This window comes from Podarcis erhardii (genome assembly GCF_964252035.2).
Source record: "Podarcis erhardii genome assembly, chromosome: 11".
In the NCBI taxonomy this organism is placed as follows: Eukaryota; Metazoa; Chordata; class Lepidosauria; order Squamata; family Lacertidae; genus Podarcis; species Podarcis erhardii.
The window spans coordinates 32,320,128-32,381,075 of NC_138501.1; the positions used below are offsets into that span (position 1 = coordinate 32,320,128).

The 60,948-nt window shown below is 41.6% G+C and overlaps 2 protein-coding genes and 1 long non-coding RNA gene across 5 annotated transcripts in view; 2 read left to right on the forward strand and 1 right to left on the reverse strand.

Annotated features, from left to right (window-relative positions):
* Positions 1-6,129, reverse strand: part of MTX3 (metaxin 3) — a 13,945-nt gene extending 7,816 nt beyond the window's left edge. The window contains exons 1-5 of one of the 2 annotated variants that reach the window (XM_081880880.1): positions 5,987-6,129; positions 4,239-4,308; positions 3,004-3,080; positions 1,441-1,533; positions 1-144 (exon numbers count right to left, since the gene is read on the reverse strand). The exon at positions 1-144 is cut by the window's left edge and continues 39 nt beyond it. In XM_081880880.1, the coding sequence (XP_081737006.1) occupies positions 1-144; positions 1,441-1,533; positions 3,004-3,080; positions 4,239-4,308; positions 5,987-6,067 (465 nt within the window). In that variant the 5' untranslated portion in view covers positions 6,068-6,129. Of the gene's footprint in view, positions 145-1,440; positions 1,534-3,003; positions 3,081-4,238; positions 4,309-5,835; positions 5,952-5,986 lie in introns of those variants that run through there. The other variant, XM_081880881.1, reaches the window with a different exon arrangement.
* A 6,664-nt stretch (positions 6,130-12,793) lies between these two features.
* Positions 12,794-52,330, forward strand: THBS4 (thrombospondin 4). 2 transcript variants are annotated; one of them, XM_081880718.1, is made up of 22 exons: positions 12,794-13,113; positions 20,243-20,446; positions 29,330-29,577; positions 31,560-31,665; positions 34,305-34,399; positions 35,266-35,317; positions 36,817-36,989; positions 37,604-37,741; positions 38,350-38,427; positions 39,621-39,773; positions 40,491-40,595; positions 41,029-41,136; positions 42,116-42,275; positions 44,324-44,442; positions 45,369-45,421; positions 46,605-46,798; positions 48,071-48,249; positions 48,558-48,606; positions 48,929-49,125; positions 49,379-49,551; positions 50,777-50,916; positions 52,225-52,330. In XM_081880718.1, the coding sequence occupies exons 1-22, from the start codon at positions 13,020-13,022 to the stop codon at positions 52,284-52,286; spliced, it is 2,880 nt and encodes a 959-aa protein (XP_081736844.1). In that variant the 5' UTR covers positions 12,794-13,019; the 3' UTR covers positions 52,287-52,330. The 2 variants fall into 2 exon arrangements, with proteins under 2 accessions (XP_081736844.1, XP_081736845.1); XM_081880719.1 differs by lacking the exon at positions 52,225-52,330 and having other exon boundaries at positions 12,836-13,113; positions 50,777-52,210.
* A 7,081-nt stretch (positions 52,331-59,411) lies between these two features.
* LOC309352401 lies at positions 59,412-59,661 on the forward strand. The gene is made up of 2 exons (XR_014161299.1): positions 59,412-59,456; positions 59,512-59,661. It is a non-coding gene; the product is annotated as an uncharacterized lncRNA (long non-coding RNA).
* The last annotated feature ends 1,287 nt before the right edge of the window (positions 59,662-60,948 follow it).

Consider the following 60,948-nt stretch of genomic DNA (forward strand, 5'->3'; position numbering starts at 1 on the left):
TCCCTTTGTCAGCAAGATCCTATTAAGTGCTTCCCCAGACATCTTTCTAGGCAGATACCAACTCAATGGAAATGGAATCCTTGAAGCAAACCATGGTTTTGTCACATTGTAGTAATTATCAGCTTCAACCCAGAAAGTGTGCAGCTATATCATGATGACAAAGAAGGTTAACATTCGATAATGAACATCAGCCTCCCTGTTACTAAAAAATCCAAACCTGCTTTTGTTTACCAATAGATTTGGGGGGATCTAATAAGCCTGTCTAAGTGTTCAAGAACCAAGTTATTTTCTCAGCAGAGTGGAAATAAAGTTAAGACATTAGACTATTACAGATATGCAAACACATTTTTAATCATTAATAATACGAATAGGACAGATCTCGATAAGAGTGCATCTCTCTACACTTTTACATGAAAATAAGTCCCAATGTACTCAATGTGGCCTTCTTCTGAGTAGACATGAATAGGACTGCACTATAGAGGTAATTAGAAAAGCCAAAGTATACCAAGCATATTATTTTTAAAGAAGCAATTTATATTCAATTTAAAGTATTCCTACCATGTCAGCAGTGTTTCAGAACAGTGAAAAGTAACTAGTTTAAATAACACACTTACTTGCTATGAGTTGCAAGTCTCCTCTATCCATTACCTGAACTTTTGTGACATTACTGGCCTAGTCCTTACAAACAGCAGATTGAAAACTTCACATAAAAACCTAGCACATTATGGGTAAGTCAAGGTCTAAGAAAGTCTGTGGCTGTTCTTCTGCCATTTTGTATCTAGTGCAAGATCTACCCAGAAATGGTAATGAGCTATTGTATATTGCATCTGGTCGATTAGTTTAACTTTGTTTTTAGGTTGCTGTGCTTTTTATATGAACAATAGAAGCTTATCACATACAACTTTCATTAAAACCACACTAGAACTCATTTTATCTGTTTCTAGTTTTCTTTGTGGAAATAATTTCTGTATAGGAAAAATTTAGTTATGTAAGTCTTCATCTACAGAGTGAAGAAATAAAACCCAGACAGATGTTTACCACCATGTCTACTGTTTGTGAGAACAAAGCCACAGAGCAGGGGTGGGGAATCTGTGGCCTTCCTGATGATGTTGCACTCCAGCTCCTCTCAGTCCCAGCCAGCATAGCCAATAGTCAGGGATGATGGGACTGGGAGTCCAACAATGTCTGGAAGGCCCACACAGCTGTCCAAACTCTTGCTTTCAGTTTACTGAACTAACCCTATTGTCACTGAGCTCTTTAATATGAATGCTGATTTTAAAGAGATCTAATTTTAATGGTGATTACTGACTCCTAAGATGTCTCATGGGAACACACAAGAAGTTCAAGACACATTAATTTCAATGAGCTGAATAAGCATGTTATTGACTTTGGGTGGGTGGCACTGCAAAACTTTGGTCACAAACAACAACTGTATCTTACCACAGCAGGAAGTAATTTTTCTTCGAGTAGTGCAATGTACGCCAGTGTGTCTGCTCCTTCTTTTGTAGACAACTCATAATCAGCATTATATTTCTGCCAGTGAAAAGGCAATACATTAATGCAGCAAGCAGTCATATGAAACTTTCTAAAGAGAAAATAAAGCCAACAATTGAAGGTTCCTGTAAAAAGTGAATTATATATTGTTTCAAAAAACAGAAAAGCAATAAATAATAAAATTAAACTCTTAACTTTTCCTCCAAGTTAATGGTTTCAATGTTTAACAATAGTGTTGACTGCTGAAGTTACAGAGGCACTTAATTCTAAGATCAATCTGCCTGAAGTCAAACTAATGGGGATATTTTAACAAAATCAACTTGCACTTTAGTTAAGGTGTGCACGCCCTTTCTATTTAAACTGCTTTTAGTCATGGTGAATCCTGAAAAAAGGAGTTTAAAAATGCATCTCTATTCCCCTAATATATAAAATTTACTTGTGCTCCTGTTTGGCTCTTTTATTGTACAAACAGAATCTGAAAGAGTTGGGAATTTATGAGCTACAATCCTGATCGCCTAGTGAATATATAGACAAGAGATCTTGTGGAATGGCTCTCTATAGGATCCAATGAGAATCTTTTCCTCCCTGTCGCTGTTGTTGGAGCATCAGTCAAGTTGCAGCAATGCCTGAAAGCTCTATCAGCCAAGCATTTCACCTTACACAGAAGTCTTTCTGTGCGTTGCATAGGGCACTCCATAGGACAATCCAGCAGTCAGTTTATCTCCTGATCTTGTCTATGCAGGGTGCTGTCAACAGAAGCTGAAATTTCGCCATATTCAGGGTGAAAGGACAAGTAGCCTGTGGGATTGTTTTGTAAAAAGCATTAGCTCCTGCCTGGCTATGATAGAGGCTACGGGCACTGCTGTGGTTTGTGTGGGACAACAAAGTTCTGCTTCGCTGAGGTGGGGATCCACTTTACAGGTTGATTTCCATGCACTTACATATGCTAGAAGAGAATGATTGCAGTGAGTTTTATTTATTATTTTATTTCACACTATTTATATACTGCTTGATTGTAAAAAAAAAAAATCCTCAAAGAGTTCAAGTAGTATTGAGTCTGGCTGGTGGAGTCAATTGACTGGTAGACTATAGATTTCTTGGGACACATTTTGTTTGTTCTCATACCTTAACAGGAGAGGGAGAGGTGGCAGTCAAACCCTAGCAAAGGTGTCCTCTCTCCAGAATGTTCCTTAGTCTTTGGAAAGAGTTTTAAGAATTCTGCCTCAATATCCTGATTTTTCAGCTGTCATTTCCTTGATTTTCCAGTCTTCAGTGAAACTTCCAGGCTAGCCAGCAACTGAATTTCTAATGTTAAAATTAAGGAAGGGAAAAAAATTCCTTAATCAAGTGAAAGACACATTTTAGTCCCTTTTTGTAAATAAAGAAGCAAACAAAAGCACAAGTAATTTACCCTCAAGTCTCACAAAACTTTTGTAATGAAAGTTAGAGATTCGCTAATCTTTAAAGATTTAACTTACTAGATATGAGATACTATTTATGGAAACTCACCTGCTTTCTTAAGAAGTTTAGTATTTTTGCTGGCTGAGAAATAACAGTGTCATTCGATATCAGTAATGGTACACTCCCTAAAAATAAATGATCAGTCAAAATAATGCAATCAAAACAATCCTATTAGTGGTAACATAACAGGTGTTTAAATTTACTCATGTAAGAATTCTGATCAGCTCAATACCAAGGATTGGTGCATACAAGCTTTCACTTTTGCCACTCATTTTTTTAAATTGCCTTATTTTGTAGTTTCAACATAAGAAGGCTAGGGGTAATCCTTTATCCTGCTGACATAGATCAGATGATGCTAAGCACTGTTACTTCATCATCCAGAATCATTCTGCTACACCCACATTTAATTCATAAAAGGCCCTTCACAATGCAACTGCACTCCCTTAAGTTGTTCCCTGTTCAAGCATCCTAGGTCTTTCCCTGCACTAGTGCAACAAATAGCTTGGAATGTAATGCTCACTTTGGACTGACTTTCATCTGATATGATCCACTCTTGGCTTTGCACAACGGAAAGTAAGACTGGGTTCTAAGCCAGGGCTGAGGATCTTCCTATTTGTACATAGTTATGTATGTATGAAAGGGACACGGGTGGCGCTGTGGGTTAAACCACAGAGCCTAGGACTTGCTGATCAGAAGGTCGGCGGTTCGAATCCCTGCAACGGGGTGAGCTCCCATTGCTCGGTCCCTGCTCCTGCCAACCTAGCAGTTCGAAAGCACATCAAAGTGCAAGTTGATAAATAGGTACCGCTCCGGGGGGAAGGTAAATGGCGTTTCCGTGTGCTGCTCTGGTTTGCCAGAAGCGGCTTAGTCATGATGGCCACATGACCTGGAAGCTGTACGCTGGCTCCCTCGGCCAATAAAGCGAGATGAGCGCCACAACCCCAGAGTCGTCCACGACTGGACCTAATGGTCAGGGGTCCCTTTACCCTCTACCTTTATGTATGTATGTAACCCAGAATTGCTATGCAGGGAGGTAGGGCTGCTGCATACCCAGATGGTGTGACAGTGGGGCAGGGTTGGTTTGGGCACACTGGCAGGAGCACTGGACTGGAAAGGTCACTGTGCCCACACCACCCTGGCCACTGCCCCTTGTCCATCCCAGTACATAGCAGTGAAGCCAGATCTGTGGCACCACCCTTTCCCAGTGGCTGCTTCTGATGTAACCACTGCTTAAGATGTGACCTAAAATGCAAATATATACACATAAAATGTTAAAGCAATACCTCTTGGTGCTCTCCACAAATGATCTATAACATTCACTTTCAATGGTGCACCACAAAACCTGGCATAAGCCTGCAATGAAAGTTACAAAATAATTAAACTCAATATTTTATTCTTCAGAATTTTGACAACCTAAATGTTAGGTAAAGAAGCTACTTATTTGATTTACAACCTCACTCATCTCAAAAGCTCGGGGTGCACAGTCATATTATGCCACTGCCATAATCAACATTAAATGCAACACTCAACTGTCACAATTAATGGACAATTTACTATGGACTTCAATGGGATGTCAGCTGGCTATGGGGCCAAGAGGAGCTAAGACAGTGCTGGGGAAAAATCGTGCCTCTCCGGGGGTTGTTGGATTTCAACTTATGTTATCTATGATGAATAGGCTATGTTGGCTGGGGCTGAAGGGAACTGGAATCCAACAACATCTTGAAGATCACAGGTTTCTCAGCATGAATTATGGGAAAGCATTACTAGTTTTAAAATACACTGACCTAGTTCCACCCAAGGAAATCCTTTCCAGCCCCACAGCTCATGGGTATGTAAGGTACATGCAGCTATTTATTTGTAAAACTCTCTTTGATTTGGCTGGATGTGACCACTAGCTGTTACATTCCACTACATGCACAAAAACAGCTGGAATTGGGCTAAGATCAACCTATATTGTTAATATATTCCACAAGCCCAAGTTCAAAATTCATACTCAGCAAAACTATGATTTCGCTCTAGGTAGTATGACGGAAGAAGGACCCAGTGAGGTGCAAAGTACATGCAAACTGAGCCACTGCATATTTTTTAAAAGACGTACAGTACAGACAACTTTAAAGCAATCAGAGATATCCATGGACCATTCTCAAATTACCATTTTTAATACATATCAGCTTGCTCTCACTTTTAAAAAGATGTGGATGAGCAGATTAAGTCTGTGACAATATGCACAAGTGACAAGTTAACATCTCAGTAGTCACAAATGCTGAACTTTACTTTTTAAAAAACAAATGCCTGTCTTGAAGTGTTGCTGTAAGAGTGGACTCTGAAAGGAGACACAACCTACCAGTATATTCATTTTCTATTCCTCCTACTCATGAAGATATGTGAAACCCAAGTGCTTAAAAAAAGATTTTAAGGATTTAAATGAAATTGTACTTATAGACAATACAGTAAAGGTTTTCTGATGGGACATTTCTATATTATCTTTTTGGTGCTCGATTGCACATTGTAGTGCGTCCTAGAGACAGCTGCATTACAGCACAATCCTATACATTTTCACTCAGAAGTTAAGCCTCACTCTGTCCAATGGGGTGACTCACGGGTAAATGTGCAACACTGCTGCAGCCACAGTCTGCTACAGAAAGCACAAACACCTCCAGGATTAAATTTTTTACTGTGACATTAACTCTTGTGTACTAGCACCTACACCATATCGGATCCATCCCATGAAGTGGGCTCTCTGATCCACATTTCATACCTGAGTGCCAGATATTGCTTATTTCCAGAATGTATACACCACTTTTGAAAGGCTCTTTAAAAAGCAGGATGGAGACTCCTTTGTATATTAAAATAAAAATAAAAATGCATAAATATATATACGTGGAAGCTTTCCCCCTTCAACACTGGAAATGTTTGAGGCTTTTCTCCCCAGGTGCAATCCATTGTGGCGGCTCCTCACAAGCATCTCTCCGTCTCCCCCTCACACCCGAATCTGGGCCTTCGCCCGCAAACCCGTCAAACCCGCCGTTACCATGACAACGAGGCACTCCGCGTGCACGGACGGCAACCCCCAATCACCGCCCCAGCAGCTCAGCTCCATGGCGGGCGCCATATTGGACGCAGCAAACCCTTTGCCCTCACGAAGCTCCGCCCCCGCCCCCGCCCTTCCCCTCCTCGCGGAGTGTCCGCCCTTCGGCATGGGCGGGGCGAAGAAGAGGCCCGAGCGGGATGCTCCGCCCTTTTTACGTTTTCTACGTGTTCCAGCGGCTACACCGAGCGCCTCTTTCTGACTGCGCCTCAAGGCTAGAGCAGCGGCGCAGATACCCAGCCCTACCACGGCCTTGCTATACTTTCTTGTGGTGGTTGTGGGGCAAAGTGCAGCTACAGTACTCATCTTTACTTATAATTTATCAGGGCAAAGCATTGGCCTTGAAAAACGAAGGTTTGGTAGTGCAAAACAAAAACCAAAAAAAGCCCACCTCCATGAACTTCCTAGCTGCTGTTTAGCCAAAGGGTTAATTTCGGATTAAATAAATAAAAAAAGCTGCCTTCTTACTTGCATGTTACTTGCATAGTGGATCCGCATGTTGCCTTACAAATGCCTTGGAAGCAGAAAAGCGCAGCATAATCCCGACAAAGACAAATTTGGAATCCTAACCTTGTTTATTCAAAAGTAAATCTTGATCTCAGCGGGGCTTATTCCCAAATAGTTATGCAAAATTGTTATGCAACCTACACCTGACGTTAAAAAAAAATGCACATTACAACTATTAAGGAACTGTGGTCTCTTGTGTCTTGTCTACCCTACTCTTAAAGTGTGGATAATAGCAGCCAGGGCCAATGCCTGTTTACGTCGGAGTAAGAGCCATGGAGTTCAGTAGGGCTTCTGAATAAGGTACATAGGATTGTGGCTTTCATTGCAACTAAGGATGCAATCCTTGGTAAGGCTGGTACAAAGAGACTCATGTTCTTAGCTCCCCCACGTCCAGCCCATAAAGATATTTTTTCTCTTGTATTTATGCTATGTGACACAGTTACTGAGAGCCCCTGAGATGTGCCATGGTTTAGGGTTGCCAGCTGTCCTGTATAATACAAGATTGCTCCGTATGTTAATGTAAAATGCTATGTCCTGTATTGATAGTTTTGTCCTGTACTGTATTTCAGGTCTCTCTGCCAAGTTAGGGACCCTCTCCAAATGCATGTTTATGTATTTAAGTTCTAGGTAGCCAAAAACAGACAGATTTTATTTTTATTTATTGAATTTATATACCACCCTATACCTGGAGGTCTCAGGGCGGTTCCCCCTGAGATTTACAAATTCATGTGTATGTGTGTGTGTGCAAGTGACAAATTTAAGAGGGGCATCCTGATAGGCTGCAGTAGATTGTAATGGATTGTTCTGAAGTCACTTCAGCGCCATTTGAAAAAAATATCATCCACCCTGCCCTGTCCTGTGTTTTGCCAGAACAAAGGTGGCAACCCTACATGGTTTCTATGTTAAAATATACACCTGCGCCATTCTAAAATTTCCCCAATTGCAGCTCCCAGTAGTTTGCTAACAAAAGAAGCATTTTAAGTGTTCATGCACCATTCCCACCTGCTGCCAAGAGTATGTATTTTGTCCCTGAATTTTGTGGTATTCATGTCTGCAATACAATACAGCCTCATTTGTAAAGTACTTTCACACATCCCAGAATTAGCTCAATTGGGCTACTATAGAAACAGCAATGCACTCATCTTGAAAGCACTTTACTGGATAGGCATTCTGAGATAACAGATGGTGTAAACTTTATTTACATGTTATTAAAGCTGCGAGGCTTTTAATTTCGTTCAAGTCTCATTATTTCATCTTTAAGAATCTAATATTCAGAAAGGTTTTGGAAACCTTTTTGAGGCACTTTGTAAGCAGATGCAAAGTTCTTTGCTGCACAACTAATTTTCAAGTTCTCTTTGTTTTCACAATGGGTAGTTCACTCAGAATGAAAACTGCTATTTTTAAGAGAGAATATTTGGACAAATTAATGTTTATTGCACCTGGAGGCAGAAGGAAAAGTATTTCAGAAGCCCAAATATTCCTTGTACCATATTGTATTGAGTCAGTGTTACCAACAGTTAAGGATTTTTATGGAGAGTTTATAGACTTTACAGAGAGACTTGAAATATTTTGTGGTTTCAGTAAAACCCCTTTTCCTGGAGTCAGAGATTTAGTAAGATTTATTTTTCACCTAAACCCTTGCCCACCATGGATATAGAAACTTCAGGGCTCCAGAAGTGAGACAACCCAGAAGTGAGAACACCCAAAAATATCCAGCTGTTTTTCACATTTCTGTTGAATAAAATAAACACATGCTTGACAATTACAAGCTAAGCTTTGCATGTATCTTTGTGGATTGTTTCCAAACACAGAACTTCATATACATGTCAGAAAAAGTAACAGAAGCAACCTAAAAGACTATGGGGATTAAAAAGCAGGGGAGTCCTGTTGATCTAGTATGTTAAGACACAGGAAAACTCAACAACAATTGATGTGATGCTACAGCAATAACAGGATAAAAAATAAGACAAATTGTTAGATGGCATTGGCCGTAGTACGGGCTGAAAAATGACATATAAATACAAAATGACAACACTAAATACATAATAAAACAAGAACAAAAACCAATAAACTCGCTCCCACAAACATGTTTAATGTTCATTGTTCAATGAGCCAAAGGCCTGGTTATAGAGATTATGTTCCCACAACATTGAAATCGAACTATGTACTTTCTAGAGAGAAAGGACTGAAAATTCTGTGTAACTTCCTTTGAATTTTTGCAGCATTAATAATCATATAGGAAAAAGTGATGTAGAAAGTCCCAAATCAGTGATTTGAGTATTGCTACCTTATTTAAGCAGTAAAGAATGCCTCTGCTAAAATCATCTTTTCCAAAACTCTGCCATGTCACTTCTCTTTCTAAGCCTCTCTGCACTGTCTCTTTGATATATTACAAACCAAAATGCTACTCTGCACATGCGGACTTCTTAGCTTTTTATGCCTGCCTAAGGCTGAAGTCCTATACACAGTTACCTAGGAGTAAGTCCCACTGAACTCTGTGTAGATATGTATATGGTTGCTCTGTAAATTCCTGCTTTCATGTCTGCCACACTCTTGTCCTTTATATTCTGTCTCTCCAGTACGGCTCCTCTGCTGCCTTTCTTCCAGTTCTTCCATTGTAACTATGCCTTATTTTGGTGACCAAGCCACCCTATTTTTTTCAAAAAATACAATGCAATAAGCCTTTGCCCTTGAAGATTTAGTCGCCCAACACTTTTCTGACACAAGTATTAATGTTTCCTAGTGTGGTCCAATCAGAAATTTTAAAATATATTTATGAACATATTACAAGTATTAATGCTTATATCAGAAAAATTACAATGTGAATTAAGCTGTAGTTAGGCCTGCCTAAGGAGGAACTCCATTGCTGCTAAATTCAGTGCAACAACATCTAGCACATTGTTTGCACAGTAGAAGCAATAATACTATACACTTACAGAACCAAGAAACAGGTAAATAGCTTGTAAATAGCTATCAAGAACAGTAAAGACATCCTATGTGAGTGCCTGGAGGCGGTTGGAGAGTGGATGGTTGTTAATGGATTGAGGTTGAATCCAAACAAGATAGAAGTACTGTTTCTGGGGGGCAGGCAGATGTGGGGGACACCGTGGACCTGAATGGGGTAACTGTGCAACTAAAGGACTACACGTTCAACCTTGGAGTCATTTAGGACTCACAGCTGTCCTTGGAAGCACAGGTCAAATCTGTGTACAGGGCAGCTACCAGCTCCACCTTGTACAAGAGCTGAGACCCTACGTACCTGAGCCCTGTCTCACCAGACTAATACATGCTCTGGTTTTCTCCCACTTGGACTGTTGCAATGTGTTCTACCTTTGAAGCTGACAACTAATCCAGAATGCACCAGCTGGACTGGTGACTGAGAGCTGCTGCCAGAACCATACAACAGCAGTCCTAAAATATATACATTGGCTCCCAGTACGTTTCCGAGCACAATTCAAAGTATTGGCATTGACCCTGAAAGCCCTAAACAGCCTTGGCCCTGTATACCTGAAGGAGCATCTCAACCCTGGACACTGAGGTCCAGCTCCCAGGGCCTTCTGGCAGTTCTGTCACTACAATAAATGAAGTAACAAGGAATCAGGCAGAGGGCCTTCTCAGAAGTTGCACCCACCCTGTTGAATGCCCTCTCGTCAGATGTCAAACAGATAAACAACTATATGACATTTGAAGGCATCTGAAGGCAGCCCTGTACAGGGAAGTTTTTCATGTCTGAGGTTTTGTTGTGTTTTTAATGTTTTGTTGAGAGCTGCCTAAAGTGGCTGGGGCAAGCTAGTCAGATGGGCAGCATACAAATAATAATAATAATAATAATAATAATAAACATGGTAGCAGTAGAAAAGCACTGGTAAGCATGTGAATGTTGGCTCACAGGCCATAGGTTTTGCAAACACTAAGAAATAAGCAACATTTGTAGTGCTTTGCAAAACTCTTTGAGCATGGTTAGAAGTGATTTTAGGGTAATGTGACTGGTTTGGCCACTGGGTGTGCCAAATTTTAGAGTTGCACAGGGCGCCGCTCAAATTTGAGAGCCCAAAGTGTGCCATTGGCATGGTGGATGTATACAACAATCAGCTCATTAGAGGCTATCAGCCAATATGCAACAGTTACCACATAACCAAATAGTAATGTGATTAGGCTGTTAGTTGCTTATGTACAATGGTACAGGTCTCTTGCATTCAGAGTCGTAGATTCAATTCCTGGTATCTCTAGCTGAATGCTATATATGGTAATCAGTAGGGGGCTAAATGAACCAATGGCCTGACAATATAAAGTAGTTTCTTATGCTGTGACTTCCAACAGGATGATGCGAGTGTAAATGTTCAGGGATTGCTGCTGCATTGCTGTGATCTTCATCTCACTTGATTCACTGAAGTCATAGAGGGGGTTTGATCCAGAGTAAGTTATTTGAGAATGGCAGATTTGGTTCCTTCCTAAAAATACTGACTCAGAACTTGAAACACAGTGGGTCTTCTGTGCTGTTTATGAACAAATGGTAAAACCTGACTGAATCAGTGAGTCAATTTTTCGTAGCTTGGAATATGAACGAGCCACTGACATTTTCTTAAGTAAAAATCAACAGCAATGGACAATTTTTCTATAGGCCAAGCATGCAGAAGTCTGTTGATTAAATAAAAAGGAGGAAAAACTAATGTTTTAAGAGTTGAGCTGAAACTCAAACACATGTTTTTTTAACCTTACAGTTATATGTGGCTTAAAAATATTTTACAAAAGAAAATAGCTAAAGTCTCAGAAATTATCTATATGTACTTTATACACAGGCAGACTAAGACTTTGTGTTAATGGATGGTTAATAATAATAATAATTGAGAGAACTTCACAGTAAGAGAACTTCAGGGGTGCCAACTTGAATAAAATATTGGGGGGCAAGTAAGTCCCTCCCGGCATAACTGACCACAAAACGTGGCACACACATACCATGTGAGTATCAACTCATCAACTTCGGGGGCAGCCCTCTCAAATATTTTATGAGGGGATGAAGTCCCTTAGGAGTTGGCTCATATGTCAGCACCACATAATAATCAAGATGGCACTATTTCTAGCATGAAAACTTCTATGTTTCAAAAACAAACAATGAAATTCAAGGCACTAGAACCAAATAGGAGAAAAGCAACCAGGGCACTTCCAGAATGCTTGTTTATTAGGGATTAGTAGACTTCATACTTGCAAGTTTTTTACACTATCCACATGAGATCGTTCCAGCAACAAAATTTCCCCATTTAATCCTGATTTTCCATTTCTGAAGGGAAGGCCAATGTGTAAAGAAAAAGCCTGTTAACAACAATTTTGCCGATTAAGTCTCCATCTGTAAGCCTGCATAGTGACCACAACAAATCAAACTTGGTAACCAAATCAGAACAAAAATGTGGAAAATTTGATTTGAAAGGAAGTAGAGCCAATCCAGTGCAGTGGTTAGAGTGCTGGACTAGGACACCAGGGTTCAAATCCCCACTCAACTACCTTGGCCCCATTGCCATCTTGCAGCCTCAACTACCTCATAGGGCTGTGGGGATGCTAAAATAATAATAATTAATAATAATAATAATAATAATAATAATAATAATAATAATAATAATAATACATTTATACTCCGCCCATCTGGCTGGATATCCCCAGCCACTCTGGGCAGCTTCCAACAAAATATTAAAATACAATAGTCCGTCAACCATTAAAAGCTTCCCTAAACAGGGCTGCCTTCAGATGTCTTCTGAAAGTCTGGTAGTTGTTGTTCTCTTTGACATCTGGTGGGAGGGCGTTCCACAAGGGAGAACCACAAGCGCCACCTCGAGCACCTCACAGGGGAGGTGGGAATGATGGACGTGTAATAAAAAACAAATATAAATAAAGCAAAGAAATGCCATTTTATAACCGCAACCTTTTACGCACAACCATATTTTTCCCCCATTTACAATGATCACAACATCAAGATCGATAGATAGGTATCAGATTTGGAGAAAGACTTTGCGTCCAGCGTGCCTGAGCGTGTTGTCCCTTTTATTTGGCACAAACGTATTGGGACTGGATGGAACTTGGAAGAGCTTGGAGGCCCTTTGCAAGATTGCTAAGCGCCTCCTCCCGGTCCTGAGGCAGCGCGCGCCTCGCCCGTGGCAGCCAATGGCTCGCGGCCCCGGTCCCTTTCGCTCCGCCCCTCGCAGCCCGGCTTAGGGTCTGCTCGCTCTCCCATTTAAACAGCTCTGCTCGGGGCTGCTGCAGTTCAGTGAGCCGGTGTCCGAGCAACAGGTAGGAGCCACCAGTGCGCCGCGCGCCTCCATGCCTTTCTCCTAAAGAACAGATCCCCGCGCGCATCCCTCTCTCTATCCGAGGCGAGCCTCGAGTCAACAGCAGCAACAACAGCAGCAGCAGCAGCAGCAGCTCCTCCTCAGCCACAGGTTTTGGGCATCTATCTCCCTTCGCTGGACTGCTGGGCAGGATGAACAAGCGCAAAGCCGCCTTCCTCCTCTTGCAGATTGCCCTGCAGCTTTGCCCCGGCGGGGCCACTCACGCTCAGCCTCCTTCTCCGCAAGGTAAGAAGCAAGAGTCCCAGCTTGGAGGCGTCCAAAAAGTGTGGGGGGGGGGAGCCTCTCGTTTCCCTCGACGGAGCTGAACTTTACAGAAGGCAAGGATAGGAGAATAGGTGGCCGACGGTGGAATTCCCACCAGGATTAAAGGAGAGTTTATTGTCCAGAAACAGGAGATTTGATGGGAAACATATGGCAATAACAGCAGCCTCTGGTAGGGTGCCCCAAATCCATCTCTTGAGGCAAAAGAAAAGGAGCAGCTGGAGTTTAAGCAGACTTGCCAAACGAGGTTAGTTTTTAAAGCCACCTAATGGGTGATGGTAACTGCACTGTTATGAAACCGTAAGTTTAAGGAGTTCCTTTAGAACTGAATTTTTGATAAAGCAAAATCAGAATCACTGGATGATTTTTCTTTTGAAGGCATTTGTTTAGAATAAGGATAGTAAAGCCCTTAAAAAAAAAAAAAGTTTGATGCTTGTATATGTGGAAACACATTCCACAGATTCTTGAGACTCTCAAACCTTCAAAAAGATCTGCAGGAGCAGAAGGAGGGACTTTTGTCTTGCTTTACCTCTGCTCTTTTCATACTCTCTTGCCTAGGAATGGAAACATCTGTTGCTTTACTATTTACAGTATATAGGGTTCTAGCCTGTTTGAGTAGCAGTGATGTTAATACAGTAACAGATATTAATTTTTTTCATTAATAACAAATCAAATCAAAAACTGAACAAACTAGCAATGAAAAACAGTGCCGCACAAGCAAAACAACAAAAGTTGCAATAATAACCATGGTGTCAACAAAAACAAACAAAAGCCTGACCAGGATCAAATAAATCAACTTCAATTTAGCTTAATTGCTACTTGAAAAAGCCAGGATTATATGAAACCATATATTTGTTGCATTGACACATCATAATAAACTATGTTCTTTGTAACAGAAAGAAGCCTAGTTGAGCCATGAACTCTCATTCTTCACCCCCTCTTTCTCCTCTCCTGATGCAGCTGCAAGGAGATCAGAATCTTGTGCTTCTGATTTTGTTTCACCAGTTAATTCTTGTGCTGTAACCTTAAACTGTGGTTAATCTCAACTATTGTTTGTTGAAACAAGGTAGTTTTATAAGTTAAGGTTTGAAATTGATTTGTTTCAGACAAATCGGTTAAGTCAGTTTGTCATATTCAGATAGCAAGACAAACTGCAGATAATCAAAAATGGAAGCGAAAGCTTCTGAACTCCTTGTGAATGTGTGTGTGTCTGTGTGTCTGTGCAAGCCAAATGCTCACCTGAATTCAGCCAAATGTCTGAATTCAGCCAGAGCCTGATCCTGGTGGGCTTCATTGGGGTGGCAATTCCACATAAAGTCAGCATCACACCTGTAAAATCCTTGCTAGACATATTATGAACCTCATTCAGTAAGAGTATCTGCAGCCTCTAAACTTTAGCTATCAGGATTCTTTGGGGTGTGTGCACTAATTTAAGTGTGCTTCAGAAATTTGGTGTTTACACAGCCCTAAACATGCTAGTGATTAAATTCCATTAAACTTGGGATTTTATCTAGTGACAGAAGACAACTTGATGCAGCAGAGGCTTCTGTTAGCAGAAAAGGTAAGGAATGTGATTTTTACATATTCACCCTCAACAGCTGCAGCCCTCATCTGTTCCCAATCTGCTCCCAGGGGTTGGGAGACTCACTGGAACAGTATAAGGAGCTACCAGGGAAGGGTGAATTAGTGAAAATAGTTTGCCTCCCCATTCCAGTGTCAAAACCCCACTGTTGGGTCAAAGAGCCTTTAATGAACAGAGGGACAGCCTTGGATACATCCAATGTAATTTACCTCTGATTAGGATGGTGTTCCTGAAGATACTTTATTATTGATTCCAGATGGGGAGAATTATTCAGCTTTGAATTGGCATTCATTGCTGTATATGATTTGATTTAAACAGCAGTGTCTCGTACGTTGCTGTGTTGTTAATATTACAAGGACAATAGCATAGTACTGTTGTTGAAAATGGGGATGAACAGTTTTTGTAGCTGATACCTGTTTGCAGATCACATTTTTATGGTTTTGATTTTCCCGTATAGGCACAATGCACCGCTGGTGCTAATTACCTTTGCAGAAAGGGCATGGTTTTAAATTCAAGCTGTTCAGTGGGCTGTGTGATGATAGATTGTGAAGACACTAAAGAATCATTCGTTCAAGATTAATCAGTTAATCAACTGAACCACCTTGACTCCTTTCATGCATTACCCAAAGGCTGTAGGTATGAGTAAGAATGAAATCTAAAATAAATTGAATGAAATGGAAAAGAATCTCTTTCATGCTTCTCAAGCGGAATTATTTCAATGAGTAGAATGTTGAATATGTTGTGATGATGCATGTAGGTTAATTTTTTTGAGCTGTATTATCGTATCTATTAACCTAATGTATGCCTCTCTAGAACCATAGAACTGTAGAGTTGGAAGGGACCCCGAGGGTCATCTAGTCCAACCCCCTGCAGTGCAGGAACCTCAGCTAAAGCATTCATGACGGATGGCTAGCCGACCTCTGTTTAAAAACATCCAAGGAAGGAGAGGCTCTCATGGGAGCCTGCTGAACAGCTCTTATTGTCAGAAAGTTTTTCTGAATGTTTAGTCGGAATCTCCTTTCTTATAACTTGAAGCCATTGGTATGAGTCCTACCCTCCCGAGCAGGAGAAAACAAGCATGCTCCTCCCCCATATGACAGCCCTTAAGATATTTGAAGATGGCTATCATATCTCCTCTCAGTCTCCTCTTTTCCAGGATAAACATACCCAGCTCCTTCAAGCACTCCTCATAAGGCTTAGTTTCCAGACCCTTTATCATCTTGGTTGCCCTTTGCACATTTTCCAGCTCGTCAGCATCCTTCTTAAATCATGGTGCCCAGAATTGGACACGGTATTCCAAGTGTTGTCTGACTAAGGCAGAAAAGGTAAAGGGACCCCTGACCGTTAGGTCCAGACACGGACAACTCTGGGGTTGTGGTGCTCATCTCGCTTTACTGGCTGAGGGAGCCCGCGTACAGCTTCCGGGTCATGTGGCCAGCATGACTAAGCTGCTTCTGGCAAACCAGAGCAGCGCACGGAAACGCCGTTCACCATCCCGCCAGAGCGGTACCTATTTATCTACTTGCACTTTGACGTGTTTTCGAACTGCTGGGTTGGCAGGAGCAGGTACCGAGCAATGGGAGCTCACCCCGTCGCAGGGATTCGAACCGCCGACCTTCTGACCGGCAAGCCCTAGGCTCTGTGGTTTGGACTAAGGCAGAATAGAGTGGTACTATTACTTCCCTTGATGCAGCCTAGAATAGCATTAGCTTATTTTGCTGCTGCATCACACTGTTGACTCGCGTTAAGCTTGTGGTCACCCACTCACTGGATTAAGGATGATTTATAAATATTGCAGAGCAATTTTAAGCCCCTAATCCACTGGCTGGAGGGGGTTATTATGGAGGAGAGATTTTTTTTTGGGGGGGGGGATATCAGAGAAAAACAATATGCCTATGACCAACTGCAAAACCATGACCAAAGAGAATGATGAATGAATTGAGGGAAACACTTCAAAAGTTTGGTTATAAAATTACATTGTTTTATTATAATGTTAACTTTTGAAGCCTATTATGATATTTTTTTTCAAGAAATTAAGGGTGCGTGCATAGCAAATATGTACAAGACTTGAAACAACAGTATTACAAACCCTAACATCTATCTAAAAATGTGTGCAGTCAGGGTTTTCCCATTGATTTTCCTGAACTGTAGCTGCCTTCTCACCATTCTGGGGCTGCATTGCTTTAACTTCACTTGAATTGGGGGGGGGGGGGAATATGGTGTTCTAACAGAACAGATGTGGGAAAGAGGGTTTTGTTTTGATTCAGGAGACTTAGACTCCTCCCCCCCAATAAGAATCTGAAAAGGCTATCATTGCCCATATTGTGAGTGTGCCCACAGTCCTCAAAGAAGTTAGCAACAGTAATATTGTCCACTGTGAAGGGTTTTTAGTTTTGTCTTAATTGCTTCATTGTGGTTTCCTAAATTTAAGTACAGGCGGGTGCTAGTGAAACACAAGATAATGAGACTGCAGTCCCTACATATCTGGGAGTAACCGCCCTTAATTAAACTCAATAGGATTTACTTCTGAGTAGACAGGTAGAGGCCTGGACTGTTAATAGAGCAGGAAAGTGAGCAAAATGTGGGCAGAAACAGAAGGTGGAAACAGGACAGGAAAATATTTAAAGACAAAGTTTAAAGGACTCCATTTTGAAGGCACTGGAATGACATAAACTGTCAGAAGCATTATTCCAAAGGAATCTGTACCTTTTATTTAACAAAAGCTCCTTAAAATCATAAAGAGCCTTTGGAAATATATACTTTGTTAGAGAATAATGATCCAATGAAATGACATTATTTCATAAAGGGGTAATCCCACTATAGTGAAGCAGTGCAGTCCTATACATGCCTACCTAGAAGTTAGTCCCATTGAGTTTGCTGGGGCTTACTCCCATGTAAGTGAGTAAAGAGTTGCAGTCTGAGGTCCTTTGTTATTTTCCTTTGAAATCAATGAGCATTAAAAGTTGTGTGGGTTGTGCTTTGAAGTTTCCAATGCATCATGGTCCCCTCATAAACTACACTTGGAAAAGCTAGCCACCCCCCACACACCCTATTTTGAGTTGGAGGCTCATCATTCTGGAAAAGTTTGAGAATCTGTTTCTAAAGCTACCAGTCTGTGTCCAGGTGGCTGTTGGAGTGCATGAACAATTGGTTTAATTCACTCTGGGAAGTCATGCATTCTGTGTACACTTGCAGGCTAATAAGCTTTTGTAGATGTTCAGCTCTTCTGTGATAATTAACCTCTGTGAATGTCAGCAGTTAGTTCTTCAAATAAGCACTGCTAAGTGTGTGGCTTCAGAAGACCATTTACCCAAAGGCAATTTAACATGGCGTCCATTTAAATCCATTTAGTAAATTGGTTATCTGTAAGAAGCTACCAACTGATGGAAATAATTTTACCACTTCTCAGATTTTCAGTCAGTGTAGATATGTTAAATAATCCACACCACATAGCAGGATTATTACATTGTGGTAATTTAGCACTCTGCTATTGGATAAATCTAGGCAACAATTTACCATCTGCATAGGACTGAAACCAGAGGCCTGGTATCTCACATCCTGATGAAGATACAGCATAGTTAAGGAATAAGCACACTCTACTACACACGTAAACATAGTGTGTGCAACAGGTGCTCTATTTCAGGTATGAGGAACACATGACCGTCCAGATACCTTTGGATGACAACACCCATCATCCCTGACCGTTCTGGCTGAGGCTGATGGGAGCTGGAGTCTAACAGCATCTGAACAGCTACAGGTTCTCCACCCTTGCCCTAAATGGGAGCCAAGGAAAGCTCAATTTGTATCAATTTTCTCCTGCTTTTGGAGAAGGAATCCCAGAAACCTTTCAACAATGTGCAGACTTCCATGTGAAGCGCTTGTATTTCATAATGTTATAATATGTGTGATGTAAGAGAGGGGATTGTGGAAGCCAGCAGCACAAAGACTGCCCCTGCTTGCATACATCTCCAAATGGTATCTAACCACTTGCTTGTATCCCAGTGCCCTTTGCCTCTTCTCAACTTTCTTTCTCTTCTTGAATCAAAAAGCCAAGACCTAGTTTTTGCTTCTAAATGTGTGTGCTCTGCTGTTTTATCATTCTTTACAAATATCTGGCCTTTGTTCCCCACCGTCTCTTTATATGGCACTTTTCATAAGCAAATAGTTTTATAACCTTGTATATTCAGTGATCACTCACTTCAGCAAAATACCATCCAGCAGAACTGTGCTCTTTAGCTAAATCCAGAGTGTCTGCACCCAGAGCCAGAAATAAGTCCTGTCTGCTGTGAAAAATGTACCACCTACAGGGTAAGCTTGCAGGCAACAGTATCCACACTGTGGCTTATATATGAGTACAGTTTGGTCAGGGAGCTAGCACCATGTTAATTCCTGAAAAAACAAAGTTTAATTTGATTCTTGGCTTCTATAAAGTCACATGAGTTTAATTCAAAGAGCTGTATATCCAGAAGGAACGCATTTTAATTTGACTACAATTAGTAAGGTCATTAGACTTAAACTTTTTTTCAGATCAGACTTGAAGCAATCTAACAAATAAATTATTGCAATCAATTAAGCAACAAGCATAAAATAAGCATAGCCGCTTATGATGTATAAATGTTTCCCATCTTCCTGATGTACTTTTCACCAGGAGATTGGTGATGTGTCTCTTAACACTCTTTATTCTTTCAACACAGTTGGGTTAGTGAAGGGCGATTTTAAATAACACTAATAATCATTGGAAATTTATTGATTTATTTGTATCTGTAGCCACCTCCATCTCAAATACTCAGACCAAGAAAAAGCTTTCCTTTTAGCGAAACAGAATAAAATCTCACCTCTTTAATAGCCAGCCCAAGGAGGAATTTCTTGTAAGTTCTTCTGAAAGAACAGATGACTCTGATTTGTAGTGAGTCAGACCATAAATCTTTCTTGTTTGGTACTACAGGTGAAAGTGTCCACAGCTTCAAGGTGTTCCCAAACAGGCCACCTGAAAGATACTGTACTGTACTTGTAACAGAAGATGCCTGGGATTTAATCGGTGACCTTCCACAAGCAAACCATGTGGTTACCACTCACTGAGCTATGACTCACACCAACTAAGGTGGCTTGAGGCAGTTTGAATCTGCAGCTGCAGAGCTCCATTTCTCTCATTGAACTAAATCAGCCCTTGAATGTTCAGATTGGCATTTGGGCAAGGGGCAATGCAAAGTTGGGGGTGATATTGGTGGTGAAATGGAATTTCCTGGTGGAGGACATAGCTGATTGGCCAGAAACTGAAACAGGAGCATTTCTGGTTTTGTTTATTTTTATTTATTTTTCATGGTACAGAAAATACATTGAGAAAACAATTGTTACAGCAGTAAACAACAAACATCCTGATAAAATTACAGGCTTCTGTCATGTTACAGGAGCTTTCCTGTTGGAAGGATGAACTGCACCATTTTATTGAAGTCCCACTTGTATATTATTTATAATAATCAACTTAGTGAAATCCTTCTTATCTCTTTGTAGTTTTTGATCTTCTTTCTACACCCAACCAGAGGCTAGTAAAAACCTTCTTGCAACAGACACTGGCCGATCCTACACTGAATGAAATTTACGTGCTGTCGACATTCAGACTGCAACCCAAAAGCACAGCTGTTGTATTTGGGCTATATTCCTCCACTGAAAACAGAAAATATTTTGAATTCACAGTTATGGGACGGGTGAATAAAGGTAAGTCCTACAAAAGTCGGATGGGTGGGTGTGAAAGCAATGAATAGATGTGATTTTATTGGGCATATTTTCAAGAAGATCTCTCACACAAATCTTCTACAATTAGCTTACATTTTTTGGTGAAGTTTTAATTCATTTAATTAATGTTTACTCCTGGAATTGTTTTTACCATCCCCTTAAACACCTCCTGAATACTTCTGTGCTGCTTAATATCCTTCTTAAATTCTGGTGCTCAGAGTTTATTGCAGTATTGGAGTCTTATCATACTGAGACTAGGAATAAAAGCTAATCCCAACATTTTGCTACTACTTTTTATTGCCTACTTGCATACTCATTGCATTCCACGCTTCAGAGAAGTACGGGAATTAGCTTATGGCAACATCCTGTCTCTGTGTTCTTGAACAGCCTTGATTCCCCATGTTGGGAGATGGGGGGTGGCATCTTTCTGCCAGCAAACATCGCACTGGCAGTGATGAATGGTTCTCAGAGAACCAAGTCAAAGGTTTTTCTTTCTTCCTTTTTCCCCTTTGGGAAATCACTGTTTCAAATTACTGAGGAATTTGATAGATACACGCACATGCTGCATGCAGCATATGAAAGATGGGAACTTAATTTAGTTGATCCCGAAGTTTAGCTTTGACTGTGCAAGATAAACATTCCTGTTGCAAAGGCCTTATAAAATCAGCCACATGACAGAAAATGCTCTTGGCTGAGTGGAATGCGCTTGTTTAGAGCCATAGCACTGACTTGTGTGGAACTCTGCCATGCTATGGTAAATTCATGAATGTACAGCATGAAAAACGTGTGGTATCTACAAAGGGAGAAATGGTTGTGAAATTACAATAAACCTACTAACTAAAATTGCATGCTAACCAATTACAGAAACGTTTAGTTAAATTGCCTTTAAATTGGGGCTGCAACTTGTTAGTGATTGGTTAGACTAACAGATTTAAAAACTTTTGATTGACTAAAAGGTGAGCCTTTTAAAATGCATTTGGTTGGATCAAGTGCAGGTCTATACAAGTAAACCCCACTGAGTTAAATGGAGCTTAATCCCAAGTAAGCATGCACAGGATTGCAGGCTAACATTGCAATCCTGTATATGTCTGCTCAGAGTGAGCCCCATTGAAGCCAGTGGGGCTTACTCTCAGGCAAGTGGGTGTAGGATTGCTGCCTGAAGGGGTAGTCTGGAGTTGCTTCTAGAGCCAATATTATCATTTGAAGCCCAGGTGACCTCCGTGCAAGAGTGCCTATTTCCAATTCATTCACTATCCACAACTGCATCTGGACTGCAGTACTCCAGCCACAGTACTACATGTTCTAGTAACCTCATATGTAGCTCTACATGGGACTGCCCTTGAAGATGTTCCAGAAGTTGCAGCAGCTGCAGAATGTAGCTGCTAGATTAATAAATGCCACAACAAAATAGGATAATATTACACAGATCCTTAAAGAGCTGCACAGGATCCTGATTTGCTACAAGGACTACTTCCGAAGTATAAATCCCTATATTTGAAGTCCAAATATTTGAAGGAGTGTCTCCCATTATCTGCTGTCCCATGCAATAAGGTCTGCAGGAGAGGCCCTGCTAGTGTTTCCATTGGTGCACATGGTCCATTCTACAGTCAAACAATTCATGGCTTTCTATCTGTTGTGGCACCCTAGTTATGGAACGCAATTCCACTGAAGATACATTTCCCCCACTCTATCCTTCCTATGTCAAGTGAAGACCCATTTGCTTCTTCAAGCTGTGGGGGATAGGAAGAGTATGTAAGGTAGTCTGACTTCTGTTGTAATTATATTCTACTGAAATTCCTTTTTCTGCTTTTAATTTTAATGATAACCTTCAGATTGAAGGGTGGTTTAGAAATGTGATGATGATAAATTGTTATAAAGAAGTTTGTTATAAATCAGCAAATAAAGAACATGTGTTTTGCTTTAGAACAAAATGTTAGTCATATAGGACTTCCGGGTTAGCGCGAACGGCTAATGGCGGATTCCCTCCGAGCTCCGGAGGGAATCGGCTCTACTGAGGACGGGTCTTGCCGTGCCGGCGACACGGGGACCCTCAGAAACCGCAGGCGCGGAAGCCTGCGGACTTGGTGACTCGGTGGGCACCTTAAGCGCCCTCCCCGACCCACGAAGAGCCTTTTTAAAGGCTGCGGAGAGGGTACGGAGAGTGGCGTGGTGCTGAGAGTAGACCGCTACCTCAGTGGAGTGAAGCCGCAAGCCATGGCCGGAGAGCGCTGACTTTCTTCCCAAAATTTGGACTGGATAACAAAGGACCCGTGAGTAGTGGAATTTGGACTTTAAAAATTTTATCCTGTGAATTCAGCACGATCGGGGGATGTGTTAAAGGGAAGTCCGCACCCCCTCTACTTATAGACGATTTAAAGCAAGGAACGGAGAATTAAGGTGGAATGAATACTGTTTTGATGATTTAAAAGTTTTTCACAAATTTGATAAAAGAAGATTTTGTGCTGGAGAGAAAGGGAATTTTGGAACTTTGTGTGTAATCCCCCCCAAAAACCCGGGAGTGTCCTATTTGGGTGCCGGAGGAAGAAGTGAAAGGAGTTTGACAGCTGTCAAAGAAGCTGTCAAACGGGCGGACAAAGTAAAGAATTTTGTTATTTAACAACTCTTGGAATTAAAGCTGATACATTTGGACTGAGGCGATTGGAAACAAAGTATTGATAATAACAAAGTAACAGATTATTGGAAAAGGACTACTAAATAACTGAAAGCCCCCTAGGGGGAATTAGTGACATTACAATGGCTGCAGAGGGAAAATTACTGGCGGAGATAGAAAAAATGTTTTTTCTCGTGGGAATCCTGCAGGAGCAGAGTATGGCTCTGAGTAAAGTTTTTATGACCTTGAATTCTGAAACAAACAACTCTGCTGAATGCACAAAGGAGACGCATGATAAAAACTCTGCAGCTGAGCAGGAAGAGGTGCCTTTGGAATTGACAGAGAAGAAAGAAGGAGTTCAGACACTACAAGTGGAAAATATCAACCAGGAATCTGCATTGTTAGAGTATGAGCAAGAAGACCTTTGGATTACAAACCTGCGAAAGGTGAGAAAGAAGAAGAGAGAAGTCCCTGGAGTACTTGGAATATTAAAACTAAAAAGAATAAAGCAACATGATTGGGACTTTCCTCTTGAGTATGGAAAACTAGATGGTCTTTCGCAGCAAACACTCTTTAACATTTTGGATGAAAGAAAATATGATGTGACTCTGACTGAACTCCTTCGGGGTCTTAGGACCAACAAAGAGGACTACCAACATAGTTGGCAGAGAGGGACTGACAGAGAATCAGACGCCTCGGACGTGAGGAATCCGGGCTAAAAACTATTTTTTGTTTGGTTTTTTTTTTGACATTTGTCTGGGAAGGGACAGAAACCGGGGCAGGGGGGGGAGAGAATAGAACTATAAAATGTTATGTTTTGTTTTACTTGGTCAATGTGACCTATAATTAATATAATAAAGGGAAAATTTGTGGAGGGGAAGTTAGATCGACCTTAAAAAAAAAGAAATTAATGATTATAAGAGAATTGGATAAGTTGAATATAGAAAAACAAAAAGAATTTAATTTTTAAAAAAACAATATGAATATCTTTAAGAGGTTAGGTAAGAACTTGCTGAATTAATTTTGGAACTGGGATGTAAGAGGAGGGGGTGGGGGGAAGTCAATGAAAGTGGGTAAAGAAAATTAGGGTATGTAATTGTATTTGTGTGTTTGTGTGTTCTTGTCTTTGTGTGTGTGTTTGTTATAAAATGTAAAAACCCAATAAAAATTATTAAAAAAAAACAACAAAACAAAATGTTAGTCATATAAAAATTAATGCAAATATAATCTGAGAGCTAATGAACTGAGCTTGAACCCTGGGAGCACAGAGGCACTGGGTTGGTGATTCCCATGTCCAGAAGATTGGCCAGTTGCCTATTCTCAACGGGGTTGCACTTACTCTGGAAAAACACATTCAGGCTTTGTGGGGGCCCCTGGATCAATCTTTGTTGCTGGAAGCTCAGGTAGCCTCAGTTGCTAGGAGTGCCTTTTACCAGCTCTAGCTGTTACGTCAACTATGGTGATTCTTGGACAGAGATAGTCTGGCCATTATAATGCACCATTTGTGGTCCACCAAGCCAGGTGCAGCCCAGCAGTAATTTATAGAAATCTTCTAAATCTCTGAAAGTCACAAATTATGCACTCTTGATGGATTCTCTTGAAAAGATAGACCCAAATAAACATAAGTCTTACAGGTCTCTGAAAGTCTTTGTGGGCTATGCAAGTCTCTGAAAGAAGGAATGGGTCAGATTCTTATCTGGTGAAAACAAGCTGTAAAGCTTTGTTTTATGACATCCAACGCTGCCAAAGTGGTCCACAAACAGACGTAGTGAACAGTGATTCCAGATATACCCACTCTTTCGTGGAATTCTTCTTCAGCACAGCAGAAGGACACAGAAATGTTTCATAAACCCATCTATATGGTGAATGGAATTGTATAACAACAATTGCTATGGTTACTTATGGCAGCTCAGCAGGGACATGACCATCTGAGTTGTGTGGTCTGACTGCCATGCGTGCTTACTGGCCAATGCCTGTTGGCATTGCCAGGAGCAATATTTTAAAAAATCATGTTTGCTTGTTTTTAGTATGACAGAACAGTTTTATACCAATATATCTACATATGCACTCAAGGAACCCTTTAAAAAAATACAAGAGTTTGGTACCTTTTTTCCCTCTGTATGATGTTTTGCTATTCCAGAACATTCCTCTCCCCGCTATCTCTTTTCACTTGTTTCCCTTAGGATTGTAACATATTAAAGCAGAATCCGCTTGCAATCTGGCCTTCTCGGTTTCATAACTGCATTGTCCTTCATGATGATTTCACTCTCGCTCTCCTAAAAGAGAAGAAGAATTCTCTTAGAACATGGGTTTCCAAACTGGTCGTGGACCACCGGTGGTCCATCAGTTTCACTTTAAAATTAATATTTATTTTAAATTGTATTTTATTGCTTCTTTTACTTCTGTGGTATTTTACTGTATTATAAAAAAGAAACTATAAAAATAAAGTTGCAAATCATACAGCATATAGCACAGCGCATTGCAATTGCTACAACAGGTTGAAAAATCATTAAGTGGTCCACCAAAACCAGTAGCAATTTTCAAGTTGTCCTTCCTAGGGCAGGTGGGTGAGGAGCTTGGGAACCACTGCCTTAGAAGGCAGGCTAAAAGCTGCTTGTGTGAAGGTTAATTTCATTGTCTCCATTGCCACATAACATCTAAAGGAAGTACAGTGGTACCTCGGGTTACAAACACTTCGGGTTACAGACTCCGCTAACCCGGAAGTAGTACCTCGGGTTAAGAACTTTACCTCAGGATAACAGAAATCTTGCAGTGGCGGCATGGCAGCAGCATGAGGCCCCATTAGCTAAAGTGGTACCTCAGGTTAAGAACGGACCTCTGGAATGAATTAAGTTCATAACCAGAGGTACCACTGTAGCTGCAATTTAGGGATTAGGAATTTAGGGATTATTCTGCAACCAGCCTTCACCACTACATTTGTACAAGTATAAACAATTGATGGTGGTTCAGGGGTAATGCTATAGTTCTGTTAATAAGGAATGAATAAATTCTTGGCTATCGCATTAAAGGCCTTCACTAAAATGCTGCTCTGCGATTCTGTGATTTATCTATTGACTACTGAATTTGTAATTTACTATTGAATTTAATGCATTAAAATATTAAAACTGCATCCTTTTCATTCTTCTCAAACCATAAGGACTTGTTTTTTTTAAAAAAGTGAAGAAATGAAAGTATTTTTTAACCAAGTCAATAGTGTTCCAGAAGTGGACAGTGATCACAAAAACATATGCTAATCCATCAAAATATATGCTGCAGACTCCCCAGATACCTCAATGTCTACTTTTCCCTCTCTCCTGACCTTCTAACCTGGATATACACTCAGAGAAAATACTGCCCATCTTTTAAAAATAGCATTTTCTTTAACAGTTGTGTGTGCTCACTTGACAACAGCTCTTTGAAGCCTATTCAAATATCCAAGAGGATTTCTGGTATCCTAAACTGAAACTTTTTTTTTTTACTGCCTTTCATAAGCAAAGCAGCAGGGACTCTGGTTTTCTCCACAGTGAAAACCACTGAAGTCTTCCTTGTCCATTGGCACCATTAAATTCAAACTTTTCCTGCAGTGGAAGGGTGCAGCAACACAGATGGTTTAAATATAATAATGTCTTTGGTCCTTCCTAGCAAGCATTTCCCCCTCTGCTCTCTCCAAAAAAAGTATTCCACCCCCTCAGATGAACCTTGATCTTCCATCCAATCCAGCTGCCCTCCGGCAATCCTGTCTCGTGGCCATTGGCCAATCGTGAGCTCTTCCACCCCTTTTCTTTATCTATCTTTCTCTCATTCTCTGCTGGATTTATCCAGTCTTGCTCCAGATGCAGGATCTTTCTTATAGGGCTTGCCAGATTCAAAGCTGGAGAATGCTCACATATCTTTAAATCTGCAGTAGAGATTCCTCTTGTCTGTTGCATCCCAGGTCCTGACAACACATGGCTGCACAGGAGATCACTGGTAGCTTTGTTCCTGGGGCAAATAATGCAAGGGGGAGGGTTTATTTTTACAAGGATTACAGCACACAGAGAAAGGGCTAAATCCCTCCCCCCCTCTCATCATAGCCCTGTTTCTTCCCTCAGTTGCTTTTATTTTCGAAGGGGGGGAGAAACCCAAGGCATGTTCAAGTTATGAACCACAGGTATGAAGTTTACGGCATGTAATGCCTTAAGAGAGAATATAATGAAAATGATTTACAGGTGGTACATGACCCCAGTCAAGCTTGCAAAAATCTATCATTTGCCTGACAATAAATGTTGGAAATGTAAAGAGACTGAAGGTACATTCTTTCACCTTTGGTGGACATGCCCAAGGATTAAGACTTTCTGGGAGATGATCTATAATGAAATGAAAAAGGTATTTAAATATACCTTTCTGAAGAAACCAGAGGCCTTTCTCCTGGCATGGTCGGCCAATTGGTGTCAAAGAAGGATAGAACTTTCTTTATGTATGCTACAACAGCAGAGTACTGGAAGACACAAGATCTACCCACCCGGGAAGAATGGCAGATGAAGGTGATGGGCTATATGGAACTGGCGGAAATGACTGGCAGAATCCGAGACCAAGGTGAAGAGTTGGTGGAAGAAGATTGGAAGAAATTTAATCTACAGAAACATTGTAAAATTAAGGAATGTTAGAAGGATATTGGAATGAAGTAATGTGGCTTTAGCAGAAATGATATAAAGAGTTAAGTAAAAATGGATTGTTAATTGGTGAAAGATGAGAATGTAAAATTACAGTATATTAAGATAAATTATTAGGATAAAAACAAAGCTGGAAAGGATTTGCTGAAATATCTAATTGAACTAGAATACAAAAAAGAGAGGTGTGAGGAAGTCAAGGAAATAAGCAAAGGAAAGAAAGTTATGTAAAGGTTTGATTTGTGTGTTTTTTTAACTGTTTGTATTTTTCTGTTTCTGTTTTTTCTTTTTTCCCTTTTTTCCTTTTTTCTCTTTGTAACTTAAAATTTGAATAAATATTATTATTATTATTTTTTAAAAAGAAACCCAAGGCATGTTCAGTGTTCTTCTAATGTGGTTGCCACTTACATAGCAGCTTTTAGTAGATAAAATGCTCTATGGTCTTAACTTTTGTACCTTTGCTTAACAAACCATCAGGGCAGATCTAATCCATGAGATAGTGGGGCCAGTTCCTAAAAAGGAAACTAGACTTGATATCTCACAAATGACATCTAGTTTGGTCCTGAGGGAGCAAATATGGAGCTACATTAAAGGGCAAGAAATTATAAGTTGTTCAGTTGCTGCATATAATTTAGTATGGGGAGAGGTACTTTCTGGAGTTTTCTTTCCAGATGTCTTTAGCCAACCCTGCTGCAGTCCTTACTATTTCTGCTTTAATAATATGAAACGGAATCTGAGAACCAGAAACTAATTCAGGGCCAGATACAAAACAGAACTGAGCTCCTACACCTTCATGATTTATTGAAGATCATTTCTATACCACTTAATATATCAGAATAGATTAGATCTAAATGGTTTTTAACATACTAGGAAACACAAAATTGCTTCTTTTAATCATCACCATCATTAAAATTTCTATCTTGCCCTTCCTCTCCAAGGACCCCCAGGGTTGCAAACACTAAAGTGGTAAAAGAGTACAATTAAAATGAAAACCCATTGAAAAAATGTAAAAATATACAATGAAAGAAACAGTTAAAAGTACAGAAATGCCTGGAACTGTAGAGGTGGAAGAGACCATGAGGATAATCTAGTCCAACCCTCTGCAATGCAGAAATTTTTCACCCGATGTTGTAGCGTGCATAAAAGGACCAGTTTCATGGATCCGGGAAAGGCATGGGCAAAAGATGTCTTCAAAAGATGTCTCAAGCAGATGACTGATAGATAAAAGTTGTGTAGAAGAAGGAACCCTGTTGAAATTCCTTCTTCCACACAACTTCTAAAGGTGCAGGAGGCCCTTCCTCTTTTTGCGTTTGGCCCCAACCCAACCTGTGCATCTGTGATCATGGAGAGAGCTGGAGCTGACGGGTGCCCCCCTCCCTTAGTTAGCTATTTTATTTTTATCTGCATCTAGGACAATACTCCACATGGTATATGCATTTACAAGTGATTTGTTAACTAGAGCTGTCGCAACAGACACGATCGAACCAAGAAAAGCTGAGCTGGCTTTTCTTAACTTTCCACAAACTTCCTGCTCCATTGGCAGAGGTTTCACTGTGTACCAATTATACTGTGTTCTTGCCTTACAATAATGTTATTTTGTTCTAGTTTCCCTTCGGTATTTGAGGAGCGATGGGAAGTTAAATGCTGTGATCTTCAGCAACGTGCCACTGGCAGATGGGAAGCGCCGCTCAGTCCTCCTCAGGCTAAGCGGCCTGCAACGTGGCTCCAGCAAAGCCGAATTGTACGTGGACTGTGTGCAGATGGATTCCATTCAAGATCTGCCTAAAGCCTTTTCAGGACTGTCACAAAGCTCAGAGGCAGTGGAGTTACGGACACTGCAGAAAAAAGCACAGGTGAGCAGCTGTAGAGGAGTGATGGAGTCTTCATGCAGAAGCTCCTCTCATGTCAGGGTGCTTGCTGATTGGGTGGAGACACATGCACTTCGTTTGTCCGGCCCAGGATGGAGAGGGAGAAGGGGAGATTCATGAATTCATCAGTCAAGTTCTTCCCCTCAGTCCTCTTGGAGTGAGATTTGTGAGTATAACCTTCCCTTGCAATTGAAGAGCTCTGTGGCACTACCAGAGAACTTCTTATATATAGGAAAGGAGACCAGTTAGGGTTGCTAACGTGGGTGGCGCTGTGGGTTAAACCACAGAGCCTAGGACTTGCTGATCAGAAGGTCAGCGGTTATCCCTGCAATGGAGTGAGCTCCCGTTGCTCTGTCCCAGCTCCTGCCAACCTAGCAGTTCGAAAGCACACCAGTGCAAGTAGATAAATAGGTACTACTACAGCAGGAAGGTAAATGGCATTTCCGTGTGCTCTGGTTTCTGTCACGATGTCCCGTTGTACCAGAGGCAGTTTAGTCATGCTGGCCACATGATCTGGAAAGCTGTCTTGTGGACAAACACTGGCTGCCTCATCCTGAGAGCGAGATGAGCGCCGCAACCCCACAGTCGCCTTTGACTGGACTTAACCGTCCAGGGGTCTTTTACTTTTACCTAACTTTTTTTTAACCAGAGAACTTCTTACATATATGAAAAGAGACCAATTAGGGTTGCTGACTTTTATTTTCAACAACTCTGGCATCTCAAACTGAACCTGTCTCTCTGTGTACTTTTATGAGGAAAACCAACTTCTCTTTTAGTTAATTGACTTAAAGTTACGCTGAAATCTAGGCATGTGCCGTATTCCTTTTGCCTCTGGCACAAAGCAACTTTAATTTATTTTTGATAAAAATCAGTGACTCCTATGAGAGAAAGCGGAATCTCCTTCCTTTTTAAGCAGAGGTTGGATGGCCACCTGCCATGTATGATCTAGTTGAGATTCCTGCACTGCAGGGGGTTGGACTAGATGACCCTTGGGGTCCCTTCCAACTCTACAGTTCTATGATTCTATGTGCAAAGTACCCCATTCTGCTTTAAAAAAAGATGCAACGGTGGCACATAGATTTTTTTCCCTGGTTTGGCACTTACTATATCCTGCCTTTGATCAAGCGATCATCATTGTAATTGAAGAATGCACATAGAGACATGCCCCTAAACCTGCACATCCCAGCAGCCCTTCATTCTCTGGCTGATGGATGGGATCATAATGTTCATGTGTGCATTCTTTTAGCTCTGCAGTCCCAAGAGGAGCCAAGTGTTCCTTCTGGCAGGAAGTGAAGAATCAATTTCTTTGCAGTTGCTTATTTTATGGCTGATGGGTGGTGCAAAGTTGGTCAAGGTCCTAGTGTCTCAAGATCCTGATGGCAGAGGCCAAAGCTCTATACAGTAGTCCCATTCTATCCTGACAACAGGCCAGCCAGATGAAATTCCGTCTTGGGGAATAATCTGGCTGGCCTGTACCTTTTAAGGCAGCCTTCTTTAACCTTGGGCCTCCAGATATTGGATTGCAAGTCCCCTGACCATTGGGCTAAGATGGTTGATGGGAGTTCTAGTCCATCGATACCTGGAGGCACAAGGTCAAAGAACTCTGCCCTAAGTGCAGCTACCTAATCTCTGCTTGGTAAAGATACCAATATTTTAAGATACAGGGCACATGTAAGTTTTCTTAGCTGGTCATAACCAAAATGCATATCCTTCAGGTTCTTGGGAAGCAACTTTTCCTATGACTGTTACAGCAAGAACATACTCATTCATACAACATATAGATGCACCTATTACTGGTGTCCGCATTAGTAGCATTTGTATGTCATCTCCTAACAAAAAGTTCTTGCAGCTGCCTGTTGTGTTTGTGAAGGTCATGAAAGGCATTTGAACTGTTGTGAGCTTTCGAAAGGAAAAGCTAGGATACCTCTTCCTAATGTTATGCCCCCAAATCTCTTTTGTCATTGCAGGACACTTTGGAGGAACTGAAGCTAGTAGTAAAAGGGTCATTGTCCCAAGTAGCTGGCCTCCAGGACTGTTTTCTTCCACAGATTGAGCCAGCAGTTCAATATCCAGGTAGTTTTTATATTACAAAATAAATGTACTTGGCCATATGTAATATTGTATTCAGAGCATAACCAGGTTTCCTAGTGACTATTTTTATCCTAGCTGTACTGCAAGAGGAAGCAAAGATATACCATCCTTCCAAGAAAGTCTCCTGTAACTAAGCAGTAGAGTTGCCACGTCTTGCCCTTGACACCAGATGTTGTACTTTAATTCTCCGATTGACATATGAGAAAAAGGCAAGGAATTGCAACTACAGCACACATGGCAGATGGCCATCCAACCTCTGCTTAAAAAGGAAGGAGAGTCCATCATCTTTCATGGAAGTCTGTTCCAGTGTTGAGCAGTTCTTACTGTCAGACAGTTCTTCCTCATGTTTATTCAGAATCTCCTTTCTTGTAACTTGGATCCATTGGTTCGGATCCTAGCTTCTAGACCAGGCGAAAACAAGCTCACTCCATCTACCTTGCAACAGCTCTTGAGATATTTGAAGATGGCTATTGTATCTCCTCTCAGTCTCCTCTGTACCAGGCCAAACATAAACAGCGCCTTCGACTTGTTGTTCCTTAGGCAACTGCCTTAGGAAATATATTAAATCCAAACCAGAAACATTAAACAAACAGCAAAACACAAACCCGCATGGATAGTCAGTAGAGTTTCACCCAAGTTTCAGGAGGCGGAAATTTATCAGAAGAGAGTTATCTGAGGAAAAGCTGTTATTGGAATTTCACTTAACTCCATTTTATGAATAGTTTTAGGAGGCTATTTTTGCTCAGTCCCAGAACCCTGGCAAAGTGTTCATCTTTTTCAAAAGTTTTGAAACTCAGCATGAACTCCCCACCTGCATTTAAGCATTTTTTGCTGCTTTTGTTTTATTTTTTAAAGAGGGAAATCAGTGCAAAAAGATAGACCTTTGACAGCACTGCTTCCCCCTGAGTTTAATCTTGGGCAGGTCTGCATAATGTGGCAAATGCCACTTCATAGCAGCTCGATCTCTCAGTGTCTATCTGTTGGCTGGCTTTCCTTTCCCTGTCCTCCTTTTCTGAGGACTGACAGCATGGCAGCAGGGGCTTGTAATAATCACCACTGGATAAGGATGGGAAGTGACTTGAAGGAGGGGCACCAGAGCCTTTTGGCTCTATGCCAACAAGGTATGAAGTCATGCAAAGAAGAAGCTCATCCTCCTTTCAGGGTAGATGCGTATGTTCTTAGAAAAGCATTGACTTGGCTCGCATTGTTCTATGGGCATGTTTTCTAGCCTTTTTCTAGTAAACCTGTTCAGCAGATATCAAAGTGGTGGCCAGAAACAATTTAAACTAGATCGCTTTAGCATATGTTGGGGAGAAAAGAATCATATCATCAGTGCATGGGCATTCTTGTGTTTTGTGTATTAGCTGAAATGAAGTCATCGGTGGTTGATCTTGGGAGAGCTGATGTGTCTTGGATTTCAGTGCACAGAATTCTGTAGCAGCTGCCTTTCTTCTGTCTAGGAGAGCTCTGCACTTTAAGACTGCTGCATCAAACACTGATGCCACACAGGGGCCTCATGTGCATGTGCTCATGTGTGTACGATGCCCACTCTTGCTTGCTTGCTTGCTGTGAGGAATGTCAGTACAACACCGGTGTTTCTTTCAACAACTTTAATTGTGTGCACGTGGAGGGGGGAGGATGACATGTCAGTGTTCCCACCATTGCCATGTGTTGATAGTTCCCTCCATGCATGTATTCATTTGTTTATTTGGGTATTTCTACGTTGCCTTTCGTGGGTGGCGCTGTGGGTTAAAGCACAGAGCTTAGGACTTGCAGATCAGAAGGTCGGCGGTTTGAATCCCTGCGACGGGGTGAGCTCCTGTTGCTCGGTCCCTGCTCCTGCCAACCTAGCAGTTCGAAAGCACGTAGATAAATAGGTACCACTCCAGCAGGAAGGTAAACGGTGTTTCCATGCGCTGCTCTGGTTCGCCAGAAGCGGCTTAGTCATGCTGGCCACATGACCCGGAAGCTGTACGCCAGCTCCCTCAGCCAATGAAGCGAGATGAGCGCCGCAACCCCAGAGTCGTCCGCGACTGGACCTAATGGTCAGGGGTCCCTTTACCTTTACCTTACACTGCCTTTCAGGGCCACACAGTCCTCTCAAGGCGGGCCACATTTTATTATACAGAGTGTCATTGATGAGTGGCATTGTCATTGGTGGATGGTGACATCATTTCCAGTTTTGCTGCCATCTGCATGTGCAAGGATGATGTTGGTAATGCTTGATCCATGAATGACTTGCTTAACACATTTAAGCGATCACTTGATTCTGTAGATGTTGAGCTGGCCCTTAAAGCTGCAATGCAGTCCTTGAACTACTAGACCAAGGCTGCTTGGGAGTAAGCCTCAGTCGAACAGTGGGACTTATTTCCAAAGAAGCATGCATAAGATAGGGCTGCATGGCTGCAAAACTAATAATAAACTAGCTGGAAATAAGTCTTATTGAAACTAGTGGAATCTCAGAGTAAACATGCGTAGAGACAGATGGTAAGTTTGCTGAGGTCCAAATTCTAGGCAATTGTGAACTTTTATGAAGTACTTTGGAGGTTAGATAAGTGTCAATACTGTTGGGTTTCTGAACTTCTGCATTACACTTTTTCATAACTTTCATTTTATTATAGGTGTCTCTACAAGTGACTTTAACAGGCAGTTATTAGGTCACATGATGCAAATGAACCAAATACTGGGTGATGTGAAAGATCTTCTCCGACAGCAGGTATAAGACACGTTTATATAACACTTACTTTGCTGACCGCTAGCTTAAATGGGTAACTTATTATTTCTGCTGAAGTTTCACCCACAATTATTATTATTATTATTTATTCAATTTATATACCAACCTTTATCCAAAGATCCCAGGGTGGTGTACAACATTAAAAACACACTACAAGTGAGACTTCTGGGCAAACTTCTTTCCTTTACATTAAGAAATAGGTAATGAAATAGTCCACTGCAATTTAATAGAGAGACTTTGTTGTTTTTGGATGTGCATGGCATAGTTCATTCCTGAATCATACCACTGGCCTCCATGGATTAAATTCTAAGAAAGATTGTGGGTGAGAGCATGAAGGATATGCTTAACTTTATAAAGTTATTTATGAATGGTGATTGCCTGAGCCTGCACACTTTTCCAGACTTGGGAAAATCATGGAGACTCCTGGAGCTGATTTAGTGATATGTGAAGGCAATTAAATGAGGCAAGGCTGGGCTCAGGCATGTGTCTACAGTTTACTCCAAAAACATTTAAAGCCCAAATTAAAGTTTAAGCCTTGCATTATTATTTTTGTTTGAAGGCCGATGGGATTTTTGAGCTGCGGTGAACATTATCTGCTCTAAGTAGTTCAGCTGAAGATAGCAGGAGGTTAAAATATGAAATCATAACTGTTTACATGGAGATGACTTGTCATAAGGTCCAGTATGGACAATTATGCCAAAAACAGTACCAAGTAACTGTTTTGAAAAAATAGGCAGTATTATTGGTTAGGTTGTATAATGTGCATTGTCTGGTTTTTCTGTAGTAGTCATAGTGGCAATTCAAGAAAAACAAGCCTGATGAATGTATTTATTTTATATAATTCAAAGGTTAAAGAAACAACATTTTTGAGGAACACAATAGCTGAATGCCAGGCATGTGGTAAGCACTTTTGTATTTCCTGATTTAAGATATGATGGTATAAACCAAATCATCAAACCGAAAAAGCAATATTTGTTGTCCTTAGCCACACCAATTGTGAACACTTCCTTTGAAGTAAGGTCTACTGAATTTCATAGGAGTTCCAAGTAGACATAGGGGAAAATTCAACATGCTTAGGTGTTTGTTCTGTCAGGGCAAACATTTTGGCTCTCCTACCCACCCACCCCACTTTTCCAGGGGTTCTCCTTATTCCCCCCTGAGCTGGTATCATGGGGGGAAAGCCTTGCTGAACAAGTGGAAGTCCTTGTGCAGAGCTTCTGCTGGTGGGACTCAATAGTTGAGTTTTTAACATACCATCCTGTTATATGCATGCTTACTCAGAAATAGTTGCCACAGTAGTACTCCTTCATTGTCTCCTGAGACAGACAGATCTGTCAACCAACCATTCAATGAGGCTTACCCCCCAGGTAAGTGTGCGTAGAACTGGAGCTTAAATGACTGAAAGTAAAGAGATGCTTCATATTCTTCTGAATATACTGATCGCCTGGACACCAAACGGAAAATAACTGTTCTAGGTAGTTTTGTTTTCTGCATATCTCAACAGAGAACATACCTGCCAGCACAAACAATGATTAGTATTTTGGTACCTCTGAACATTAAAATTTATTACGGCATAAGATTTCATGGAATTTATTCCACAGGAATGGAATAATGCCATAGTAAATTTGTTAGCCTTTCATACTTCTTTTTGGTTGGGGGTGGTGTTGCTGCAAAACTATCAGCCCATTGCTCTTAAACAGAAAACAAGAGAAGTCATGAAGACAACCTTGAAATGCCTTGTCCCATGCAGAATTCAGAGCCACACCTTTCAGGTTCCCTACACAGTTATTACTTTCATGTAGAAAATTGTACCTTGATTTTGTGCATTGTTGTGAGACAAACACACATGTATACCCCCGCCGCTGGACAGGCAGTGGGAAGCTGAGTGGTGGGCAGGGCTGGCATCAAAAGTCAGTATTGATGAGCGCCTGATGGGACCAGCACCACAGATGGTGTGACCCCCAGATCCCTATAGCCCTTTTCCTCATTCCCTTGCTATTGCTGCTTGCTTTATCTGGCCTCTCTAAGCATAAGAGCAGTGGCAAGAGCAAAGAGGATTGGCAACTTTCACTTGGTTTGCAGTCTCCTTCTGGTCAGATTGGACTTGGAGGGAGTTGGGCACTGGTGACACGCTCACTGCACACAGCCTGCACCAAGGTCTTCACCGAATCTGGAGCCAACAATGGTAGCTGGTCGTGGTGGTTACTGTAGTGTGTGCAAGAAGCAAAACAGATAAATGTTGTGTTCTTCACACAATTATCTCAGAAGATACCTGACCCAACTAGAGGATTGATCCACTGCCATGCGTGGTACAAATGTTCAACATTTACCTCAGGATTTACTGATCAGCAGCTGATTACTAAAAAAATTAAAATAAACTGTTCTACCTCCAATCACAGGTTTGGGAGCTGGAAATTTCCCCACACCATCCCCCCCGCCCCCTAAGCCCAAATGTGAAGCCAACACTTGTTTCCGAGGGGTGCGATGCATGGACACGGCAGATGGATTTCAGTGTGGGCCTTGTCCTGAAGGCTTCACTGGAAATGGAGTTATATGCACAGATGTTGATGAGGTAAAATGTTGTTTAAAAGCACCCATGCACAGCCCAGTGAGAAAGGAGAGGTTCAGCCTATGAATTCTGGAGCTAGAGAAATCCAAGATGTCTCATCAATTGATGACCAAGGGTAAATAAATTCCTGGTGCTCAGAGTGAGTCCCCTTTCTCCTGGTATTACATTAGAAAATGAGTGGGCAACCTGTGGTGCAGGGACCACATGCAGCCCTCAGGCTGGTTTAACATGGCCTGGGGGGGCTATCTGGCTCATGTCCCTTTCCTTCCCCATTCTATCTCCATTGCAAGAGTAAAAGAGAGACAAGGGTGCGGGGGCAGGAGAAAAAGATAAAGAAGTAGGGAGAAAGGTAGAGGAAATACACCATGTTTACTAAAGCCATGACTGCTCTTACTATAAATTACTATTATTATAACCCCTACCCACTGCTAGTTCTGCCCCATGCCCATTTCTTGTGAGGTTACGTTAACCCTCTAGAGAAAAAGCTTGCCTACTCCAGTGTAAGAAGTATTTGTTAGAACATAGGCTTCTAGCAAATGTCCAAATGGACTCTTAACTTTGCTGGCTGAAATCTATATAATTAGTACATTGAATCACTTTGATGGTTTGCTTTTTAGTGCCGGTATAATCCATGCTTCCCAGGGGTGAGATGTGTGAATACAGCTCCAGGTTTCAGATGTGAGGCCTGCCCATCAGGATACAGCGGGCAAATCATTCAAGGAGTGGGAATCAACTCTGCCAAAAATAACAAACAGGTGTGTGATCTCATTGCAATCCATCAAAAGCTAGTAAAAGTCTAGCTCTGTATCTGTTTATGGGTGCACTGCACAGCTGAATGTATTTCTTTTAAAGATCTTAACAGATATGTCTGTAAAAAATGTCTGCGCTGCTTCCGAATGTATGGCAAAATAATGCTGGCCTAACTAATGGCAGTATTAATAGGTTTGTTTGTGGACAGAGATGTGGCTTTTCTGGAAAAAGATTCCCATGATTTGCACTGGAACTTTTTCAGTTTGCATTAGAAAACTTGCCATAGAGCAGGGCCTACTTTAGCACACTTATTTTACTTGAAACTGCCAAACATGCCTAATATTGTCTTTGCAACTGGCATCCATTCATTGTTACTATCGAACTTCTAAAATGGAATGTTTTCTATTACCCCAGCTCAGCAGCTACAGCAGAGATTAGTTGACCTGTCTACTACTCAAAGGACCTTTCGCTGTGCTTTTTAGACTATTTCACAATTGCATTAACACCATATTAAAAAAACAAACCAATAAATTTTAACAGATTTATGCTAGTTATTTTATACTTTAATAACTGACTCACTGTACCTAACTTGTTTTTGTTTTTATTCTGTTAGATCTGCTTGGACATAGATGAATGTCAGAACAATGGAAACGGGGGCTGTGTTCCCAATTCCCAGTGTGTAAACACTGTGGTAAGCACATGGTTATGTCAGATTGTCATTCTGTATGTTTGAGGAGCTGTCCCAAAACAAGGGGACAGTTCACACAAACCACCGTCAAGTGATTATAAATTCAGTGGCACAACATTTACTTGAATGCCAACCACATAACGATTGTGTGAAGCCAGCAGATAGTTATGTAGTCCCGTTCTGGCCCCCTTCCACTTAATGACATTATCCAGTGTGTTCCTCTTCTGCCATCTGTGAAAAAGGGAATTCCAATTCATGTGGTTGCAACAAGAAAGACATATTATACTAACCAGAAACATTAACAAGAAAAACAGTTTCCCTGTGCAAACCAAGGGAGACATAGGAAACTGTCTTATATGAGGTCAGATTCTTTGTCCATCCAGCCTCATATTGGTTATTCTGACAGCTAGCAGAATCTCAGCATTTTCAGCACCTGATACTGGGTCTTTTCCCCTGGGAGATGCTAGGGATTGACCCCAGCATCTTCCGGGGGCAACCAATGTATTTCAAGTGTCCAAGGATGTGCCTTGGTGGGTGTAATACTAGGTCTGAGTTTACATTTTTTGCATAAACTTCTCAGAGATTTAAAATATCTGTGCAGACTTTAATGAAGTACCTTTTGGAACCTCAAGAAACTCAAAGTGGGCCATGGGTATTACATAGTCCCCCCCTCACCCCATTGTAAATTTCTCCCTCTCTTCTTATCCACAGGTTTATTCATTTATTCATTAAGTATTTATAACCCACACATTTATAAAAAAATATATCAAGGCAGTATACAGCATATTGGAATAGACTCCCTGTGCTTGGCTCCCAAAATTAAACAAATCAGTGACACCACTGTTGTGAGAAAGTTTTCTTATCTTGAAGCAACAAACAGAAAGACACTTTAATCAATTAATTGTTTAGGTCCACCAATTTACATTTTGTGGAAGGATTAAAAAGTTACCTTCAATTAATCAGGTGGCAAATCTTTTTAAATATGCATTATTTTTAATACTTTTTTTAAAAGGGGGTCTATTAAAACATTACATTTTTTAAAAAAGGAAAAGAAAGAAGTGTAGATGTGTTAAAACATTCTCTCTCTCTCAGAGGAAAGAATACCTCTTTTTAAATTGTTCCTCCTACAATACGTGCACGGACCATTCACAAACAGTGCCTGACTGGCTTTATGTTATTGTTTGCTTTCATCAAAGGGCTCGTTCCGCTGTGGGACATGCAAACCAGGTTTTACTGGAGACCAGGTCAGGGGATGCAGACCTGAAAGGAGCTGCAGGAATCAAGCTCTGAACCCTTGCAGCATCCATGCACAGTGTGCTGAAGTGCGGCAAGGAGACATCTCATGTATTGTAAGTTGATGATCTCACAGATTTGTTTTAACTTGATCCCTGTTTTGACATTCTTCAGTAAAATCTGTAATTCATTTTTTTTAAAATGTATTGTGTTATCCTTTGGGGGGTGAGTCATATTTCTCAATATCAAAAAAATTGCAATTAAATTGACAATATGCTCTAAGCAAGACATCATAACTACATACTAATTATTTACATTTTTAGTAGTATGTAATATAATAATAATTTATTATTTATACCCCGCCCATCTGGCTGGGCCTCCCCAGCCACTCTGGGCGGCTTCCAAAAGAATATTAAAATACTATGATACATCAAACATTAAAAGCATCCCTAAACAGGGCTGCCTTCAGATGTCTTCTAAAAGTCTGGTAGTTGTTGTTCTCTTTGACATCTGGTGGGAGGGCATTCCACAGGGAGGGCGCCACTACCGAGAAGGCCCTCTGCCTGGTTCCCTGTAACTTGGCTTCTCGCAGTGAGGGAACCGCCAGAAGGCCCTCTGTGCTGGACCTCAGTGTCCGGGTAGAACGATGGGGTGGAGACGCTCCTTCAGGTATACTGGACCGAGGCCGTTTAGGGCTTTAAATTACACTGTAATTACACTGCCCTGCTTAGAGCATATTGTGGGTCTTCTAATTCCATATCCGACAGCACTTGTGTATGTTTGTAGAATTACTTCCTCAGCCTGGCTTTATTTTGTAACACTTTTGCTCGCAGTGTGGTATTGGCTGGGCTGGCGATGGCTTTGTGTGCGGAAAAGATATCGATATTGATGGCTATCCTGATGAAGAACTTTCATGCTCAGCTGAGAGTTGCAGAAAGGTAAGATCTACAAGGGCAGGCACCTGATCTCTCATGTCTTCTTCATTTTAAATCACAGCACAGGGAAGTGCACAGGAGGGTGAGAAACAGAGCAAACATGAGTCAGCAACGTATTGCCTATGGACACACATGGTCTTCCCTGACACCAGCACTCCTTTGCTTATGAAATTAGACTTGGAGAAATTAATTCTTCCCTCCCCAGCTGCTCTTTCCAGGATGGTCACTTGTCAACTAGGTTTTTCAAAAAGCAAAAACACTTCTTCAAGCTTTAAATGCTGGTGGGGAGGGGTTAAATGAATGTGCATGCAGGTGTATGGCTTCATCATGTGCATGATGCCCATAATAGTTTTGGCAGTTTGCAAATATGCCCACAGCTTGCAACCCATGATCAAAAGCATGGGTTCTAGATCGCCACCTTGTTTTCCCCCCATAGGACAATTGCAAGGTGGTTCCAAACTCTGGACAAGAAGATGCTGATGGAGATGGAATTGGAGATGCCTGTGATGATGATGCCGATGGGGATGGTATTCCAAATGATCAGGTACTGGTTATAGATATTATTTATCTGTGTAATTTACATCCCTCCCATACTCAAGCAGTAGGATTGTAAGCATCAGCCTTTATATCAAGCACCTGCACAGCCTCTAGTGCATCAGTGGCCTTTTGCCATTTCCTTAGATCAACACAACAACAACAACAACAACAACAAACACAAACCTATGGTTACGTGTAACATACTCAATAAACACACAAGACATAACCGGCTGTACTTTTGAATAAATAAGGTATACTATTCATTGTATCAAATTGTAGATTTCAACAGAAGTCTCATAAAGCTCAACGAAAAAAGGAGAAGACCCAGTGGATCAGTTCATTCTCTAGTCAGTTCATGCATAAGATACATGTAATAGTATCTATTCCACCTGTCTGTTCAAAGAGTCCAATAATCCACATGAAGGGTTGTTACAGTTCCACAGAATCCTTTCACAGAGTCTAAGACAACAATTTCCGGAATTTTAGCCTTGTTTCGCCATCCTAGGCTTCATCAATAGAACAGGCTCATATGTAATAGTGGATCTTATAGCATAGTAGTGGTCTTCTGCTTTCTTCGATGAACTTTATGAGACTTTCATTGAAATCTACAGTTTGATACAATGAATAGTATACCTTATTTATTCAAAAGTACAACCGGTTATGTCTTGTGTGTTTATAGATTATTTTCTTAGATCAAACAGGTCTATCTGTATGCAGGACTCGATTAGACATATAGAATGGTAACAGATATCGGTGGGGGAGCATTTCAGTCTCCCAGGACATGGTACAGCAGACCTTGTAAGAGTTGCCAGGCATCATCATCAACAACAAAGTTTCAAAAGGAGATTCCCTGTGTGAAACCACTGAGCTGAATTCTTCTGCAAATTCATCACTTGCAAAAGCAAAGTCAGCAGAGAGTGATGATGATGAGTGATTCTGCTCCAGAGAGACTGTAGCCCAGAGCACTTTGCCTTTCTCTGTTTCAGGACAACTGTGTACTGGCTTCTAACGTTAACCAGAGAAACAGTGACCAAGATATCTTTGGTGATGCTTGTGACAATTGCCGTATGGTCTTAAACAATGACCAGCGAGACACGGACGGAGATGGCAGAGGAGATGCCTGTGATGATGACATGGATGGAGATGGTGAGTACATCTTCGCCTGTTAGATACCCTCTCTGTTCTGTGCTTGAAACTGGCACAGGAGGGACCTAGCATCAAAGCTTGCATTTTCAACATTGACTTTTTAAGCAGCTGTAGCACATTTTTAGGCCCCACTTACTCAACACAGCTCTCAGCGCCCCAAAGAGCTGCTTCTGAAGACTAGGAGGCAGCAACAACATCAATGAGGTCCCTTAGTCACAAATGACAGTTAACAAAGCCCTCTTTGGCTCCTGGCCTATTTATTGTCATTGTGACAATTGTGATCTTTGTGGTGAGTTCATCTTTTCTTTTTATATGTGGAGAATGGGCTTTTATTTACCACAGCCGATTTACCTGCAACCACTGCAACCAAATATCTGTACTATACTGTTAACTAGGTTTGGCTATAGCCCGTAACTCTATAACCCAGTAGCTGTGGTATTTTGGATGTGGTACAAAAGCAGCCAGACACACTTGTATCATAAAATAAAAGTAGCAAGATATCATTTGTCTATTTTTTATTTATTTAAAAAAACCCTATACAGTGGTGCCCCGCAAGACGAATGCCTCGCAAGACGGAAAACCCGCTAGACGAAAGGGTTTTCCGTTTTGGAGGCGCTTCGCAAAACGAATTTCCTATGGGCTTGCTTCGCAAGACGAAAATGTCTTGCGAGTTCCTGTGGGTTTTTTTTCCTTCCCCCCCCTTTTTCTAAGCCGCTTATCTGCTTATCCGCTAAGCCGCTAAAAGCCACTAATAGCGCTAATAGCGCTAATCCGCTAAGCCGTCAATGGGCTTGCTTCGCAAGACGAAAAAACCGCTAGACGAAGAGACTCGCGGAACGGATTAATTTCGTCTTGCGAGGCACCACTCTACATGTAAAGTAAGGTAAACAATAACAATAGCTGGTTACTGTTTAAGACTGACTGTTTTCTGTTGTAAGGTTACTGTATGTTTAACTGACAGTTTCAGAGGTTTACATAAGGCTGGCTGGTAAAGAGAAGTTCCTAGCACTATTTAACCTATATGGCAATTACTCAGTTGAGCCCACCGCCAGGTACTGTGGACTTCACCTGGTTTCCTTCAAGCCAGACTAGCAGGCAGTTCTCATTCTGATCATCTTCAGAAGCGCCTTGCTGAATTCTCCGTACTGTTCAATGCCCTTATATGGCCTCATGGCCAGTCTTTGGCTTAAGCCAGTGATTCAGCTCTTTGGGGGGCAAATTATACTACCAAGCTTTTCTTTCGCCTTGATAACCTCTTTTCCATCTTGCTTCAGCTCCGGAGTCTAGACTTCAGCCTTCTCCCTCAGCTTATTCTTAGCTAGTCTCATCCTAAGTCATCTTCTTCATTCTTGTCTTCCTCTTCTTCATCTCTTTGCTCTTCTTTGTCTCTCTCAACAGTAGTAGAATAGGCCTATTTATCTTCCAGCCACCCTGTCCTTCAACACATCAGATTTGAGTGGCATGTAAGTCTCCCCCTCATCAGGCCATTTTTGCCATTCAGTGATTTAACAAGAATTTCTACCTAGCCGGCCACTCAGAACTGCAATTTTACAATACTCTCCTTAAGAATCTAGTCCCCTCCCCCCCAGTCTTATGTAAGTAAATAAAAGCCAACTGTCAGTCACCAACAGATAGCTAGGACATCAAATTTAACCCTTTACATGACCCCATATACATAGACATTGTATCTAAACCCAACCCTGTTCTAGTAAACATTTTTTATTGGTTTTTTAAAACTACTTCTCCACAATCCTCATTACTACTGTTGTTTTGTATCCTTCCTCTTTTCCAAAGGGCTCAGAATTATATGTGGGACTATCTCATTTCATCCTCAGGCAATACCTTTGAGGCAGATTAGGCACAGAGATCCCAACAAGCCCAAGAGTTCCCAGTGAATCTAATGGCCAAGTAGCAATTTGCAACAAGGTCTTCCTTGGTCCACATCTCATCTGCTATCCATTATGCCACACTGACTCTTTGTTTTTGCTCTTATGAGTTGCTAGAGCGATGCAAAACCAACATTGATTTTGTGTCATCGTTTCATTCAGGTATTAAGAACGTTTTGGACAACTGTCAGAGGGTCCCCAACCGGGAACAGAAAGACAGAGATAATGATGGTGTGGGTGATGCTTGTGACAGCTGCCCAGATATTAGCAACCCAAATCAGGTGAGCAACAGCAGGGGGGGGGGGAGCCATAGGCCAGAGTAGGCAACCTGTTACCCTCCAGATAATTTTAGACTATAATTCCCATCATCCTTGGCTATTGGCCATGCTGACTGGGACAAATGGGAGTTGGGGTCCAACAACATCTGCATGGCACCAGGATGGGGAATCAAAGTCTTTGGTTCTTAGTGGAAGCAACAATGGAACTGTCAATTTAAGATTATGAAAATGTCAAGTGTAGTGTTCCAGTTCCATTGTGGCAATAAATATTTAGAAAGAAAGAAAAGTACAGCTCTGTTAAACTTTAGTATGAACTATGATAACTACAGTAATGCTGTAGTTATTGTTTTCCTGTATGACACAAGTCTTGATCTGACATTTAATCAATCCATGCGTAAAGGTGTCCAGAAAACCCAACAGGCTTGCTACCTCAGCCTGACTGGTAGCAGGTGTCTAAGAATCTCTGGAAGTGGCTTTTTCCCAGTTCTGTACCTGACAGCCATTATTTGAAGGTGTCAGATTGAACATGGGACTTCCTCCTTTCAAAACATGTTCTCCACTCCTGAGCCCTCATTTGTGCAAATCACTGAGATAAGGCCCAATGCCAATAAATGTTCGCACTGAATAAATAGCCATAGGGATTAAATGTCAATCTTCTTTAATTGCAAAAGCAGGCAAACAAAGAAACTGAAAAGGATTTTATGCAGGGGGGGATCTCTCTAAGGATAAATAATCTGTGCCTATAGAACACAGAATTGTATGCACAGCTGGGGTCCAATCCATCTTTCCACCTATTCAGATATTAATCCCCTTCTAATACAGATTATTGAAAGATGTGTGTTGAATTTTAATGACTTCCAGCAATGTAATTTTATATTTTCCCCTCTCTGCAATTTAGTAATTCAATCTTGTTCTATTTCTGTTTGCAGTCAGATATTGATAATGATCTGGTAGGAGATTCCTGTGACACCAATCAAGACAGGTAGGGTAAATCTTAATCAGAATCAAATTCATCCTTGTTATGATGCCGCTGGAAGGTATTTAACTAACCTGCCCCATCACTGCAAATATTTATGCTTGTGTAATGGGACATGCCTGCACCCTCTCTCAATCTGCTCCTGATGTAGGGGGCATGTGTCAAGGGGGAAACATTCCCCTGCACAAGGAAATATCCTTGAAATGATGAAACATTCACTTTATTGGATTCCTTCCACTAATTTCACTGAAATTGCACCGATGTCTCTACCAAGGTAAAAGGTTAGCTTAAATTATTTTCAATACACTGTACTCATTATTGGAACCAATGCAGATTTACAATGTATTTCCACAAATTGTCTCTCTTCATATATGATAAAAGCACCCTCACAGGATGAGGCGGATAGCGATTAAACTGTCTCATAACCAGTTCACCTCCCTAAGTTACTGTTTGCCCAGCTATGGACTAGAGAGGTGTGGGGATGACCTTTGAGAAAATAGCATTGGAGAAAGAGTTAACTACACCCCAGCACTGCAAGGCTCACCCCCTAGCTACTCCTTCTTTAATTAATGCCGTTATTTAAAGCAGAAGAGCAATAAAGCTCATTTCAATAACAACTGCATGATGGTGTTGTGTGCCAAAAGTGCATGGAAACAAATACAGCAAAATACCATTTGGGCTTTACTTCATACAAGTAAAATAAGCAAATATTGTCAAAAGGGTTGAAATCATTTGCTGGATGCCTCCATTCTCAGTAATACATCAAGGATGGTAGTCATTATAAACCTAACTGCAGGAATGACTTCCCTTATGGCTAAAGACCTCAGTTCAGGCTGCAGAGTGTTTACCATTCGTAGGACAGGAATAAACATCAGTGTTTCCCTTCATGTCTAGTTCCAGCTTGTAGTAACCTCAGATATATTCTGGTTAGAGAAGATTCAAGAAGTTCCCTGAGATCACGTGAATATCTCCAATTGTTTCCTCAAATAAGGTGGTTTTGTCTCCAAGTACTGTCACAACATACCTTCATTAGAGGCCTTCCGGTGTAACAATGGATACAGGAAAACAAACAAGCATTCCTTGTCAGTAGTACAAGAAGTAGTAGCCAACATTCCTATTACTTAGAAAGACAGAAATAGTAACTAACACAGGGTGTTTTTGCTTTTATCCCCTCCTGCTTTACTCCCAGTGATGGGGATGGACACCAAGACAGCACCGACAACTGTCCCACGGTCATTAACAGTTCCCAGCTAGACACCGATAAGGATGGGCTGGGGGATGAGTGTGATGATGACGACGACAATGATGGAATTCCAGACCTTGTTCCTCCAGGCCCAGATAATTGCCGGCTTGTTCCTAATCCAGGACAAGAAGATGACAACAGTATGGCAGACATTTCTTATTCTTTCTCTTTTTACCTCAGTTTTTATTTTAATGCACAACATATGGTGACGATATGGTGCCTTCTAATCCTCAAAGGAAGCTGATGATTTCCTTTGATTATAAGGAACCTATATTTTCCAGAACTGAGCTTTGCTTTGACCTTGAATAAGTGTCAACCAAGGGATTGGCTCTTCTGGATCGAATCCAGAAGGGACCTACGACTAATTATAAACACCACATTTCCCCCTTGGTATCCACTCTTGAAAACAGAGCATTTTAGAGCTAGTTATGTGACCAGACTCTTACCAGCTTCCTTAAGAAATGCCTTTATTGAGCTTTATTGACAGAAACAATAAACTTATATTGAATGAGAATTGAATATAATTGGTGATTATAAGGCGCAAGGGCCATTTTATCCATAGTAGGAGCAGAAAGTTTTCCCCTTGCGCAGACAGTCCTGTGTATCTCAGCTTCTTTTGCAGAGCAGAGGCCTGTCTGTCAAACCAGACTCTACCACAAGTGTGAACAATTTCATGCAGGTTACAAAAGGCCATGAGAGGGCAGTGGTGGTAAGGTTTGGTATGAAGCACATTAAGTCAAGGCTCTTAATGAAGCCCAATAAAATTAAGATGTAAAGACCAAACAACACCTGTAATTGTATAAATGGGTATAAATTGCACCCATTTATTTTTGGGTGATTCATTCAGAGTAACCACAGTTCCCCAATTTTATCCACAAACATGGTTAGAACCCACATTTTATACATCAGTATGCACTTTAAGTGTAATCCACAGGGAACATGGGCTCTTCCCATGCTTGTTGTCTGAAGTACCAGGGCAGTGGTTCACCAGCTGCTACACCTTTGCTTTGTTCACTTCATAACAAGGCAGCTGCTTCTTCTCACCTATTTTCACCTATTTATAGCGGTTAATGAAACCTGAAATGGATTCAGTTCATAAACTGGCTTCAGCCAGAATCTCCTAAAGTGATGTACAACTCTGTTTAATTCAGTCCTCAGGATTGCTTACACATTGCTCAAATGCTTCCCTTTGGTTTTATCTCTTGGTACCTGGCCATTACTAGGATTGCTCCACCCCTCCTCCCTTTCACTGTTAAAGGCAATCAGAAATTGGGCCTGATGCAATTCCTGCATATCTATGAGCCTGGCAAAACATAAGTATTTGTTTCCCCCTGTTAACTGCTGCTGAAACAGCTGTTTTGTGAAAACAGCTATCAAATCACATCCTTTGGGTGTTGTGTTCATGTGTCCAGGTGATGGAGTTGGTGATATCTGTGAATCAGATTTTGATCAAGACACAGTGATAGATAGGATTGACGTTTGTCCCGAGAATGCAGAGATCACCCTGACAGATTTCAGGGCTTATCAGACTGTCGTCCTGGATCCAGAAGGGGATGCTCAGATTGACCCTAACTGGGTGGTTCTGAACCAGGTAAAACATTTTTTAATATCTAAAAGCATCCAGGAATGATAGGCAGAAAAAAGCAACTAAGACTTCTCTCAAAACTTGGAAGAATAAGGGTGTTAATGTTGAAATTGGGGGGGGGGGTTGCAGGGGTGGTACTTACTGGAGGAAAACAATCTGGATATTTTTGGCAAAGAACATAAATGTGCTGGACTCACAAGGTGACACATGGATGAGCATTGATAATGAAAGTGGTCTTTATCCATCATCTTGGGCATGACTTAATAAAACATCCTTAGACTAGCTTCATGAATTATATTGCTTATGTTTTATAGGGCATGGAGATTGTGCAGACCATGAATAGTGATCCTGGACTTGCTGTAGGTATGTGAGGTTGGTTTTTTTGTAGACACTCACAAGGCAGCTCACAAGCAGAAATGGATTAAAACTATTTGCTCAAAAGATCCCTGTAGTGATCCTCAATGTGCAGCCTTCATCCAGCTTCAGGATGCTTTGGTCTATAGCCTAGTGCTAGAAGCATTAAATCCCAGATAAAATCTCCAGCATTTCTGGTTAAAGCAGGGGTTGGGCACTGTAGGCCTGGGGTCTGGAGCAGTTGATTGGGCCTTTTGCATCTAAAGGAAGAACAAGTATTGAGTTTTACACTTATAATTGGTTTGGACTTGATGTGTATACATTTGAACAGGTTACACAGCTTTCAACGGAGTTGATTTTGAAGGCACTTTCTTTGTCAACACGGCAACGGATGATGACTACGCTGGCTTCATTTTTGGTTATCAAGACAGTTCCAGCTTTTATGTGGTGATGTGGAAACAGACTGAGCAGACCTATTGGCAGGCAACTCCGTTTAGAGCTGTTGCAGAACCTGGGATTCAGCTGAAGGTACAGGCTTGGGCCAAAATGACCCGAATCTCATTAATGCTGTCATCTAGCGTTGCGCTAAGATGGAACTGGCAGGGCGTTTGTATGATGTGGTTTCTAACGTTCGTTTATTTGGATGTGTGCGCCTGGTTCCATTACAGAATGGGGAAAGAATTAAAACTTCTGGTTTTTCTCATAATACTCGGAGAAATGTTATTGTTATTAAAGGAGATTTCTTATTTTTGACTTGTCTTTGTACTTGTGTTCTGTGTAGGCTGTTAAATCAAAAACTGGGCCTGGAGAACACCTCAGGAATTCACTTTGGCACACAGGGGACACTAATGATCAAGTCAGACTGCTTTGGAAAGACCCTCGAAATGTAGGCTGGAAGGATAAAGTTTCCTATCGCTGGTTCTTGCAGCACAGACCTCAGGTTGGGTATATTAGGTAAGGCGATGGGCAAAGCAGGATACAATGCAATTCTAAGTGAACATCTATTGTGGTCTATGTGTATACTTAAAAATGCAATACTGTCGTACCTTGGTTTTCAAACAGCTTAGTTCTCGAACGCTGCAAACCCAGAAGTGCTGTTCTGGTTTGTGTACTATTTTTGGAAGCCGAACGTCCAACTGGACTTCCAATTGGCTGCAGGAACTTCCTGCAGCCAATTAGAAGCAGTGCTTTGGTTTCCTAACGTTTTGGAAGTTGAACGGACTTCCGGAACGAATTTCATTCGACTTCTAAGGTACGACTGTACAGTATGTGAAAGCAAAAAACAAACTTCTGTTTCACAATACACACTACCATACGTTTGTGTATAAATGTAGCTCTGACGATGGTAATGGGTTTGCTTTTTATTTTATTTTATTGGTTTTCAGTTTTTGCCCAGTACCTGAATAGTCTGTTGCAACTATTAAATATTGTATGTAGAACATGCTATCCACCCCAAGCCTTCATTCGGGATATACGCCTAATTAAAGTTCTGCTTACTTTGCTTTAAGCAACAGTGCCATTCTGCTGCCTGAAATATGTTAATGTGAATTATACTCACAGACTAGGAGACGAGTTGTAAAAAATCTGGCATGTTTTCTTCCTGCAGTCAGAAATTATTACCAAGCAAGACTCTCAGCAAGCTCATTTCCCCATCAAACTAAGGCTGAGTTCACACATATTGGTAACCACAACAATTGGCTTTTCACCCCAATCACGGTGCTTTTCACTAGAAACTTATTAACACATCCAGCTGCAAGTCTTCCATGTCTGTTTCATGATATCATAACATGAATCAGCTCCAGGTTCCTATCTTTTTTAAAAAAAGAGAGATGTTTCCATATTTTGGCAATTTATATGCTTAGTTATTTTCACCTTTAAGCGGTGTACAAGTAACTGTACAATAAAGATAAAAACCAGTAAAACTGCAAAATAAGACTTCATAGATGTATGTATGTGTGTGAGTGTGTGTGTGCTTGTAACAATGCTCACCAATACAAAGTACCTTTTCCCTTTTTCTGCCCATGGCAGCCATTTTGTGCTGCCACTCACAGCACTTTTATCTATCTATATCTATATCTATATATGAGTACCAGCACCTCACTTTAAAAAAGAGAAGAAAACAACCCACTGTGTGCAGAGAATCAGGATACATCTATCTTTATTTGTTTCACTTTCAAAGGGCAAGGTTTTATGAAGGTTCTGAACTGGTGGCGGATTCTGGAGTGACCATAGACACTACCATGCGTGGAGGAAGGCTTGGTGTTTTCTGCTTCTCTCAGGAAAACATTATTTGGTCCAATCTGAAGTATCGCTGCAATGGTAACATTTTCCACCACATCCTCCTCCTGCCTAATCAAATGGGCAGCTGTAAAGAGGAAAGCTGTTTTAGGGAAGTTGCATGAATGACTTTGCAGATAAGGCATTGCTATGCTTTCCAAATCTGCAATGTGACTTAGCAGGTCTCTGGGCTGCTCAGATGTGAGTACAGCTGATAACTCAACTGCTGTGTAAATGTCAGTTGCTTGCAGAAGACCCTTTGGAGATCTAAAAAGTGTGCAATTAATCATGGTAAAAACACCAGTAATCTTTGCACAATACTGAGCATTTTGGAAATATTGAAATAAGAATCTTGGGAGAAAAACATCATCAAGAAGTAACAGGTGCATCCATTGACTCACATTATTTCCTTTAGGTAGTCATATTCCCACTGTTACTTGGGCCACAGAATAGGGAACAATTGATCAATGGAGAAGCCCTCAGGTGCAGGCTTTGCTGTTCAGATCTTAGTCATAGAAACTGTTCAGCTAACAAAAGTGTACAGCCATGGACAGTTAAAGTTGCAATCTTAATATGCAGTCTTACTTGGCAGGAAGGCCATTGAATTCAGTGGGATGTAAATCCTTCCTTACATCTGTGGCTTCTTGCATTAGACAAGTCCAGCTTTAAGCAGAGAGACATGTAGACTTGAGCAGTTCTGCTTGCCTTGGCAAGTGTGATGCCACACTCTGGCACCTATGATGAGTGATTTGCCTTCTTTCTAACTTCGAAATTGCAGAGGTCGGGTAAGATTTTGTCCTGGCAGTTTGCATGCGAAGGCGCCTGGGAGTTGCTTGGCAGATGCACAGCCAAGGTGTCTGGAAATCTTGGCCATGCAGAATCATACTGGCAAAAAGCTACAAGCTTGTCCTGTTCAGGGACAGGGAAGGTGGGTGAGTGAGGTAAGGATGAACTTCTGCCTGAAGGCACCCAGGGCACTTTAGGAAAGGCTGGGGGCACTTGCCCCCCAAAAGGAGGCATGGAGGGTCGCTGAAGTTTGCACATTTTCCTGCTTAGGACTGGACTTGGGCCATGTAAGAAGCTGAACCATTTTGACCCCTGCAGATGAGACATGGGTAATAATAACCTAGGAGTTCACGATACTGGCCTTAAGGTGTGCTTTCCCCCCTGTAGAGACCACACTCATATTTAATTAATCCATCTGTAAAACAGAACCTCTAAAAAAAAAAAGTTACAGCTGTGTGTAATAAGCAGGCATCAGCTCTTAACCTGAACTTCAAAAATAAAATGCTCATGAGTTTCATACCAAGAGTAAAGACTAATCGTGTGTCTTCTGTTTCTGGTTTTTAGATACTATCCCAGAGGACTTCCAAGAATTTCAGGCTCAGCAATATGGAGTTGGAGATATTTAAGAATACAAGCTGCTTTGGCAAACAATAAAGCAATGTATATTAAATTCTTATACGGCTTTTTTTTGGTGCAAGTCCACACTACGCTTGTCATTATTGGTGTAAAGATAGCACACCATAGATAGAATAGGGTGCGGGGCCATTTAGAGTTGAATTTCTTTTTTAAAGTTAAAACCTTTAGGGTACAGCTCATTGGTTTGTTCCTGTAAATCAGGGGTGGGGAATCTTCTTTATCAGACGGGGCCACATTCTCTCATGGGGTGTCTTCTGGGGACCATATGCTGGACGCAAAAGTGGATGGAGCAACGCATGCGCTTCTTCCTTCTGCACAGTAGGGCAGCCTTCCAGCCACAGCAGTTTCAACAAGCAGCCACCTACTGTCATCTCTCTCCGTCCAGGTAAGCCGGAGGCATTGTAGCAGTTCAGGGACACAATTCAGCCAGGCAGAAGTGTAGCACCCTGCTTGTGGTTAACGCTTAGCTGGAATGAAATATTCAACGCAGCAATAGAGAAATTAAAATAGTAATTTATTTGTCAGACAAATAAATAAGAGGCTCAGTGGTACATGGTTACCAAGCTCTGGCCTGGCCTCCTGCCATTCTGGCCAGCACTTATATTCCCTTAATCCAGCCCCCTTTGCTCCTCCTGTGGCTGCCTCTGTCCAATCAGCCTGGTTGAAATTCCTATTGGCTGTTTGCTAGAACCAATCACAAAAAATACACCCACAAAAGATACACCCACTTCCTTGCCCTTATAAGGGAGACAAAGAGCTATATATATGACATATAAGTAATAATATATCTTACATGGAATCTTAATTACCAGCTCACCTCTTGCCCTTCTTGCCCTATTGCCTTCTAAAACAAATGTTTAATCTTACATTTTTATGTTCAACAGATGTCAAGGATCTTGAGTTTCACATCAACATTGAAAGATTTCCTTCATTTAATGTTTCTAAACAAATGCCTGACAACTATATATCAAGACTGCTTGGATGGCGTCTTCTGTCTGGCGGGGGGGGGGGCTAGGCTCATTTGCCCCTCTGGTCTCCTATTGCAATATGACTCTATGAAATAAGAATCTAGCATTCCTTAAATCCTTTGCATAATTACATTTAAGCCAATATATTTAAGCTAATATATTTCATACATTTATCATAGGTAGCCTCTTAAAAGAATAAAGCTTTTCAAAGTAAAAAGGAAGAAACTCAGTAAAACAGCTTTTAAAAGAAGCCTCTTCAGTTTAAGAAAGAATGGCTTTAGAAAAAGACTTCCCCAAAAATGCTCTCTTTCTTCTAGCTAAATGTTTTTCTTTCCATTTGCTCCTGGCTTTTCAACCTTAGAAAGAAGATCTGGCTCATTTTACTGGGAGGCACATTAGTATTATCTTTCCCCATTCCTAATGGTGTTTTTTCAGCCTTGGGGCAGCATATGTAATTCTCCCTTTTTATGACTTTGAGAATTGTTTTTCTACTATAAATCAATGGGGCCCTCTTGTCTTAGGAGAATGGCCAAGGTTTTCTCTGCCTGGCATGAAACATTTGAAAATCCTTTTTTTAAGCTCATTTTTAAATACAAGCCTTGATTGAAATATATAGAAGCTTTGATAAAAATGCAGGCTTATGGTTAGGTGCCTCATTCCCCCCTTTCAAGCTCAAGGACCTTCATCCCAAGTGTCCTTGATAGCTTGACCTTCATCATATTCCTGAGGTAAAGCTCTGTATAGGGCCATGATATGAGGTAGAGTTTCATTTGAAACCATCTTGCTAATTGTACTTCTAAAACATGAAATGATACATGGCATCATACATAAAACCAATACTACTACTGTCAAGAAAAACAAGCAAGACAATAGTATCCCTTTGAGTCCTGTGACATTAGGTAACCAATTGGTGAGCCATCCCATATCCCATCCTTCCCATGTTTGTACTGGGACATGTGCTATATTCTCCATCTTTGTGGCCAACACACGGATTGCCTCACCATTATCAGAAATGTTAAAGCAACAGGCATTCCCTGTCAAGTTCAAGACTCCACATAGGCCTCCCTGCCTGGCAAGTACATAATCCATTCCCATTTTCAGCTGCAAAATGGCGGCTCTACTTTCATCCAACTGTTGTGCAATAAGTCTCAAACTCTGGGCCGTTGCATTGGTTACAAGTTCCACTACTGCTTGCAATCGAATTATTCTGTTTAGATTATAAATAGGATCCCGTGCCCCTTGTATGAGCTCACCAGGATTCCAGGAGGCAGGATCATAATAGGCTATAATGCGCTCTGGTGGCCAATCATCAGTACCGCTCCAACTTTGGGTACTTCCTCCTGCTATATGAGAAATATCAGCATTCCTTCGTGTTCGCCTGGCCGAACTAGTGGGCATAATCCACATTGGTGGTAATACCCAACCCAAGAAACAAGTCCCACTCCATTTGGAAGGGAGTTTCTTGTATGCCCATTCTCCACATATCCACCACAACCATCGGGTCTGAGGTTTTTGGTACGGGGAATACAGAAGGCGAAATACCAAAAGGGGTAGAGAGTTTACAGTGCAGTATGTTAGATTGCCTTTCTCTGTCACAGTTATGTTCCACACCACTTTCCATGCATGAATAAAAGGAGGTGCACAGGGCAAGGTATTCCGAGTTCGATAGGTAGTACCGTGTGCCCAGGTATGACTATTCTTCTTATAATCCCAAGTATAGTGACAATGAGAAGAGCCTATCATGGGAGAATCAGCTGCATCTGATGATTTATGTACACAGAATTCCCCTTGTACAGGTATAACTCGTAATGGTTTAGTTGAGTTCCATCCGGGGAAATTCTGTATTTCAGTTTGGTGTGGCATTTCGCTTACCATACCAATAGCATCTAATGGTATCGGTAATAAGGGCATACCTCCCTCTGAATCATCTGGCCCAAGAGAGCAAACAAGGCAATTGGTCCTATTTGCAACATTAGCTACCATTTCAGCTAAACCTACCCACATATTGTGGTCATGGCTGAATCCATATTTAGCCAATTTGGTCAGATTCAAGGACCCTTCCCCTTCCCAAGGGATCAGGATTAATAATAAAATCATGTTGATGTCTAGTATATGCATTCCTTCCACAAAAGATTACCTTATTGTGATAGCAAATAATTATTAGCCCCAATATAATTCCCCCAGTGACAGAAATGGGGAACCACCAAGACCAAAACATATATCCCGAGGATCCCCAATGAGTACTATCTCTGATAATTGTTCCACAAGGGGGGCAGTCAATCAATTGTATTAGAGAATCTTTCCGTTCACAGTCGCTGGTTCAGACGCTCCTCAAGCTTCAGGCGTGCGCAGGTCAGCCAGCTTCCAGGTTGTGGCTGCAGCAGGCCGGTCGTCAAATGTTGCCCGTGACCTAGCCCGTTCCCGGTAGGGCTAGATACAGGGGTTTTTGGAGAGAGTTAGTTTTAAAGGATTAGAGGGGTCACCTTTGCACGTCCAACTGCCTTCAGACTTCTTCAAACGAGAGTGATGAATCCAGGGGGTCACCTCAGCTACCTTCACCGCTGTTGGAGTAGAGAGCAAGACGGTGTAAGGTCCACGCCACTTAGGTGCAAGTGGATCACGTTTCCACTCTTTCACCCATACGCTATCGCCAGCCTGGAACTGATGAATCGGCTCGGCAATGCTGCACGGCGTGCGCTCGAGGGCCCACCTGTTAAGAGAAACAAAAACACGGGAGAGAGATTGCACTTGTCCCTGTGTCACATGATCTCCTATTTGTTTAAGGTCAGCTGGAATATCCTGAACAAAGGAGGGCGGTCTCCCATACAGGAGCTCAAAAGGTGACAACTTAAGTCTTTTTGTGGGTGCACACCGAACACGAAACAGTGTTATGGGTAACACATCTACCCATCCCAATCCCGTTTCCTGGGTTAATTTTGCCAATTGGGTTTTCAGAGTCCGATTCATTCTTTCAGTTTTCCCTGAACTCTGAGGCCTATATGCTGTATGCAGTCTCCATTTTACTTGTAGGACTCGACATACTTCTTGTACTACTTGATCAATGAACGCTGGCCCATTATCACTTCCAATGCATCTAGGTAATCCAAACCTTGGGATCAATTCAGTGAGGAGTCTTTTAGTTACCTCTCGTGCCTTTTCAATTATGTCTCTCCTTTCCTCAGTGGTGAACAGAGTATTCAGGAGCTGGCGACAATCTGTCCAAGTAGGACTATGAGTATTTATTATTGAAGTCACCAAGTCCATCATAGCCTGAGGTTTTTCTGCAAAAGATGGGGTGTGTGTTTTCCAATTCATCAGATCTGTAGTTGTGAATGGAATATATTGCAGGGTCGAAGTTCGAGGTGGCCGTGGTCCGGGTTGCCCATTAACCAGCGCAGGCTCCTCAAGTGCATCAAATACTCTTCTAAGAGGGGCTACTACGTGACCTTTCTCTTCACTTTGCTCTAGGGGCCTCAAATCATAGGGGATGGTATCTGTCGCAAGGCGTTCTTTTAGCAGCTTTATACGCCTGGCTGTATTGCTTGCTGACCGAGCAAGGTCTCCCTGTAACTTCTGTAATATTTCTCTGGGACTTGGATGTACAGGGGTTTGGGGTGGGCAATCAGTTATTCCACTAAAGGAGACTGTAGATGGAGGTCTATTAGGAGTCACAGGTGGAATAACCACTTCTGCTTGGGCTTTATTATAGGACTCCAATGTCTCCTGAAGATATTTATCATAATCTATCAAGGAATCAAACTCTGTGACTCCACTCCCATTATTCATTCCAGTTTCTTGCCTTGGGGTTACAACTGGTGGAGTGTTTGGATTAAGCTCCCTTCGATGTGGAGCATAGGGTGGAGGTGGAAGCACCTCTTCCTCTGGCCCCTCAAAAATGGGTTTGAGTTTATTTGGCAAGATTCCTTTCCTAGCTTCGGCTTTTACAGCCAATAATTTGCATCGTTTGACTTTGCATTCCCTTATCCATGGAGGATTTTTATTTAATGTGCTCAGCCAGGAATCTATATATGGAAATTGTTCTGGGCACCCTCCAGTTTCTTTGGCGATATCAGTCCAAAGTTTGCTCACTAAATTTATATCAAAAGTTCCCTGAGATGGCCATCCAGTATTTTGTTTTGGCCATTCTAGTTCACATAACGTTCTCAAGCGCTCTGGCGTCATTTTGACTCCATATGCCCCTGAGAAGGCTTTCTTAAAATTATTTAACATACACTCAAGAGGTGTATTTTCCCCCTTTGAACCCCCAACTCCCATTGTATGGCCCTGTGAAGTATCCACTCAGTCACTCACAGACGCGCTTCGTGGGTTTCCTTGCCTAGTGAAGTCGCCTTACTAGGAACCGAAGTACTGCCCACTCCACACTCAGGTCAGCTACAGATTGCTCTGTACTTTCTCACACATACAATGCGCTGGATACTTCACCACACTCTACCTCCCAATTTTTCCCTTTCCCTACACCAGATCACCATCTGATGTACCCAACCACCTAGCGTACTCAGTTTCCCCTTACTGAGACGCAGAAGTTTGATCAAGACTTCTCTTCCTCCTAATTAATTGGAGGGCCAAAAATCCCTTTGTGCACTTACCCTTGGTTGGTTCCCTGTTTCCCCCGGTCCGTCGCCGCCAGTGAGCAGGGTATCAGACAGACGAGTCTTCTGCGTTCCCCTGGAAAAATTTACCAGTGCGCGCTTTGGGTAAGCAGTTGTCCTCTCTCTTGTACCCTGCCCAGTAGGGCGAAGGGGCTGCGTTCCAGCAGACCACTTATCCGAGTCACGGCACCATAAAATGTAGCACCCTGCTTGTGGTTAACGCTTAGCTGGAATGAAATATTCAACGCAGCAATAGAGAAATTAAAATAGTAATTTATTTGTCAGACAAATAAATAAGAGGCTCAGTGGTACATGGTTACCAAGCTCTGGCCTGGCCTCCTGCCATTCTGGCCAGCACTTATATTCCCTTAATCCAGCCCCCTTTGCTCCTCCTGTGGCTGCCTCTGTCCAATCAGCCTGGTTGAAATTCCTATTGGCTGTTTGGTAGAACCAATCACAAAAGATACACCCACAAAAGATACACCCATTTCCTTGCCCTTATAAGGGAGACAAAGAGCTATATATATGACATATAAGTAATAATATATCTTACATGGAATCTTAATTACCAGCTCACCTCTTGCCCTTCTTGCCCTATTGCCTTCTAAAACAAATGTTTAATCTTACATTTTTATGTTCAACAGATGTCAAGGATCTTGAGTTTCACATCAACATTGAAAGATTTCCTTCATTTAATGTTTCTAAACAAATGCCTGACAACTATATATCAAGACTGCTTGGATGGCGTCTTCTGTCTGGCGGGGGGGGGGCTAGGCTCATTTGCCCCTCTGGTCTCCTATTGCAATATGACTCTATGAAATAAGAATCTAGCATTCCTTAAATCCTTTGCATAATTACATTTAAGCCAATATATTTAAGCTAATATATTTCATACATTTATCATAGGTAGCCTCTTAAAAGAATAAAGCTTTTCAAAGTAAAAAGGAAGAAACTCAGTAAAACAGCTTTTAAAAGAAGCCTCTTCAGTTTAAGAAAGAATGGCTTTAGAAAAAGACTTCCCCAAAAATGCTCTCTTTCTTCTAGCTAAATGTTTTTCTTTCCATTTGCTCCTGGCTTTTCAACCTTAGAAAGAAGATCTGGCTCATTTTACTGGGAGGCACATTAGTATTATCTTTCCCCATTCCTAATGGTGTTTTTTCAGCCTTGGGGCAGCATATGTAATTCTCCCTTTTTATGACTTTGAGAATTGTTTTTCTACTATAAATCAATGGGGCCCTCTTGTCTTAGGAGAATGGCCAAGGTTTTCTCTGCCTGGCATGAAACATTTGAAAATCCTTTTTTTAAGCTCATTTTTAAATACAAGCCTTGATTGAAATATATAGAAGCTTTGATAAAAATGCAGGCTTATGGTTAGGTGCCTCAGAAGCACAGAGCAGGGCTGGTGTGAAGTGTGGCTTTGTGAGAGGTCATGTGGTCTTGTGAAAGTCTTGAGGAGCAAATAGGGAAGCTTGGGGGGCTGCATTTGGCTCTGAGGTACTGAGCTGAATCCTAGAACAATAGGATCCAGAGTGCAGCAGTCTGATTGGTCTGCAGGTGCCACCCAATCCAGCTCCAGGTGGAAGTAAATCAGCGACCTGACCGGCCTGCAGGAGGAGCCAATCAGGCTTCTGGAGGAGGTGAATCCGCAACCTGATTGGCCTACAGGAGCAGCCCGGAATTAGCCAATCACGCGGGGCCCATTGTGTAAATAATGTATATATAGCTAGACGTTTTGGGGAAAGTTTCATTCATTGCTACTATGAGCTGAATAAAGAGCATGAAATTCACACTCGACTCTGAGTATATTTCACCCCTCCTGCTGTAAATAAACAGAAATAAATCGGCTAATTACATGTCACACAAAAGGGTGTGCTGAAAGCTTTCTCATTGCCTTCTTTATAACAAACAAAAAAGGTGCTTATAAAGCAGAAGTATAGAACAGAGCGGGTACTTCACCCATTTTTCCCACTCCAAATTTACTCTCGTGGTTTCCTTCCTCCTCCTTCCCCTCAACAGCATCTTAGTCATGTGTTGCAAGCACATAATTGAAGTTGAGCTGGGGGCAGGGAATTGTTGAAAGCAAGGGGGGAAAGGAGGCAAGAAAGGGTTAAGGGCCTCTTCCCTCCCCCACTCCTTTCTCCATTCCAAATTTCCCTCTGCCGCAGTAGCTTCTCATTTAAAACAACATTGAGTCGAGGCTGTGTACGTAACAGGCAAGCCCTATTTTGGTGTTCTGTCCGAACAGGAAATGTAAGCCTGTGCAGGGGGTATTGGGGGGCCTACAGGTCAGCCCTGCCCTCAACATTCCTGCATTCACCAGCCCCCACTTACCAAGGCCAGCTTCTAAGTGCATTTCACTGAATGTGCTTAGAGACCTCTATAGGATCAGAAACCCTGATAAGGCAAGGTCACCAATTGCGTGGAGTATGCAGGGGCTGATACACATGGCAATGGTGGGTGTGGAGCTCTCATGAACTCTTGAAGCATTCCCTGCTCATGTTCTATATTACATAATGCCTGAACAGGCCTGTGCTTTTTACCCCATGTCTTCCTTTGCGGAGACCCCAGTGCTGCCTTATCCACACAAGCAACCAGAAGCCAGGGTCCATATCCCCTGCTTGCAGGGCTAACTCTACCAGTAGACAGGAATTAAACGGCTGCTTCAGGTATCTGAAGATGGCTTTCATGAAAAGGGCAGTCAATTGCTACTGTATTTTAGTTTATGGTTTTTGGATTTCTTTTTCCTGGTAGGGAGAGAGAGAGAGAGAGAGAGAAAGGTACAGTGGTACCTTGGGTTACAGACACATCAGTTTACAGATGCTTCAGGTTACAGACTCAACTAACCCAGAAATAGTACCTCAGGTTAAGAACTTTACCTCAGGATGAGAACAGAAATGGCACGGTGGCAGCAGCAGGCCCCATTAGCTAAAGTACCTCAGGTTAAGAACAGTTTCAGGTTAAGAACGGACCTCCAGAAGGAATTAAGACCCAAGGTACCACTGTATTTGTGGTATTTTCAGCCTCAGGCTCCCAAATTATTGAACTGACCTCGGGTACTGTCTTCCTTATCTCGG

Excerpts from the sequence above, each read along its gene's own strand:
- THBS4 (XM_081880719.1), top strand. The coding sequence starts at position 13,020 with ATGAACAAGCGCAAAGCCGCCTTCCTCCTCTTGCAGATTGCCCTGCAG. Across the intron at positions 31,666-34,304 it reads GCCAGCAGTTCAATATCCAG|GTGTCTCTACAAGTGACTTT; the intron begins GTAGTTTTTATA and ends ATTTTATTATAG. Across the intron at positions 48,250-48,557 it reads ACTGGGTGGTTCTGAACCAG|GGCATGGAGATTGTGCAGAC; the intron begins GTAAAACATTTT and ends TATGTTTTATAG.